Here is a 72089-nt window from a genome sequence, read left to right as displayed (position 1 = left end):
CTGATAGATGATTTACGTGCGTTTTTAAACAAACAGACATTGCACTCAGAATGTGTGCCTTGATGAATCGGGCTCATTCTCCTAAAATCTGCATGAGCAGGGACCTTCTGATCACTTATGCCCACATCCACAAGCTATCGATGGCAGAGAAGAGCCCTAGAGGGTGCATAAACGATTGATGTCTTTATCTCAAACCATCACATATCATAAATGTGCACACAAATTAGGAACCTGGTAATAAATAATGACAACCATTATTTTTGGATAAACAGAAGTCACAGCTTTATTAACTGATTGCTGAAAATTGGTGGCAAGACAAACAGAGAGTCAATCAGTTAAAAACCAACACTACTGGGGGGAAAGGAATGGATGCAGATTCTCCAATCTGGTATAACGACGCTCTACCTGAATTACGTAAACTGAGTGGGGACTGTTTCTGGCGGCATTTGGGGGTGTCTACGGTGGGTCAGCTCTATGATACAAATTTTTTCAAATCATTTGAGCAATTTAAAAGATATTTCCAGATCCCTCAGAGGGTTTTCTTTCAATATTTTCAAATCAGACATGCTACTCAGTCTCAGTTTGGGAACACCCCCCTTATATTGGCTACTGCCCCTACTAGATCTCTGCTTGAGAGTATGAAGCGTCGCAGAGTTATCTCTTCTGATTATGCTTAACCATCATCAGACATGTAATAGTTTATTACCTCTCAAGGCAAAATGGGAATCCAATATTGGTACAATTGATGAGGAGGCATGGTGCGATATCCTAAAAAGCATTAAACTTGCTACATCTTCGGTTCGTTTTCAACAAATTCACTTTTATATTCTACATAGGGTATATCACACTCCAATGTCTATGGCAACCATTGATAGGGCTCGGAATGCTGATTGCCCTAAATGCTCTCAGACAAGATGTGATTTCTGGCATCTGCTTTGGGAATGTCAGGTAGTCCATGCCTTCTGGGAAAAAATATGGAAATATATTGTAGGGGTGGAACCCGGTATCCCTCCTTTGGAACCTAAAGTATGTATATTCGGGATATCACTAGAGAATAAACTAAGTGTGCCTCTATATAAATTTGTCCTCATTGCACTTACTTTGGCAAAAGTTGTCATAGCGCGTAACTGGCTGGCAAATGCAAAACCAGATTTCCATAGTTGGAGGGCTTTGGTAAATGAGACCATGGACCATGATAGATACACTTACACTTTGCGAAGGGCCAAACACAAATATCATGAAGTCTGGTCCTCCTGGTACGAGTCCATGCATAGAAAAAGAAGGGTGGTCCAGGATGTTGGATAGTTAAATGTGAGAGCCCCGCTTGGTCTGGTCTGGACTAAATTAAATAATTTAATTTGATTTCATTAATGTGGCGCTGATAAACTGCTACTTTATGCAATGTTTCTGACAAGGTTATATGCAGAATATTTATGCATTCAAATATGTGTGTATGTATCGGTTCTGTCAAATCTGAACCTGCTCCATTTTCTCTATATATTATTTGGTATTATTTATATACTTAACATCTAGACCCGCATTGATCTCATTTGTGTGACCTTGGAGTTCTGCTAAATGGCTGACATAAGTTAAGTAATGTTTGTTTTGTCATTTTTCTGTTATATGTACCATAACTCAATAAAATAGTACCTGATTAAAAAAAAATAACAACACTACCAATAAAGTAGGGTCCATTTGGATTCTCCAATGCCTCATGGAATATCTCCACCCCTCATTTGGCTCAGTCAATGCCCCTTGTAATGTCAACCCTGTATCTCTCTGAAAATGCAACATAAGCACATACAGCAGCTTTAATTAAGGGAGCAGCATTCCGTTGCTCAACTCCTCTAAAACCCTAGGATACCAACGTATTGGTCGCTGATTGCGGATTTGTACAGCCAAAGCAAAATTACATCACGAACTGGAGCCCTCATTAAAAGGATGCTTATTCTGAAGTCTGTTATTGCTCTCTGTTAGCACTGAGGGTCTAATTGTGAGGTATATATGCTAATGACCACTAAATTAACTACTCATTGATTATCAATCACAAAGGGAAGTTTCCAGTTTAATCCCAGCTCTATTTCAATTCCCGCTCAATTTACTCAGATACAAAGAGTATAACACAGGGAATAATAGTAATCATATCAAGAAATATTTTCCGCAAAGTGAGATGTGTTTCTGTCAAAATCGCTATTTCCAAAATCGATAGAGATCAAAGTCCCTACTGTTGGCCAATCTGGCTATACAAGTCTCAAATGTATGAAGCTGCGATTAAGCAAATTCTGCTGAGTTTTAAAAATTGCTACATACAACACACTCCATCCTAGCTTCTTGATTAGCAAACACATCACTGTTACACTATTTTCCTATAGAGCCACAGGACCCCGCGGCTGTCAAAAGTCTAAAAATAGATAAATGTTCACAAAAAAAAAGCGCGGGACCCCCCTGCCCAAACACTATTAACCCTAGTGCTGCCAGCCCACTGCTGATTGCGTGAAAATTGTGGAAATATTTGCATGGGGTCCCCCCCATTTTCATGCCACCAGCAGTAGGCAAACCAGCCTAGGGTGGGTGGCACTATAGCAGAGGACACATGACAGGGGTGCCCCCAGGGTGCCCTAAACAATCTTGACATGCTGATGCTTGTATAACTACAAGGCATACCCATGGCAGCCAGGGTATGCTGACACTTGAAGAATCACAAGTGCCAATATGCCCTGACACCAATGGCTGGCTGAGACCTGTAGTACCACAAAACAAAATGTTAAATAAGCCACAACTCCCTGTTTATAACCACAACATTTTAATAAATATAATAAAACCCCAATAAATACACTAAACACCCTCATTCATACCACATATATTTATTAAAAATGAGAAACCCCCAATATACTTACCAATCAGATTTCTTCTTCATTTGTCAGCAGTTTTTAATAAAAAAAAATGCTTGAAAACCATGTCCCAAAACAATTTGTAATTCCAATAGACCCTGCTTGAAATGTACAAAGACAAGAATTTTGCTCGAGTGTCTGGTAGCTCATTCGCCCAAAATCTTATGAAAGCATTGTACGATGTCGGCCATCTTAAACAAAGCACATGGCCAGTTTGTGGCCATTTTGTCTATTGTCTGCATACAAACTTGTTTATCAAAACAAGCCAACAGATTATGCAATATTTAGCACAGTATTTATATTGTTCAATCCTAATTTCCTGTGTTATCTCAATATGATTCCTATTACACCACTCAAGGTCTGTGGATACAGTACACAGTATTTCTGGAACAGGTTTTTCTAGGAATCAGGGGCGGCAATTTACAGCAGGAACTCCTGAAAAAAGAATCCAAACAGATATTCTTAATGAACAGCTTGTTACCACACGGTTTGAATGATAAAACCAATGACATGGTTTTTATCTAATATGGACATCTTAATGTATAAATATATTTGTATTTCTTTTCATTGTTTACCCTCTTTTTTATTGGCACGTTTTATTACATTTTTTTATTTTCACTTTTCTCACTTTAAATCATACATTTATTTACCTATGTATGCCTTATATTATGTAATGGGTGTTGGTAGTGTGCGGCTGCAATACCTTACAATATTCCCTTATTGATTGAACTCAACTTTTTCACGTTTTCATTTTTACTGTCACTATAAATCTGATCTAATTAGATCAGTCATAGATTTAATGTTTTTCACATATGAATAATAAAATCAATGACATAAGTTATGTTACAGACACACTGTGAGGGGGGTATTCAATTGTTAGCGTTAACGGGGAAAAACGAGCGCTCAAAAAATCTTAGCGTTAATACGGTAATTACTCGCGAAATTTCAGCTCGCCGGCGAGCTGAAATTTCACGAGTAAACTACCGTATTAACGCTTTTCACGCGCAATATTACCGTATAAACGGTAATATTTTTTGAGCACTCGTTTTTTCCCGTTAACGCTAACAATTGAATACCCCCTTAGTATTTAATCACTAATTTAATATTATGATTAGTCCTTTAGTGGTATTTTGATTTATATTAGCACATTTTTTATTTATGATATTTTGGGGAGTGAATTGTGAATATGATATCACCAAAATTATATTTACTTAGCTACTATGTACAAATGAAAGATCATCTTTTAATGATTCTCTCCTTTTAAATTAAGTATCTTAATTTAATAGGGGAAACTATTCCTGATCTTACACTAACCAGAATATTTGTTATATATGGATCTATTCTTTGATATATAATTTGCTGAAAGATCACCGATATTCCAATATAATTATGTTTACTGAGTCTTATCTACGATTACTACCAACTTTTGCATTCACTATTTACATTGATTCATTGGAGTCTACCTATCAAAGGATTTCAATTAGCCTCTTATAAAAAGATACATATTTATAGCAACACACTAAGGATATCAATTAATAACACAGCGTGGCCTGGCGGTTTTCCTGCCATTTTATAATTATTATTATTGTAATTTTATTTTATTTCACACTTTATTTTTATTTTTATATTTCGCTACTGGTGATATTCAGGTTTATTCTTGGGAATATTATGTCATTATTTTAAACTGATTTAATAAAATTTATGTTTTAATAATAACTAATTAATCACGGAGTGCCCCTATCAAACATGTCTTCCTCTTTTTACACTTTTGTTCATTATTCAGATTAGTCTTGCATGTATTGAGTGCACCATCCCAGATATGAGATAGCTATATGGCTGAGCAATAATATAGACTGGGTATGTGATTACCTTATGCGTTGGTATTAACAATTTTTCTTAGTAACAGCATACAGCATTGCATGCTTTAAGCAACAAGCTGAGTTCTTACCAAACTTCAACCATACAGGTTTACTAAAATCCCAATAAACTATATATTTCTATAACAGATATAAGTAACAGTACAAAACTCACACAGCAAACAGTGTGTCTTTAATATCCCTTCTGGGGTTACGGAGAGGGGAGTCTCTATACACCTTTGCAAGACTACATTTTGTTCATAATCCAGACATATATGTACAGTCAAACTCCTAATTCCAAAATACAATGTAATAATTTTACTTCTAGTCACTTCTACTTTAATATAATGTATACATCACAAATCTTTCCAAAGTCACTATATCCACAGAAACTAGTTACAACTCCTATTACAAACACAGCACAATTATCTATAATCAAACACAATTTTACATATTTAACCATTAAAAATCCCCTCATGACCAAATATTAGTATAGCCCAGAATTGCTTATAAAAGAGTCATGTTGTCTTGCCCATGGAGGTCAGAGAGTAAATGAATGTATGTCTGTGTCCAGTGTATCTGAGAAGGGACCAACAAAAGGATAACAAAAGAATACTCAAATTATAATTGTAGGCATAACCCCTGTGTAGGATGTGAGCCAGGAATATTCAGATGTACACAAAAGTTATTTAGTCTAAAACTCATTTAACAACTTACAGTTTGGACAAAGACTAGTATCATGCCATGAACATACCCCATTAATTAAAGTCAGAGAAAACAATTGCAGGGCCAACCAGGAGAATCTGCGAACGGGCCAGCCCAGTGTGGCCGGTTCCCGGTATAATACACCAATGTAGAAAGGAACCAAATTTGTCAAACAATGCGCAGGAGAGGTAGCAGCCTTTTGGTTGACACTTATCGAAATAGTACCCATCCACTAACTTAAATCCCATAAAGCAGAAAGAGTCCAGGTATAGTGGAAGAAGGCGAACGCCCCCGACCACAACTGCGGAATGCTCAAAGTGTGGACTCAAATGATTGGTAGGTCACCGAACAATGTTGCACATCGATGATGTCGCTGACTGAAGGCCAACTGGATATGACAGGTGAAGAATCAATGCACCCGGCTTCTTCTTGGGCACGACTCTCACCAGGGAGAGAAATAGAACGGAAAATGGGCCACCTTCTCAGCCAGAATTATGGGAAACTCAATGGCTGACTTTAAATTACCCAGGTTCTCACATATTAACTCCCTGCTAATTGGGACACAAAAACCATGTCTAAACCTGTCAAGCCAAAAATCAGTAACATCCCTGACTGGGTACCAGATGCATTCAATCAGGGAAGGGCCCTTGCCCATCAGCACTGCCGGAAGTCCAGGGCATTGTGGTCTCTGAGGAGGGGTGGGTCCTGGCACAATCCCTTGCAGATTGATGAAAATTGATGCTAACTAACACGTGATGGTTTTCCCAAAGTCATGATCATAGTGCCTCCAAATAGTACCTTTAGATTTATGATTCATATCATGAATCAAGTGCAGGTATTGCAAAAATGTAACATATTTGGAAGGCCTAGCCTCCAAGTAGCTGGTGCCAAAAATGTAAGCAGCCCTCAACCAATTATTATAGGACCTGTAAGCCTCCTCTCCAATATCGACTGTCCTAGATGGGAGTCGCCGAACCAAGCAGGGAGGTCAATTGGGTAGCTGGTTGAATCAATTGGGGGACCTGGATGTGAAAACTGGGATGGTAAAAAAATTGGGAGGGATAGAATAACTGGCATTGGGCTTTTCTTGGGGCGGGTAAACTAGGGGTCCCGCTGGGCTGGGAGGATGTATTGGAAGGGAAACCAGGTTAAAGAAGAAGTAGGTAAAGAATGATGAAGTGCAGCTGGGAGAGCTGCAGGCTGCTCAGTGGACTGGTCAGAGTGTGATTAAATGAAGTAGAGGAAGGGGAAAAAAAAACGTGAATGTCAATTGAATGGAGGGGGAGGGAGTCCCTGCTGCAGACATCTGAAGGGGACAGGAACAATTAAATTGTGTCTGAGAATGAAAGGGAGGCCCCCTTCTGCTGGACAGGAAGTGCAGGTTGGAGCTGAGCAAGGCACCTGCAGCATAGGATGGGGCCTGGACACAAGAACAGCACTGCCTGCCAGCATAAGGGAACAAAGGGACTAAGAACTCAGGACGATGCACAGGAAGTGCAGGCCACAGACAAAAAGAAATGTGTGGGGGGACAGAGCTCAATGGAGCCGTCGGCCCGCTTGGCGTGTCGGTCACGACATGGCTGACGGGACAGCAATGGAAGAAAAAGAAAGGAGAAGGAAGAATAGTAGATGGGGGAGAGACATGCAAAGAAAATGGAAAAAAACTGGAGCACTGGATTGGAAATGAAAGAAGGAAGCGAGGAGACAGAGTATGAAGGACAGAATGGCAGGATATGAAGTAGAAAGAGATAGAAAAAGGACACCAGGGGGAGAACAATGAAGGCAAAGGGAAAAAAACACAGGTCGACAAAACGTGAAAGGGATAATTGAAAGCAAACCAGACAGTTACAAAGCTGGAATCCAAAAAGAAGAGGAGAAACAGGAAGCAGGAGACCATAAATAAGTACAGGGAGGAGCTCCAGAAAGGAGGAGCTGAGCTGTTCTGTCATTGTTAACCCTTGCATGAGATGGGATGCTGGTATAAAATAACCCAATCTCTGGGTTTATATCATTTAGCACTATATGGGCTATATTTGTTTTTACTTGCTCATGCAGCCCATGACCAAATACACAGGGCCTGATTCAGAAAGAAAAGTTAAGCAAAAGTAAGTAAATAAAGCAAAACCATGTTGCATTGGAGGGGGAGGTACATTATTTAAAATGTGATGGCAGATTTATATTTGGGGTAGGGCATGTCCTAGATCAACTTTAAATTTCAGTGTACAGATAAGCTATCAAGTATTTGTGTTTCATACCTGTCTTTGAAAAAGTTCAGCTGAGCTGAACGAAACGTGTCAGTTGCTCCTGAGAACGAAGAATTATACATGCATGTACCTGTCAGCTATCTGCAGTAGCTGCGCTGTGTTTGGAATTCTTTTCTGATATTACAAGTGTGGTATCTACATGTCAGCTTTTCAATATACAGAACATCAACGAGACAGCAAGTAATAGATCTAGCTTCCGGAGATCTCCACCCCGCTGCTTAATATTCGGAAGCTGGACTCACCGACATCAGTAGAACAACTAGCTGTGAGTGCTCAGAATTTCTGTCAATCCAGTTATTTCTGCAGCTGTGTTGTGGAGACAAGGATTTTTAGTCAGACTCACTTACCAGTTATTCCACACATATCGGCATTGAGTATATCAATCTACTATTGATTCCAAAATACTACAGCGCTCTAATGCCAGAGTGTGTTTAAGCACACATTAAACCACAACAAATACACTTATGTATATATCAATAAACAATTGTATAGTATTAGTTAATCAGCATAAATTGTCGTGGACATATGATCCTTGATTTGCTTCTCACAATCATTTATAGCTCCCAAGATGACAGGCTAAATGATGTTAACCATATTAGGGTACCGTGACAATTGGTCCTGTGGGTGACACTGTTGTCCAAATGTATATATTCTCCTCCAGGTTCCAAGTTTGGTGTGTTGAAATGTCCGTTGTTCAAATCCTCTCTCCCGGGACTCCGATGTTCCGCCCGGTATGTAGCGACCAACGGGACTCCAGACCAACACCCCTCAGCGTTTGAAGACCCGGGAATTGCTCCTCCCACAGCGCCACAGACAACCAACTCCCAACCAGATGTCAGCGGTTGTACAAAAGTACATCTGTACTTACATTGCAGTACAGGTGAAAATGAGGAGGCAATTGAGATCATTTTCACCTGTACTGCAATGTAAGTACAGATGTACTTTTGTACGGAACAATAAAGTTATTGATATTTATCCACTGTTTTGGTCTTCTCTTGGTATCGACACGTGGGCTGGAGCGTGCTGCCGACAAGTGAGACCGCTGACATCTGGTTGGGAGTTGGTTGTCTGTGGCGCTGCGGGAGGAGCAATTCCCGGGTCTTCAAACGCTGAGGGGTGTTGGTCTGGAGTCCCGTTGGTCGCTACATACCGGGCGGAACATCGGAGTCCCGGGAGAGAGCATTTGAACAACGGACATTTCAACACACCAAACTTGGAACCTGGAGGAGAATATATACATTTGGACAACAGTGTCACCCACAGGACCAATTGTCACGGTACCCTAATATGGTTAACATCGTTTAGCCTGTCATCTTGGGAGCTATAAATGATTGTGAGAAGCAAATCAAGGATTATATGTCCACGACAATTTATGCTGATTAACTAATACTATACAATTGTTTATTGATATATACATAAGTGTATTTGTTGTGGTTTAATGTGTGCTTAAACACACTCTGGCATTAGAGCGCTGTAGTATTTTGGAATCATATGTATGTTTGAGGTCTTGGGGGAATCTCTCTACATGCTGCCCATGCCAGAGTGATTACACTACTGAATTGAGTGCTTATCCAAATTTATATCAATCTACTATTGCCCACTACGGCTGCATACATTTTAACTTTCCGGAGACAAGGATCAAATATGATTAAGGAAGTCAGCTAAATTAACTTTGATAAAATTTCTACATATTATAAGACCTACTTCTCTATGATCAATTGGAGCCATAAGTGAGAAACCATCCACCCATACATGATATGGTGTAAAGATCTAAATCATGACAAGCTTGTATTTGCACTAAATGTTACTGCCAGATGCAATATTTTACGATCAATTATTAGCCTTACTCTGATATATTGTTTCAATGACAAGTGGATCTAATAACAGAAGATTGGAGGAATTCCACCTAGTCTAATTCATTTTTTATTATCCTCTTTATTTTTTATTTATTTTTTGTTTTTTTCATTTCACTTCTATTTTTATTTTTTATATATATTTTTTATATATATATTTTTTATCTTAATTTTTCATTTTTATTTTTTCTTTTATTTCATTTTTCTGGTATCCAATTATTTATGTACCTATTCTCTATAACTATCTGATATTTGGCACTGAGACCGGTCTCTTGGTAGTCATTTCCTCTAAATGTGCACACCAATTTATTGTTATATGTGGACATACTGTTGTTATATTTAAATAAACATTTACAGTTATTAAGTATCTGTGCGCACACAATTGATCTAGCGCTGTAAGGACTTTTTTCTATAAAGTATTTGTGTGCTACATGAAAAAACAGACAGTATTTTCCTTATGTGCAAAATAATAAACCAATTTGCACCCCTTGCATTGCAGCATGGTTTTGTCCAGAAAATTTGAGTAAGAAAACTTACTCAATATTTTGCTTAACTTTCCTTAATGAATCAGGCCCACAGTGGCTGGGGATTACAACTTGTAATGTCAGAGAGGGACAAAGATACATCTGCTTGTAAAAATATTCACACTACTCCACCATGTTTTATAAGAAGAATTAACTAGTTTCATACTGGTGTAATACTCTCACAACATTATAACCATGAACTATATTTTGTCTAGTTCTGCCAGTGAAAGTCCTAGATGCTTTAAATTCCAAATGCTGCTCTGCACTGTGTAGGGGATCAGCTGTCTAATGATATCTAGTTAGTTATGCAATGTATTGTTCCTGTTGAACAATGATCTGTGTTTTCTCAGTTCTGCAATACAACACATCTCATTTCAAAACTGAACTTTAATGTTTTAGTTTAGTGCTGTATATCTTGTTTGCATGGATCATGCTGTAATTTAAGTATTTGCTGTTCCAACCCACAGCTGCCCTGAAATTGATTTCATAACTTCTATTTCATGACATAGGTTGTAATAGGATGTAGCCTATAAATATGCATTTAGAAGTGCATATAACCTTAACAAAACTACTGTATATAATGTGAATGGTCTACACCAGGGGTGTCCAACCTTTTAGCTTCCCTGGGCCACATTGGAAGACGACGAGTTGGTTTGGGCCGCACATAAAATACACTAACACTAACGATAGCCGATCATCGAAAAAAACATAGAAAACATAGTTAACATATTAAACTTACTTGGAAATGAAGTTAGTAAGAGTTAGGAAACCTGTTGCAGAATCATGATTAAAGCAGTAGTCCCATTTCCAGCTACAATTTAACTTACCTGCATCTGCCCCTTAGTGGGGTTCGGGGAATTAAATGCCAAAAACTTTTTTTACCTCTTTTTCTGCACCCATGAATCATTTTTTTTATTGACCAGTTTGAAATGGTCACCGATATAGGTAGCATCAGGAGGACTAATAGAAATTTACAGAGATTTAAAGATAGGGTGGTGGGGAAAAATGGCTCATGGAGCAGCCTCCGATGAGGGTAACAGTGGGTGAAATTTTCACCCTACTCAGCACTGCACATTTAAAATGGTTTAAAATATTAAAAATACAATTATCTCTTAATATTTATATTAGATACATACAGAGAACACAGCTAGTTCATAATTGCATAGTGCAGAAAGTCCAAATTCAGAGTAACAACAATAAGATACTGGATAATCTTTCACTGCTGCTGATAGTTCGCGCGGGTGACTCCTCTGTCCTGCGCTACGCAATGGATGTCGGGTGTGATGACGTCACCCCTGATATTCACTGTTAGCGCCACACGGAGTAGGAGACCAGGGAGGGAGCCGGAGCGCCAGCTGACGTGACCGCAAGGTAAGTATTTTTTTAAATTTTTTTGCAGGATTTATTTTTTTCAGCACTGCCCCCTTGCCACAGCCAAAACTCCTGCTGGGCCACATTTACAGGCATGCTGGGCCGCAGGTTGGACAACCATGGTCTACACAGTCAAATTTAGCAATATTGTATGTTACAACAGTTTGTACAAACTACATGATATGATTTTATTTGCATATAAATCATGTTACACTATTACCATCCTTTTTATCTTATCTTATCTTATCTATCTCCTTAAACCACTTCAGGCATCTGAGAACTTTCTCTTTGTAATATATTCCATTTGAGAGGGTGGAATCCCTTCCTGTTCACTTGTTCCCCCTGTTTGGCAGCCACCTTATATTCTTAGAGGGAGTGCAGATACTGGCTATTCTGCAAATATTTCAGTGAATTATAGTTAATATTGGGTACATCACTTCAATTTATGTTCCACTTTTATGTCCATATGTTTTTGGATTATGCTACATTTCATCCATCTTTGAATAATTTATGCATAGTTCCCACCAAAACGGATTTATTTTTAAAACCCTAATACAACCCGTTTAAAGGAAAAAAAACGTCACGCATTTGCACAAACATGCTGATGTTCTTTAGGTGGTGCGTGCAATTTTTTATCAGAGGGATCCCATTTTGCTGGTCTCCCTATTATAGTGTGACCAGCCCAGCCTGTCATAGCTTGGTGCTAGTTGAGGCTTATTCTTAGGGACCCCACGCTGTTCTACTCCATTCTCCTTGCATTAGTGGTAACCAAGCAAACATTTCAGTATTGATACCTAGTTCGCAATTTGGGAGGACACACTTTTAAAAAATATTTGTATTTATTTATTTGATTCTTTTTTATAACTGCAAAGACCTGTGCTCATGATGATCTATGAAATTGTATCTAATAGGAACAGTTCTATTTATTTAGACTAAATCCTCTCGAGCTAGCAACATTCCACCTCATCTGCAAGAGTTAACCTCCTTCACTGATTAGTGCCTGGACCTGTTCCACTGATTTATATACCTGCCTCGGTCATTGCTCCTTGCAGTTCATCGTTTATCCTTGCTGCTACTGTTGTTGTCTGTATACCCTGTGAATACTCTGCTCCAGTTTGATACTCGGTTCTGACCTCTGACTGTGACCTGACTGCTGCCTGGACAGACCCTTAGTCTGAGACACTGACTAGGTTTATCACTGCCTAAACTGAGCCTTTGCCTGCGATTTCACTTCTCAGCCTCAGGTTCATGGTCTCCGCTGTCTGCTTCATTGGACTTACCTGTGTTCTGCCTGTTGTCCGTGATACCATTTCCCCAACCTCAGGTTCGTGGTGTCCTCTGTCAGCTCCTTTGAAGTTACCTGTGCTCATGATCCGGATTTGCATCTGTATCTGGCCTCTGCTTTTACTGTGTTGCTTTCCAGTGCCATCTCCACAACTGGTATTACACCCAACCTTGATTCTGTGTTGCTATAAACTGAACCATTAATCACTCCCTGCATCCGTGGCTCAAATCTGGTTGACCTGCTACTTTGTACTGTGGTTAAACCTTCATATCCTGGAACTGTTGTTGCTAGAGAGTAACCTTGCTATTTCATATGTTTGAAACACACCATTGCTTATACTGAGTTGCTGTTCACAGGTTCTCTGCACCAATTGGTTTTCTATATATATATCTGCTTAAATAAACATATGTTCTTCAAACACTTCCGTTTTCTTTCAATCCAAACAGCAATAACCATAGGGGTCTATCATTACGTGCTTTACGCAGCACTCTGTTCCGTTAAACACAAGTGGAATAGAACACAGATAATGTAGAGGGGCAACACAGTCTTTACATCCGTGTCCATGAACTTTAAATCTACTTAAATTCATTTCTATTACAATTTCCTGGACAGCTAGTTTTTGATAATCAGGATAAGTCCACTACCCAAGCTGTTGGCAGTGAATTCTATCTTCTATAAGTAAAGGGTCCAAAAATTGAAATTAATGTGGGGGGTATGACCAGCCTGTCCATGCCTCCAATAATCGTTTAGCTCCAGGGCCAGAAAACATATCCTCCAGTACTTTTCCTGCTGCTAACTCACAGTTTATAAATGATATTCAAAGTGCAGATTATAAGGAAAACTTAAAACATAGTAGAAACTTTTTTTGATCATAGTTACATTCATGTAATTGTAGTATATGCCAATGTCACATTAGCCTACTTGTACATAATATAATAATGTCATTAAATGTCATATACACAAGAGAGAATAATTTCTGGACAGTTAATGATAATTGTCACATAAAATATAAATAAAAATATAATTATTTATAAGAGCCTATATTCAAGCTGCAAATTTGTGATGAATAAATAAAAAAAAAATAAAAAAAAAAAATTATTCAGCCTATAATATATATTTTTTTTATATATAATGACAGGACTACTATAAATCCACAAGCAACTGCTCAGACACGGCACAGTACAGTGAGTTTTAATGGGAAGGCTTGCTAATATCTGGAATTCTGTTACCCCATGGTATAAATTGAGGTTAAGCATCTCTATTTGCTTATTGTTTTAGTTTTATTGTGCCTGTTTTGGACAATTGAACAATTGAACCGCCAGAAAAAAGGTAGGTTTATTAGACCAGTTTCTGACAGCTATTTTGCCATTCAGAACATAACAGGAGGCATCATTGACTTATGAATTATGGGGACAATCATTATTTATTAAGGTGTCAAAATTAATTTATCGTTACATTAAAGGGCAAAATTATTTTTTATTGAATTATGGGTGTATTTGCACTTGTAGCTCCATAAGTCTGTCACCCATGTCCTGGACATGACTGTTAATGACATCTTTCAGATGCAATGATGGAAATGATACTTCACCTGTAGGCCCCCAGTTGGCTGCTCCCAGTCTTATCAGAACAGAGGTAGCCGACTTTTCTATCATGTGACTTCCGCTGCACAGTGCAGGGAGGTCACGCAGCATACCTAGATGAGTGCATTGTGCTGTCCCTCCTTCCTCTTAGTGGCTGCTTTGAAGGGCGCGGCCCTCTAGCTATTGCACGTTGCAATTCACTCTGTTAATGGGTTAACTGTTTTAAAGTTGTTTTTACTCATATTTACCCAGCATTTGCAGAATGGCTTGTATATTGTTGTTTCACTACTGCACCATCTCTGCTTCTTTACTTAACAATGTTGCCATCATACTAAAATTGCATGTTTTAAGCTCACTGCTCTTAAAACATAGAACATGTCATTTAGTGAACTGTTACTTGCTGAATTGCAATGTGTGATGTCAATTATTACTACTCTAAAAAAAACGCGAAATCTCGTAATACAGTACAGTTTGATTTTTGTTATATTAAATTTAGAAACAAAATTTAATTTAATCACATAACTGCTTTTGGTATAAAAAAGTAGAGTAGCCAAGTGCAAAGTCATATCTGTCATTGTCTGACCAGATTCACCATGTGACCACATCATATGATTTATGGGCAGTGAGGTCAAACCTATTAACCTCACAAAAATTGCTTAATGCATAACTAAGAAGAAATTTAGTACCTTAGATCACAGTAATAATTTTTTGGGTGTGCAAAAAATTTTGGAATTCGAAGTATCGTAAAAAAAGGCGATATACACCATTTTCATACTTTTACTTGTTTTTTTATTATATTCTTTTATAAGCTATAATATAAACATATACACATACCAGTTTCAAGTAATGGAGGTGACTGCTTTATTACGTATAAAAAGTTCTCATTTTCCCAGGACAGTCTCTTATATGTTATTTTAAAGTACAATGTAATACTATACACTTTATATCTTTTGCATTGTACTTTTTACTGGTAAAGTAGTATGATTAAGAGCAACAAAGAAATCAAATGTTGTACAACAAAATTGATCAACCCAACAATATTTCCGGCATTAACATGATCATTTAGTTATTACTAAAAGAGTGGTATCATTAAAGCACTATTTTTAAATTAAGTGAACTTTGCAATTAATTATTTACAAAATACATAATTATTTGAAAAATTAATAATTTTAAGCTGCTCGAGTATGATTTTATTGTGTTCTTATTTATCAGCAAATTCTTAAAAACTTAAAAACATTTAACTAATGGCTAGTTTATAGGTAGACTAAAAAATTAAAGAGACAGAGATTCCTTCTGTAACTGTTCCATGTCACTTGTTTTAGCACACCTTCTATTATTTACCTATTAGGCTACAAGTACTGATAATGTTTATTGGTGGATGTTAGATAACTTGGGATTGAAAACATAGCAAATGGCACTAATGTAAAATGACAAATGCAGTTATTTAAAATAAATTCAACCTGTAATGAAATTAGCAAATGAGTAAAGATTTATATTAAGCTCTTATATAATGTAGCGTTTATTTGCTGTAAGAATCCTATAAGAACAAGTAATTAATTATATCCAATCATTATGGCCATTGTCAGCTAAGTTTGACTTGCATGTTGACATTACATACTATTGCTATATGTATCGTGTATATAAATAGGCAGAATGTCCACCTTAGTCCGCATGTGGCTGTAGAAATTGGCACTTTCCACAGCCGAATGTGATGTTAAGTGTTATGCATATAACTCTCCTATCATTGTTATTCCACCTGGATTACTTTCCAATAATACCTCAACCACACCACAGAGCAGAACAAATGGAAACTATCATTGTTCCAGCTTTAATTTTACAATTCTACAACCATTCACATATACAGTGCAAAATGTCATTCCACGAAATATTGAAGCAAAAAGAAAATTTAGCACCTCTGTCAAATGGCCTTTTCCGAAGCAAAATACAATTCATGGGACAATGTCCAAAAACACATGATACACCCTGTTCAGTAGGAGAAAGAAGGGTCATGTATTTGCACAAGGATGCTTGTGTTGCTTCCTTGTATCAGCCACCCCTGGCTATTCCAAATGGAGAAATGCACTCTCCTAACGCTATGAATTGCTCCCATGGTGACATCCAATGATAACCCATTATGACATTGAACAGGAAAACACTCAGGCACAGTGTCAAAGGGAAACAGTGTTTCCTATTCACCGCAAAAGTGTCACTATGTGGCATTTTCAAATTTCAGAACTTTTTTGTGTTTTTCCTGACAAGAAATGCCTGGCAGTCAAAAACTTTAAATGGCAAGGCCCATATATGTGTGTACGGTGCTACCACCACTTTGATTGAAACACTATCAAATTCCATTTACTTATATTTGCCATACCACCACTTCCATATTTCCACTATATATATATATACATATTAATATTTTGTAAGTATGTGTGTGAGTGTGTGTGCATGTTTGTATATATATATATATATATATATATATATATATATATATATTATGATAGCTATATATTGCTTCTAAAATAAAAATAGATTGTGTATTTTACTATATCTAGATGTCTAGTGTAAACCCTTACACAAGGAAAAAACCATGCTTTTTCAGATTTGCTATTAGGACTGTTATTATGGATATGATATTAATGCTACTTTTTGGAGGTGCGTCTATTGTGGGACCCAAAGGCCTGTTGTATGTTAAGTGTATTTTAAGATTTGTGCAACTCTGACTAAACATGTAAGGCAGTAGTTTTGCAGCCATTAAGATTTACAGCTTTTGCGATTATATTGGGTTCTAAAACATTGTAACTACAACGTCTTAGAAATAGGGATGGGTTTGGAAAGCAAGTTGAGATTTGATTTGAGTTAGTGGAGGGATGACATAAACAAGTGGAGAGGTTTCAATATAGGGCTTGTCCACAAATATATATAAAATATTATTTCAGTTATGCTTTATAAGAACATCAACGTCATAAAGTATATTGACCTGTGCTTTCCACGAATAGTGCCAGCAAAATAAGATACTGGACAGAGAAGATGGAAATGTAAGCAGTACAAAAGAATAAATCCAGTCTTTCAATAGGTCAAAATAGCAAGACAGGAATACCACGTCAAGATGATTACTGCAGATCCACAGCACTTATCCTAAAAAGTGATTGCTGGATTACTGATCTGGTAAAATGTACACATCGTCCTCTTCTTTGTACTTGTTACTGATTTGACTAGAGTCAGTGTAGTTATAATAAACTCCTTGAGTATTGCTGTAAATTGGTTGGTCACCCTCATGGACATCACTTTCCAAATATATGTCTTCTTCCTTTCTGTGTTTGCTGCTGGCAAAACAAAAAAACTTGATGATATTGTCAATATCCACATAGGCAGATTCTTTTAATTATTTTATGGTTTGTACAAGCTGGTATCTAAGAATACACCACATACAGCTTTATGTGTTTATATAGAGTGGCCTTTATCATGTTCAAACATGGCTAAAGGTGCAGTGGATAATGTGCGCTATACTGTGACATATAAATTATTATATTTAGCCGTGATTAACTGATGAAATTCAAATTAGCTGAAAAACAAAATTTTCTGCGCTATAAAATGTTATTTGCTGCAATGAAGTGTTGGAAATGGTATAACTCAGCAATAAAACTGACCACTGTTATTTTAGACAATTTGATGGCATCACATCAACATGGTATTGAACATTGTAAAAGTGCTTCAAAAGCTGCAATAAACATTCTGGCAACTTCTAGATCCCTTTTCAATAGTAGATTAGTTGTTAAAGTCATGATATTCTATATGCATATCAAAACCCAAGACAGTAAAGCTTAGCTCAATATGGCAGCGATGCGCAGCAACCAATGTCCCCATATTTGGCACTCTACAAAAACCCAGAGTTACAGTGTGTTTTTTGCCCGAAACAGAAGATATTTTGTTCCTCTGCAGCGTATAAAGGAAAATCCTGAGTGAAGGACAGAACTTATCTCAGTTCTATCCTCACTGTTAGCACTGACAGAACCAGTGTTGTAGAGATTAACAAAATGTTCAACACCGTTACACAAAATATTTTCCTCATTTTTATTTTGTTATAAAAATTTTCAGTCATGTAACTTGGTCTTAAGTGTTCCCAGTCCTAACAGCACACACCAGAATGAATTGACCGTTGTCATCATCCCAAGCTCTATTCATAGATTGGTAAGTTCCATTATGTGTGAATTACAAATACTATGCAGAATGGTCCGTGGAATGATGAAACAAATGAGGTATGAGAAGATTTTATTGGCAAAACGTCACAAACTCTGTGATATTACTTAAAATTCAGTTTGCTCGGAATTTTGCTTCAACTTTGCTCTCCACAGTGTAACCTGAAATTAACAGCGGTTTTCATGTTAGCTGCTTTTTAGATTGTGCATCAGATGCACTTAATACATTGCCCCCAGTGAGGCAACCAGAGACAGTTGAGCAATTTTTGGGGACAGCAATATTATGAGAATTTCCTAATGTAGTTGCTTTCTCTATTGTTAATTGTACAGGGCTGCAGATACTGTGGCACCGGTTGATAGAACTAACAATGCTTAACAATACACTTTAATTTTAACATGTACATAACCTACATAACAATCTTTTTGTAGTTTGTGAAAAGCATTAGGCACCACTCAGTTGTCAGATGTGACATTGCAATACTAAGTAATTTAGTCTGCTCAGGAAGGTCTAAAATACCTACTGTCATTAAGAGATTTAAAAGCAAAGAGCTTTTCCACTTTAAATAAACCCTGTCCCTTCCAGTAAGTACTTTGTGGTCCCTTACCTAGGATCTTCCCATTCATTCTATTCACTCTGTTTGGCAGGGTCCTAGCACTCACATACAGTGAGGGACTTGCTGTTGCTGTAAAATCACTCATGCTACCTACAGATTATGCATGTGTACACAGCAGTTAGTTCAAAATGTTTATAGCAATTGCTCACTGGGCCACTAGACCGCCATTGACACTGAAGATCCATAGTGTGGATGGGAATGCTTTTATTTTTAATTGAAGTTTCTAAACATCACTTTTATTGGCAAAAAGGATTAATATAAGAAAATGCTACATAATAGTCTGTGCATTTGTTTAACCAAGCCCTCAGTTTTTGTCTTTGAAAAAGCGTCAAATGGAGCATGCCCAACAATGGGTTTAATTTATGAACTAATGGTGCAATGCAACTGGCCTTGAATGTAGCATTACATCATCACAAAACAATATTTGCAGACTGTGCATCTATTTTTACGGGACTGCCCATAAAATTGTACCAAAAATGTTTAATCTAAACTTAATTAAAATTGATCATTAATGTGTTTCCTTTAAATATCAATTCCTTAATACAGTCCATTTTAAGTTAATGGTGAACAATATATGATAAATGTAAACTCGTATTCTCGCTTGGGTACAATGAATCATGTTGGCACACTTATGATAGAAAAAAGTGTCACAATTCATACCTGTGAGCTCCTGGTCCACTCTGCTCTTCCAAATAATCGTAAGGTTTTATTTCAACAGTTGGCAAGTGACCAACAAAAACATTTTCGTAATCTTGCCGTTGTCCTTGATTTAAAGTTGTTGCCGTGCCATCCGTGTTCCTTGAGGTATATCGTGGCTGCCCATGAGCAGGTGATTGGTCTGTGGTAGCCTTGTTATCAAATGCAGCTAACCTTTTCTTCCTATTCCTCATGTACAGAGCCACCCCTCCAATTATGAAACCTAGGGCCACTATTGCCAACACAATATAAAGAACCAATAATCTATGCATACCACAATTTTTTGTATAGAATTCAACAAGAGTGGACCAACTTGAAGACATTTTACAGTTTATAGAAAGTCTTGAGTGATCTGTAGCATTTTTACTTAGGTACATTTTTAAACTATTGCCCACATCACACCTGCAGTCTACTGTCAAGTTAAAAAGCTCAGATTGTAAAATACTTGCAGGAATTTCAGAGAGTGGATTTCCCTCAAGACTCACCACTTGCAAAGAAAAAGACCTGTTAAGAAACATTGTTGGTAAATGTTCTAGATTATTGTTCCCTAGGTTTATTTCTTTTAAAGCACCTGCATTAGACAGAAAGCCTTCTGCAAGGTTTCTTAATTTATTGTAGGACAAATCTAGATTTGTTATAAGAGAATAATCTACATTTTCAGTATCTACAATATCTATGATGTTACTGTGGCTGAAGTTTAGAGCTTTACATTTTTGATAATTTGACCACTTCAGTTTGCAGGTCTGGTTGGCTGAATTTTCACATTCATGTTTTAAGCATTTTTCATTGGTGTCACCGAGTGTGTACAGAACACTCATCACCATTATTACTGTCCACATATTTGTCCTGTGAAAAAAAAAACAACCACAATAAGTATGGATAGCTGCTGTATACTAACAAGTCATAATTAACAACATAAAAGATAAATAGAGGATAGGAGCACAAATTTTTAGTGACACACAACCAGGACAAGGATGCACTGAGACAAAAAATGACTAATTAAAAACTCCAGTAAAGGTTCATTAATTAACATGATGCCAATTTATTGCTATGTTTATGCAGTATAATATGCCAAGAGATAGCAAAGCGTCAAAAAAAACCACATGACATTGTGTTGTCATGATCTTCAATACTGAACAAAACTGTGCTAGCTAATGAAAGCGAAGAAAATTAAATGAAATAAATGATTATTCAATTATTTGTTCTTTTATTTTAATGAGAACTGTTAACTGGTAATTGGGAAAGGAGACGTGTGTGGCAGTCAAATGTATGGTTCTCCCAGGGTCTGAGTCCCAGACTTCTGTACTTCAGAGGGAGCTCCTTAGCCTCTGGAATATTAGAACAGTGGCTGCAGTATTGTTCCTTCCATGTTCTATTGTTGTGTTGTTATTTCTGTGTTGCTATAACCATGAGCCATTGGTGTACTTATACTTAACTAGCAATTCTATGGCTCTATCAACCTACTGATTCTGTCCATTTATGTTAGTTTCTGGCCTGGGATTCTGTTTCCCAGTTATTGACCAACAACAAAAAGCGTTGCCAAGATATGCCATAGAATTTGCCTTTGAAGTGCACTCCAAGTGTCGTCCTCTCCAAACCCCTTCATTGCCATGGGCACGGCATCCATGTATCGCTGCTCATGCAGAGCCGCAGTGAACGGAATACCTCTCAACTTTCCCACCGAACGGAGCAAAGCTGATTCCGATCGGGATGGCGGGACAAAGATATCCTGATTGAGAAGGCAGGATAAAGCCCTCAAATCTGGACTGTCCTTGCTTACATCAGGACGGTTAGGATATATGTGATTATTTTACTATGGGTTTGCTGGGGTTTTATATTTACTCACATCAGATTTCAACAGTACACTGTCCAAAACATGTGGGAGTAATTGCCGTTTTCAGTAATATTTGTGAAGTAAAAAGAGGCTAAAAATTGTCACAGGCTAGAAGGTTAGAAATTCAAAGAAGTTTCACAGGTTCAGTGGTTATCAACATGTTTGCAATTGATCATATTTTGAATTTGTGGTTTGAAATTTGCAGCACCCTTTCAGCTACCATGTTCATGAATCACCATTTAATTCATCAAAGATTCTCGAAATTCCGTCAAATGGCAAATTTTTGTACCAATTCGACAAACATGTTTGAGACGTGATACATGACACGTTCGAGCTGTAGTGGAAAGTCAGATTAACACTGAACATTGCTAACACTGAACAATGTATTTTAATTTTATAGTTCTGATATGAACATTTCAGTTTTGGGTGTAAGTGGTCCTTTGAACAATTAATCATAATAAGTGCCTACACATTTGACCAATGCATGTACACCAACACCTACAGGGTCTGTAATGACATTATATTCTAATACATATACTTTATTATGGAGTTGGTCCCCCTTTTGCAGCAATAACAGCTTCCACTCTTATTGGATGTTGGAGTGTTTCTGTAGGAATTTGTGCCCATTCATTCTGTAGAGCATTTATGAGGTCAGGCAATAATGTTGGACAAGAAGGCCTGTCTCACAATCTCCGTTCCAGTTCATCCCAAAGGTGTTCGATGGGGTTGAGGTCAGGGCTCTATGCGGGCCAGTCAAGTTCTTCCACACCAAACTCATCAAACCATGTCTTTGTAGTTCTTGCTTTGTGCACTGGAGCACACTCATATTGGAATAGAAAAAGGCCTTCCCCCAACTGTTGCCACAAAGTTGGAAGCATTACATTGTCCAAAATGACTTGGTATGCTGAAGCATTAAGATTACTCTTCACTGGATATAATGGGCCTAGCCCAAACTTTGAAAAATAGCCCCATACCATTATCCCTCCTCCACCAAACTTCACAGTTGGCATAATGCAGTCAAGCAGGTAATGGTCTCCATGCATCTGCCAAACCCAGACTCGCCCATCTGACTGCCGAACAGAGAAGCGTGATTGGTCACTCCACAAAACACGTTTCCACTGCTCCACAGTCCAGTGTCGGTGTGCTTTACACCACTCCATCCGACGCTTAACATTGGTCTTTGTGATGTGAGGCTTGCAAGCAGCTGTTCGGCCATGAAAACCCATTCCAATAAACTCACACACAGTTTTTGTGCTTACATTAATGCCAGTGAAAGTTCGGAACTCTTTAGCTATGGAATTAGCAGAGCGTAGGCGACCTTTATGTACCATGCGCCTTAGCAGTCGTTGACCCTGCGGTCTTTTGCTTTCTGGCTGAGTTGCTGTTGCTCCTAAACTCTTCAACTTTGTAATAATATCACTTACAGTTGACCGTGGAATATCCTTTTAAGACATTTCAAGTAGAACAGGCCATTTTGCAAAGGTGTTAAGATCCGGTCTATAATCTATAAATTATGCTTTTGATTTGCCATTCCGCGCTGTATTTGTACATTTGCATTTTACAAAATGTAAAGTCTTTGAATAGAGCTGAGGTGATGACGGGTAGTTCATATGATGTGGTTGGGGTTGGATTGAGAACATTAGTACTTTTATGGCTAAATGTAGAATGAAGTCAATATTTCGCTGAACAGTTTTGATGTGCTCATCTCTGCACATAGCCATTTGTCTGTTACTTTGAATAAACCTACATTTAGTGAAACATATTTCCTTTGTCCCTGACAAGATGTGTAGTGAAGTCCTCTCTTACACTTTGTATTTGGTGTATTGTTTGCACAGGAAACATATATAAATAGAAAATCATGTTGAGAACAGGAAAGGCTAAAATCACCTTATTACCACATACAAACACATGCAATATGTGTGAATTGGTCAATGCTTTAATTTTACTTGAAACAACATATTCAATGAATATACAGTATATCTATCTATATTTATATTCATTAAGTGACAAAGAGGGTGGTTTGCCACAGACCTCTAAGAGAATAGTTAGGTGTTTAGCTGACAGTGTGCAAGGCAAAGCTGCAGACAGAAATATATATTCATACAACCGTGCACTTAGTTTAAAGATAAACAGGTGGAGGATATATGTTTAACAAAATAATAATATTGAGTGTGATTTAACTTACACATCAGTGGTTTAGAAGGAACTTTCCACAGCTAACAGCAAGCTTACAGTGTCTGCAATTATAGTAATTAAACCTGCAGAGAACTCACTTTTAAAATCCGACAAAAACTCATAGCTTGATACTTTTACCCCCTGGATTGTCGTGAAGGGGATGAGTTCTGAAGATCCTTCAACCGATCAAAGAATTCTGGCCCTTTGTAATCCTAATCTTTTTTTAAAACCTCAGGTGTGGGACTTTCTTCTTGATACATGGGTGTTCTGCCCATCTTCCAAAGAGGAAGGGTTCCTTAACATCCACAAACCAAATGTCTCCTTAGCTGCAAGGCTAGGGGATTCACCAGGTTTTTAATTGTCGGCTAAAATAGTCTCTTTTATTCCCTATATATTTGTTATTTGTTTGTTTATTTAAAGCATACAGTTCTTATGCAGTGGTGAAACAATATTTCCCTTTCACTACATCACCTCTTCTACATCATTATTTTTATAAAAGTGAGGGGAGACTAGAGGATTTTTTTATTACATGTGTAACTTTTGTGTGTGTGTCAGTTTTTACATTATTGGTAGTGTTCCTGGAACCGCATTTGCCTGGCTGGTGGAGTTTGGGTTTGCTCCTATACTTTCAATAGTACCTTTTAGGTGGAAAAGAACATGTGCAGGCAGGGCCACCTTAACAACTTTATGGGCCCCCGGGCAATGCAGTGTACCGGGCCCCTAAAAAAAAATAAAAAAGTATATATATATATATATATATATATATATATATATATATATAAATAGTGTGTGTGTGTGTAAAAAAAGAAAATATATATGTATGTAAAAAAAAACGTGATTATATATATAATCACTTTTTTTTACATATATATATATATATATATATATATATATATATATATAGGGGCCCCCTTAACTTACCTTAAGTCCGATCCTCTTCTTTTTTTCGCTCCGCTGAGTCTCTTCTGCCCTCTTCCGTGCTGTGGTTGCATTGAATGCTGGGCGTGACATCACGCCCAGCATTCACTGCGAGCGCAGCACGGAAGATGGGACCAGGGAGGGAGCCGGATCACCGCTGATGTGACCGCAAGGTAAGTATTTTTTTAAAAAAAAAATAATTATATATTTTTTTTTTTTAGGATTCGGGTGGGCCCCCCTTGCCTGCAGGGCCCCCGGGCACCTGCCCATCGTACCCAATGGAAGAGACGGCCCTGTGTGCAGGCACATTCTCATTAATGTAGTACACTTAACATACAAAATTGACAACTGTATCATGTACAGTGCACTGTTAAAAAAATAACAAAAGTAGAAATTTAAAAAAGGTAGTGTCCATCCTCTCCCCAAATCCTAAAATAGCTCCAGCACCAGACAGCCAAGGCTGTTTCCACAAAGGAAACAATGAGTGAGGGGTCCCATCTGTCATAGTGAAAACCAGACCCAAACTGGTAAGTGTGGGGTCGGTGCCTCAAAAGAAAACAGAATATTCCTCCTCTCACAGAGGCTACTAATCCTGCTCTAAAAAATTGCTGCAGCTCTTTATGGACTTCCTGAGCTGTGCAGTTTGAGGTGATTAACCCTGGAGTGGCAAGTTTACCACCCTAGTGGGCTGTGTACCTAACACTAAAGCCAATTATACCAAAAGAGTAAAAAAATTAAAACAAAAGAAACACAATCCAGGGGTGTTGGGAAGAGAGTCTGTGTTATTCAGTGTTCAGCATGGGGCTGATAGCCTATGGATGGGGTGGCACACAGTGTTTTGTGTTCCTCCATAGAGGCAGCAGTCCTGCACTATCCGGGACTGGTTTTTACTTAGGCTTGAGGACACCAAACTCATTTGTGCTCATTGAGAGCTGGATGTAGATGTGCCTTTGTCATACGCACAGAGGAAGAACTGCACTTGTGGCCGTATGTAGGGTCAAATGCATCTTAAAATGTGAACAACTCAAAAAGAGTAGTACTTATGCCTGGAATGTGCCAGGGTACTATTGTGTGTATGTACGCCTGATGGAAAAATACAAGCATTAGGCAAATGTGTTAGTACTCATTCCAGAAGTGGCATTACCCTTTTTGTACACAGCTTAATAATGTAATAAAAATACATGTTTTAACCTGTAAGTTTTACATAATAATCATATACAGATAAAGCCAACATCATCATCAGTTATTTATATAGCGCCACTAATTCCACAGCGCTGTATAGAGAACTCATTCACATCAGTCCCTATCCCATTGGAGCTTACAGTCTAAATTTCCCAACATACACACACAGACAGACACAGAGAGAGACTAGGGTCAATTTTGTTAGCAGCCAATTAACCTACTAGTATGTTTTTGGCGTGTGGGAGGAAACCAGAGCACCCGGAGGAAACCCATACAACTTCACACAGATAAGGCCATGGTTGGGAATCGAACTAATGAATCCAGTGCTGTAAGGCAGAAGTGCTAACCACTTATCCACTGTGCTGCCAACATAGTAGATTAAAAAACAGTTAAAATAGTAATATAGCTTAAAACATAAAAAGAGAATAAAATAACATTGAATTTTAAAGCAACATGTGATTAGTTGTTGCTATTAGCCCCAATAACTGTAATTTAACTTAAGGAGATGATAAAGTGAAGGAATATGAAGGAATATAAGTGAAGTAATTAAAAAGGAAAGGAAGCTGATTCAGAGTTAGGAAAACACATTTTGTTACACTATATGTTATGTACAAATAAGGAAATGTGGTCAGATGCACAAGATGAATAATGTCTTATTAATAAATGCAAAGTTGTATTTACAATATAAAAAAGAGAAGTACAACATCTCAACATCCATTGTTTATCACTTTCAAAAATGATATGAGAATTGCCTTTTTTGCAGTAATTTGAATGGGAATGACAATTTGGTAATGCGAATACTTGTAGGCCAATCAATTGAATTAATTAATCCCAATGTTATTGATTTAAGTACTGGAGTACTTAAGTCAGCTGGAGGTTAGTCCATAAACAACTAATCACAAGCAGCTAGATTGTGACACTGTTTGTCATCATTAACATTGTGTATATTTGCACCAGCCCTCCAGCACCTTTCAGAGATATGTCTTTTAAAAAGGCGTATCTGCTTATGTGTCTACTTCTATTTGACTTGCAATTACATGGACACACCCTTACTGTACATGGTCCGTGCTTGCCTGCCCCTTCCCTTCCCTCCCTTATATTGCCTCTCCAGGCAGCATAAGTTGAATACATACTAAAAATCTTGATACCAAAAAAAAGAAACAAGCATATGACCAATTTTCAATCGGGTATGGTAGAAATCAGACCAGACTGTCTAGCACTGGCTAAAGATTTGGGGAGGGGGCATGAAACATGTCTTAAAATTATTAATTTTGTTATTTTTTTAAATCAGTGCACTGTGTATGTTTAGTCTTATTAAAAGTATAGCACAGATCCAATTTTACAGCTTAGTTATTTATTTTATTATATATACACCCTCCCCCCCCCCACACACACACACCCTGGAAATGGAATACACAAAGGAAGATTAATGATACACAAAGTTAATTTAGCAATAGAATAAGGTAACACATTATTAAATTTGAACTGGAAACTGTCATTGGAAGTGGCTTAGTAAAATAGATCATCATAAGATAACATCATGGGTAATATTTACTAAACTGCATGTTTGAAAAAGTGGAGATGTTGCCTATAGCAACCAATCAGATTCTAGTTATCATTTATATAATACATTCTACAAAATAATAGTTAGAATCTGATTGGTTGCTATAAGTAACATTTCCACTTTTTCAAACCGCAGTTTAGTAAATATACCCCCATGTCTGTTAAAATTTGAATGTATTATCTGTATTGTATGTATTTTTATGTGCAGTGTATATAATCTCAAAGTTATCTTTGTAAAGTAAAATATTTTGTACCTTGCGTCTGATTGTATGTTTAGATAGCTGTGAGAAAGATGAATGAATTCTTTTTTTATATTGATAATACAGTATAGTGAAGTGGACGATAGATTAGTATTTATTTAGCAATTAACACATAATTGTGGGCTATTTGACGTGGAAGTCAATAGATGTGTAGTACTTGGGTGGTATAGAACCTGATAAACCAAAGTAAGTCACTCTCATGCTATCAAGGCCATGAGCCATGATTAATTAATTAATTAATCTACAACACAAAATCGACAAATTTGTTTATCGAAATGCTAAACATGCTACTAAAGTCTGGTCCCTTAAGGGATACTGTCGATGATGGAGAAGGTTTATGGCATTCATCATGTAGATCCAATTCTTAATGCTTTAAGGTCACAAGCTCAACTGTCAAACCAACTCAAAAGAGCTCAAATGTTGTTGAAGCAATTCAAGTGCCAAAATATAATATTTATTGGACAACCTCAAGTTAATTCCACAAAATTGTCAACAATAATTAACTCCAGAGACTTTAGTAGCTATACCAACTAGCTAACAATTATGTGGGTCTTGAATTCTAAAGTCCCAGAGTATGCAAAGGAAATTCAAATGACAATGGCCTGTGCCCCAGAGTTTAACAACCATTTATCCTGAAATTTAAGTTTTCATATAGTGCATATACCTGTGTTAAGTTATTTCATTGCATGCACATCATAGTGCATTTGTTGCCTAAGAAAGAAGGAGTGTAGCATATGTTCACTACTTTATAATTCCGTGTAGGTAGATGCTAAAAAATGTATCCAGCCCTGTGTTGTCTTGATGTATTTATACCATATGCCAACTGCCATTTATATAATGTGCATGAGTTGAGAGGTAAACAGCTCTGCAGTTGCTGTTGCTAATACATTTAAGTGATCTGTTTATTCACAACTACATACACTACAACATCTGCAACCATTGATTCTCCTGTTCACCTGAAGTTGATTAAGGTACCAAACATGTCTATGTGTATATACATAAGTGACTGGCAAAATAGACAAAATTGGATGGCGCATAAAGATGTTCCTCTGTAAAATTGAACCTTTGTATTGGTTCAGTTATCAATGGTGCTAAGGAGATAGTGGTTAATTTAAGTGACTACTGTATTTGACAGGATATCATGGGCCACTTCAGAGGGTTTCAAAAGTGGGAGAATCATATTGGTCACTTGGGGTTAGTGTCATGCAGGGTCGGACTGGCCATCTGGCACTTCTGGCAAATGCCAGAAGGGCCGATGGCAGTGTGGGCCGGTCCGGCTCCCTGCGATCCCCCACTTAATTATATTAAATTATGTTTTTTTGCCCCGGTGGAGCCGACATGACATCACACGTCATGACGGCTCAGTGGGCTGGCCCGGCTCCCGTGCTGTCATAAAAAAATACACTTACCATAAAAAGCCTCCGGGAATCCACTGTGCACCCTCTACAGCCAGTCCTACGCGGCCGTGCGATGTGATGACGTCATCACATCGCGCGGCCGCGTAGGACTGGCTGTAGAGGGCGCACAGTGGATTCCCGGAGGCTGCTTATGGTAAGTGTATTTTTTATTTTCTCAGGGAAAATGGTGCTGGGGGGGGAGAGAAAGAGTACCCGACAAGGTGTGCAGGATGGGGGGGTGAGAAGAGGACCCTACTATGTGTGCAAGGAAGGGGGGAAGGAAAAGGACCCAAAAATGTGTGCAGGGGGGGGGGGGGGGGAAGGAAAAGGGCCCAAAAATGTGTGCAGGGCGGGGGGAAAGAAAAGGACCCAAAAATGTGTGCGGGGGTGGGGGGGGGGGGGGAGAAGGAAAAGGACCCAAAAATGTGTGCAGGGCGGGGGTAAGGAAAAGGACCCAAAAATGTGTGCGGGGGGGGGAAGGAAAAGGACCCAAAAATGTGTGCAGCGGGGGGGGGGAAGGAAAAGGACTGAAAATGTCTGCAGGGGGGGTAGAGGGGCTGAAAATGTCTGCAGGGGGGGGAAAGAGGGGCTGAAAATATTTGCAGGGGGGGAAAGAGGGGCTGAAAATGCCTACAGGGTTAATGAAATGTCTTACTTGGTATTTAAAAAATAGAGTAGCTTTGGGGGGCATGATATCTTTTTTGGCGTGGCAGTTACATGGCTGCTCTCTGGTCTCAGCTATCACTAGATTAATAAATACCAGTGAGATGGGGCTGGTAGAGGTAAATATTTTATTGACCACAAATGTTCAGATATTACTTATATATACCTGTACAATGGGGTAGTGTTATCTGTCCATGATGGAGTGTTGTTTTTTTTTAATTAAAGAGCCTAATCATTCAGGGTTTGTTAACATTTGGCAACATAGTAAAATTTTTGCATTTTCAATACAGGGCTCCAAATTTCCAGAAGCCAGCGGGAAGACAACAAAGCAGCAAGAGAGAAGAGCAAAAACAGGTAAGAGAGAATGGCGCAATCAATCTAAATTTGAATGCTGGAGAATGTTTCGGAATATTTATATTTAGGAGTATTACTATACATTGGGCTGGGGGGGAAGGGGCAGTGGTAGGGAGGCGCTGTTGGTGTATTTGTCTACGGTGACCGAAACCCTTAATCAATCCCTGGGTTTTCTGTAGTCGTTTTATGTTTTCGCACACAGTCGGAACAGTATGCTTTTGTAATTCAAGCAAACTGATTTGCACAACAAGGGAATTGATCAGGGTGGGCAGAAGACAAAGTGTGATACACAAGTTTGTGCTGCTGCTTAACATGTTGGACTGCACCAGCAACACCATTTCACGGTGCAACAATATCGCGCATGGAGCCCACAGCAGGTGGGCCTGAGTGTTTTAAATGCCAGGGCTGATTTTTAGTCCCAGTCCGGCCCTGGTGTCATGTGAAGGAAAAAAGGAATCATCACATACTAAGACTATTCCCCACAGTGATCACCAAACTGCATAAAACAATAAATGAAAGTTGTTCAATTAAAAAGAAAAAGTCCCCTGTATTTGGGAAGAGGTGGTTGATGCGGTACATAGGCCGGAGCAACTTGGGGTTTCCTCAACAGCTCAGCACCATAGGCTACATTTTATCTTAGCTTTATTTTTACTCATCTTTAACACTTTTTTTTCCTTAGAAACTTTAAACTCAGACCCTCTCCCTTTATTATAGATTATACATTGCTGCCACCTGTTTAATGTTCTCCAAGTTTACCAAATATTCAGAATCCACTGCCTTACCTTCTTTCCTCATCCCACGCTAATTAAGCACATTGTGCAGCCTGGGAGGATCCGAATGGTGATCTCAAGATCACTGATCCCCCACAGACACCAAGATGCACTCCATTACCATTGATAGATGAAACAAGGGAAAAGATGTGCTGCTTGGTCACAGTGGGCCTCAAAAATCAAAACAACTGAGGTGCACTACAGAAGCCTATTTGGTGGAACTGTCTATCTCAGTTTGTGCAGGCAACTAAATTTCAGCAAAATAGCACAGGTTTGTAGAGCAGAATGGAGGTGTTTGAGAAGGACCAGGAGTTTGCTCTTCCCAAAAGGAGGAGCTGGGTGGGATGAGGATGTTCCTCGCTGAGTAAGGAGTAGGTGCACCGATGAATATAGTTTTAACCAAGATTATTAAAATGAAATAAAGGGGTGGTGAGAGTGGCTTTTTAATGGTCTTCCTTAACACTCAGAAGAGCACACGCCCATTTCCAAAGGTACTTGATGTTTGCACAAAATCTGAGCTAGTGGAGATCAGTTCTATTCCTACACATTTTACACACTTCAGTTGCACTTTGTACTTTTATAGCAGACCTCAGCCATCTGTTTTTAACCCCCTTGCACATCACTCCTCTGTATATAAACCATCACACAGAAACACACACACACTTACCACAAGGAAGTCAGCAGATCACTTCCTTCATTTCAGATTTTATTGTGTATACTTTGAGGATATCTTCCTCACTTAATCAGCACAGAAAAACCACTATCAAGTTTTGTCAGTAATTTGAATTGCCTTTACACCTCAATTAGAATCACATGTCAATCCAATAATTTTTAAGAAGGAGTTTGGGGTTGGCACTTCACTGATCCGTAAAATCACAAATAGAAATAACATTTTACTTTCTAGTAGCTTCCACCCAAATCAAATGTAAGAAGACTTTCCATATTAGTTTTTTTAAGAGTAGTACGCAATAAATTAGAATATTCTTTATTTCTTGAATGACTGTTGAGTAAGTATGAAACATTTATTGCAAGAGTATATAGTGTAAGACCAACGATAAAGGTATTTTTACATCTTTTACTTCTTTCAAATTTTCTACTATATCCTCTAAAATTGGCCCGACTGACCTGTGGTTCTCCATTGTTGTGAATCTAGAAGCAAGAGCAGACTTTTCCAGCCGATGGCCAACTGAGAGATGGCAGGGCATACTGGGACTTGTAGTTTCAAAATACCTGGAGAGCCACACATTGTCCTGGCCTGCTCTAAAGTATCTTGTTACTCCATTAAGGAGCATTGGCCTATTATTATTATTATTATTATTATTATTATTATTATTATTTCAGAGGCAGTTAACAGATAAGATGGCTTGTATAACTCCCATGTATAAAAATCAAGATAACAATTTTAAACCTTGCGGTTTAAAATCATGTGCTTGATGTGCAGTTTAGCAAATCGCTCGGTTTACAAACTTCATATCAAAAAGTGCCAGAAAACCGCATTTAAGTAAATCTACCCTTAGATATTTTTGGCTGTTTAACAATTGATTCACAGCTATTGCAATGATATTGCATTTTTTTTATATGATAACATAGTTTCATTGGTTTATATTTTTGTTGATTAACAATCTATATTGTGATACTTAGGGGATGTGTGCAATCTCTCACTAGCATGATTTGTATTGTATGCACATGTGAGATTAATCACATTTGTTCACTGATTGACTTTCTCATTTCTTAATTCATGCAAGATTACATGAGTGAACAATATAACGTTAATGTTACAGTTGAAACATTTTTATTTACACTTAGTCCTGTGAATAATATTTATTTAGTCTATTTACATGAAGGATATGTTTTTTATGTCCCTAAACATAACTCTGAAGCTGCATATTATGGTATATGTGTGCACCCACCCATAATGAATTTTGAAATATATATATATTCTAGTTAGTGGTTGTCGAAGTGTAAAAAAAGTTCAGGTCCATGTGGTCTGTGGATTTGGCCGTTGCAGAAGGACATGAAACAGTTACATTCATGGCAACCTGGAAACTGTGCTGCAATGTCTTGCATCATTTGCATATAGCATCAACTGAGTGTGCTTATGTTTTTGTGAGTGAAATGTATTTTCATTGTTCTGAATATAAGACTAGGTATTGATTTTTTGTGTTTTTATTTATAGAATTCTATTTATTTCATACCCACAAAACTGTTTTATCCTTTACAGTTATATGTGCTGGGTTGTGATGCTTAAACTTACTATTTAAGATGTAGTAGCATTGCTGAACTTGGTTCAATATTCCTCTGGTTTAATTTGTTTAAAAGGGAAACAGATTCCCCAAACATCTCCAAAACTTAGGTTTTTACAGATTATGCTAAGGTTTGCTCAGTATATTAAGAGAGAGTTTGCAGTTTGGAAGATATTCACAGCCTTCCTCCCCCCACCTAGGTTGTTGCAGGAGAATTTTTAAAACTCAGTGGTCCAGACACATTGCTGCTTGTTATGTGTCCAGAGCACAAAACACTTTATAAAGCAACTTCTTGTGCCCCTTCCATAGCTGCTGAAAGGGGTGTGACTACACTAGGTTGATGACTCCTCCGACTGCAGACGCAGACATGCTCCGAAAGTCCCCCCTCCCCGATTATAGGCTAAACATGGGTCAGACACAAAGTATTTCAAATCCATATTGCCTTAAACAGTGTGCCTGAAAAGCACTGGGGCTTTTCCTGAAACTTTTGGGCTGTGTAGGTTGAATTTATTAAGAAGATTGGGATCCCTGAAATGGTAAATACCATCCCAGTAGTCCTATTATAATTGACTGGGGTTCCTAAGAGGTGAGGTAACCTTTTTATTGTGTCAAGCTCCCCATAGATGTTAGAGGCCTTCACTGCCCGGACTATTCTGGTGTTCCCAATTGTAAAGTGCTACAGAATCTGGAACTATATAAATAAATGATGATGATAATGATGATGTTCTGTTTTTCACAACTGCAAGAGACCTCACACGTGGTCTAACTGTTGTTGAAGAAGGCAACCTATTGACATGGTATTTATAGCCTATTGTTAATATTATGCCTATAAAGCCGTACTTTACTATATAAATGTATGAAAGAATAAAGTGCATTGAAGACAATGTGCTCTGTGTTCAAGTTCTGGGAAAAGTGCCAAAAGAGTTACAATGTGAAATGTGCAGTTTACAAAAAGAACATATCTGATGCTGTGTGCATATGTTATTTTTCTATCATTCTGTAACCAATAAACATTAAATAACAGGAATGAATGATGCTTTGTATAACTAATAATGCTTTGTAAGGTATACTTGTACAGTAGTAAGATGAGAAAATAGAGCAAAAGTCACAACACCTATTTAGAAAATGTTAGCAAAATAGGTGTCTGTGTGTTAAAGGGCACATTGCTGCATTAGATTTTATGCTGCATCAAACAATAATACGAGCCTGATTCATCAAGGAAAGCAAAATCATCGTAATGTGCTTTTTTTTGTTTAAAAACGCATGTAGATTGTAAGCTTGCGAGCAGGGCCCTCTTACCTCTCTGTCTGTATGTATTACCCAGTATTGTTTTATTAATGTTTGTTCCCAATTGTAAAGTGCTACAGAATTTGCTGGCACTATAAAAATAAATGTTGATGATGATGATGTAAATTTCTACATTACAACAATAATGACTACCCACTCGTTTTGACCCCTTCATTATTATTAAGTTTTGTTTGTGTTTTCCAGGGTTAGACAAATGCTCGTCACCATAGAGGAGGCCATGGAGACTTAAAAACTGAACCCTGGCCACCAGAAAAGCCCCCATGTTGTGTCCCCCCACCCCTCTTTCCAGATGTCTCTGGATGGCACACCTTCAGTACACCTGCTGGGAACCTTTGAGAATAAAACATTTAGCTTTGCCTCTTGCACTCACAGACCTTACATGGCACTAATAGTGTTCAGGCTGATGCAAGGACACAATTCTATTGGTTTCTGTGAAGTGCATTGCATTGAAGAGGTTACTGGAAAATATTCAGTAAGGGCACAGGGTGGTGAAATGGTGAATAATAGTTTGTGAGTGGAGTGTATTTTTATTAGTGGAGAGTGTAATTGTGGCACCATGCTGGGATGTAAATATTTTTGCTAGCACAGACTGGTGTGTAATACTTGTTTGGGACCACAGTATGTAGTATAATGTATTTACAGTACAAGGCTATCATGCAGTATTTTGTGGCATAAGGCTAGTGTATAATATTTTTTTGGATGGGCACAGGTTAAAGTGTAATATTTTTGCTGATGGGACAGACTGGTGTGTAATTATTTTTTATGGCATGGGATGGGGTGTACTGATTGCTAATGAGTCTATCTCCTGTGAGTTACTTTACATTGAAAAGCCATATTATCCAGTTTAATTGTTTTAGCTGTCAGTCACTTTATAAAAATGATGACTTACATAAAGAAAGGAAAAGTAGGTATAAAATGTTGATTTGCCATAAGCTTTATAGATATTAATAAAACACATCAAGTTATACACTGGCTACTACAGTTTGAAAGTTCAGAAGAAAATGAGACTTCAGAAACTTTACCAACCCCTTTATTAAATCAAGACTCACCATTTCTTTATTTAGTCATACTTTTCACAGCAATGTCTGGTCCTAGCAGTGTACCTGTACATCTCAAATTATAATTAAGTGGCAATCACTATCCACAGCAGTTGGAAGAGTAGGCTCAGGAGACATTAGTAATGTGATAGTCATCTTCAGAGGGATGATGAAAATGAACATTCCATACTCTACTGTGGGCAGAATTTGATACATATTTACAGAAACGAAAAATCACAAATCTATTGGGGAGAAATCATTCTCCCCAGAAAGGTCAACAATGTAGGAAGATTCTTGTTTGACGCATAACAGAAATGGTCTTCACTACAATTCTAAATGTAATTCAGCTTCATTAAGAAATAGATTCTCAACCTACTTTAAGAATAGGGTTTACCATACCACACACATGCATCCTCAATGCTCTTCTACTCCTGAAGACAGACAATTTAAAGAGAGACAAGGCCAGTAATTTTCCCAATTTCAAGAAAGATATTCTCATTGTGAGGAATTTAGATGAGAAGTTTTCCAAAGGTCTCATCATTTAAAAGGAAACATATATTCAAGACGAGTAACAGTTTCTCTAACCTAAAAGATAACATTTCTGTAGCATCCTTTCTACAGTGAAAAAGGGAAATGGGAGGAGGGGTAAATGGGGAAGAGGGAACTCAAGAGAAGACAAAGATAAGCAATCAAGGTATTTTCAATTTAAATTTTCTTACACTGAATGAAACTCATTTCCCTTCCTAAATAAAGGCTTATCAATTGCCCAACCAATAAAAGTAACCCTATATAGATTGAAATAAATTTCTGAGGAATCTGATATTAAAAATGGTTCTTCTAAGGGAATGCCACAATTTCAATGCCACATTTAATGAAGCAAAGTTTTAAAGATGTATTTTACAAATCAGTACAAGATGATCTTGATGTTTTATGCAGGAAACCTCAAATTAAAAAAAAAACAGAAAAAGGAGGCATCTCTAAGAGGAAAAACATATTTTTATTTTCTCAGAAATTACATAAAGACCTGATTAATCCAACCAGGAGAACCACTATTTTGGACATTAAATCTTTGACGTTAGGATACCTAACTACGTAGATTATTTTCTTTTTGTTATAAATATATTGTATTGAGATACTGACAAGAAAAATATTTGTAAGGAAACAAGGAGTACAGAAAAAAAATTGTTCAAAGCTTAATTGTATTAATTAGATGTTTAAATATAACATCTCAACACTCCACCAAGGAGAAGTGGGCCCAGGATCAAAAATTATCTGGGGGTTCAGGATTTTTATTGGTGGCCCTGATCACCAAACAATAATCCAAAATCTGGTATGAGCAAAAAATGGCAAACGTGCTCAGGCAATCCCACATCACTAAGTACATAGTACAAAAAAAGAAGCAATGCTAGTAGTATCAGCAGTAATAAAGCAAAGACGCTCACAAAACGAGCGTAAGCAATTGCATGGAATTCAAACCTGAATGCATCTGACTTGTACAATCCCTTCAACTTGAAATGTGCAATGGCGGCGGGAAGGAAGGAACTAACGTAGCCCATATATAATATGGGTGTGACTCATGTGACTCTTTCATGTTTGCATACGTTTGCATGTTTTCAGCCATATCATTTGCACCTATTACAAGGCAAGTGTAAATCCTGGATGATAGTGATGACCATAACAGCATTCTATCAACAAGATTTATGTTGTGTAGACAGAATGGCGTAGTTGCATACATTTTTTTTTAAGGGGAACTTACGTTCATTTTGCGTCCAAACTCTGAATCAGATATTTTTTGAATAGAAGAAATATGTAATGGACATATGACGTACTCAAGTCAAGCGCATATATTGCTACATCTCACATAGCCTCTACAGAAGGAAGATCTTTATAAAGGTCATTATGGACCAGCTTACTGAAATATATTAATGAGTCTAACAGTGCTGTTACTCTGTGTAATTTGTGTATTTGGGATTTTGAGCATATCCTATAAACATATTTGTTATATGATTAATAGCTCTCTGTAGAGTTTTTGCATTTGATTTTTAAAATGCAAAACTGGCTTCAAGCTAACATTTTAAATATTCCAACCTCAGCTGGCAATCTTGAGAAACACAATGGAGCAGATGTAGAGTTGGATTCCAAATGGGAGTAAATTATCTTGAAAAAAAAGTATTGGAAAATAGTGTATTTCCGCCCACATGCAGAAATGTACACTCGCAAACAGCAGCATTTGCAACTGGTTTGCAACAAGTCATCATCATTAGCGAGTATGTGTACTTGCCCTATAACAGGTGCAAAACATACGGCTCCTAACTGGCATATATACGTGTGTCTGCATGTGCAAAAACACGCCTTTACTCAATGTTAGAATGACCCTTTCCTCCCCAGATGCAGGTAGACGTAAGTGAGAGAATTACACAAAGCTCTGTCCATTCACAAACCAATTTCACACAAAATACGCTGTGCAAACTGTAGTATGTCCCCTTCTGCATCAGCACCCAAATCTTTTTCACATAGCATATGCTATGTCTCAAACTACACTCTTCCTCTTGCACAAAAGAGAAACACTTGCTGCATGAAATTGTGTAACAAAAGGAAACCACATTGCTGTTCTTTTCCTTTTGTTGCAATATGCTTAACGCACAACCAAAAACTTTTTGCAAACTATCAAATATCTGTCCATTTGTAGCATAAGGGGGGATTTCCCATTAATAGTAATAGGGTAATCACATTCTTGGAACTTGAACATAATAGTTACTGTTGATCCAAATTAGGAAATAGCAGAGAGTGAAGTAAATATATAAGGTAGGCTGTGGGCACAATCAAATATGTTGTGTAAAAAAGGAGGAGCTAGACAAAGGAGTTGTTCAAGGTAAAAAAGTACCCAGAACCATGAAGATGATAAGGGGATATCAATTGTGAATGGAAGAAAGATTGCTTCACAATAAGCATAGAAAGGAGTTATGCACATGAGAGGTAGCTAATCTGTAGATATTTTATTGCAGGAGTGTGTGATGACAAACTGATCAACATAATTTAAATAATGCTTTGCATGCCTCTCTTACAAAAATCTGCAGCTAAAATTAGTAAAGCACATTATTAGTTGATCCAAAGATTATGGCGATCAGAAAATATTCTCTTGTGAGTGTAGATTGGCAAATGCCACACTGTGGTTCTTTGTTTTGCTATCCCCTTAATCAGCACAATTAGAATTTGTAAAAAGTTGGAATTTTTTAAAAATGTTGTTTTTTTTTAAATTTGGCTTGATACCATTCTCTTGATCCACCGGGATCAATGATGGGGGTCTCCTGGTCCAATGCCACACTCCATTCTCCTGTTCCTGAAAGTACTGTTTGAAACAAACTGAACGATTATTGATGATCCAACCCTGTGGAATGCCATTTGCATTATGCAGAAGTCAATGGGTTGTAGAAGGTAGGATAATGAGGGTAAAAAGGTGAAGTCAATCAACTTGCAAACAAAACAAGACTCTTTGAAGCAACAACAGAGCATGCAAACCCATACTTTGCTTATGCAAAGCTTGGTAGGAGGGAGGACCTTATAAAGGCTCCATACAGGTGAGGTCTCAGTGCTGATTCACTTGACCTACAGCAGAAGTGCTGATTGGAGTAAGTGATAAAAGTGGGTGGATCCTCACAACAAGTCAGCTCAATGCTGCAGTAAAGACAACTTCTTTTGTCCAGTATAAACTAACTTTGCTGGACATGAGTATGATTTTTGGGTAATTTGTAGGACTAAATCATTCCAGCAAACATAAAGGGTTATTTGTGAACATGTAAAAGTGTATTGCAAATACCATTTTGTGATCTCCCATATTTTATTTGCAGAAAAGATCCAGCTTTTATTGGTAGTTGCATGAATTTGCAGGGCAAAATGACTGCATCTGCAAGGGTGCAAATATTTGTACCATCAAATAGGAGGACGTGGGTGGATCAGAAGACTTTCATGTTTAGTGTTGATTAGCCGCATGGGTGTGCACCTGCATGCAAAGATGAGAAATACAATTTTGTTTTTCATTATGGGCTTCTGTAAATGAGATGAGGCAGTGAAGAAGGTGCATTTAGAGGGCGTTTATTGCTTTGCAGTAAGGTGCACAGTCTTTTTTCCCCCAGATAAAGGGCTTGACTTTTCCACCATCTCTGAGGTCCTTCAGATTGGACCTGTTCCTATACTGTCAGCAGGCCGCATTTTGCTTGTTTTATTGCACTTTTGTGGAAAAACTCATCTCTATGCGCACTTCAAGCAATGTAATACAAATATTCAAACACACAAAGTGACATATGTAATCAAGGCAGCCCAATCATATGAATAATTCAAGATATAAGTGAGAGCAGTTTTTTAGGAGAAACATTAAAGGTTTAAATTAATTAAGGGTGGGTTCTTAAAGTAGATTTTAACTAAAGGGCTATTCTCATGCTTTCCAGCATGCATATTTGCAGGATCTGCAAACCCATAAAACTTGGAGTATATTCATTTTTGAGGGATTGTACATTGTGAAAAGCATGTGTTCAAACAGGTGGGACCTCAGCGATTTAGCTTAAGGTGTAGAGAATAATTTTAAAATATTAGTAGCTGGCAATCCACTTTACTACCCAATGCCTTATTTAATTACCCAATGCTGGATTTACATAAGATATGCTCAAGGACCAAGGTTTGAGTCCACTGTTGTTAAACTGTACTTTAAAACTTGCACATAAATTCATAATAAAAAAGATAATGTGCTATTAATTGAGCAACTTTTAAAAAACAAACACTTTGTTGGCTAGTATACAAAGCAGAGCTCATGACGTCCAATATATAATACAAATCCTGATTCTGGTAGTATGTATAAAAAGCAGAATTCAATTCTGAAAGCATATCAGGCTTGTATTCACCACAATCCAATGTCCACCGTACAGAGCCAAGTGTCCAGCTTATCATGCTCATGATCGCTATAGTGCATTATTCACCTCATACATCCATATACCCAGCATATTAATCACATGCCAACCAAATTATAGTGCACACCACATCCATAAACACAACACATAAAAAAATGTTCCCAGCACATAGTTCATGACCACAACTTATAGCTATGTTCCTCTCTTATTTTTATTCAGTCAATGAAACCAGCTTTGGTTAAATATAATGAAGCTTCTGTGGTTTCATTTTATAACCATGCCGCTTTTTTTGTGACACAGCAGCAATGATTTCATGTATTGATATCACTTGTTGCTTCACAGTGCGTACAGCTATATCCACCATGCGGAAAACAAAGGAGATCTGGCTGATAGCTGTCATGACTGCTCCCGGCACCTTTTTATTTTACTACCTACACTGACATACTTGTTTCCAGGGCTAGAAACTGGGACTTTCATATCACAGTGTTAACTTTAGAAATGAGCAGGCTGGTGAGGGAAGTAAATTAAAATTGCCATTAAGAGTTATTAACAAATACAGCTCCAGGTGCTACCATCAGCAGCAGCAGCTGTTTATATAGTGCCACAGTGGCGCACGCAGGGGGGTTTCTGAGTCTCTAGAAACCCCCCCTGCGCTAACTAAGTGGCCACTGTCCTATACAGCAGCCGCGGCGCTGTCAAAGAAGCGTCCGCGGCGGTGCTGTATTGTACACAGCACCACCGCAGACGCTTCTTAGACAGAGCCGCGGCTGCTGTATAGGACAGCGCTGGTGAAATGGAGCTCATGAGCAGCAGCTCTCTCTCTGGTTTTTTTTTTTTTTTGGGCTGGCGGGGAGAAACCCCCCCCCCCCGACAATCCTCCGTGCGCCCCTGTGCCACTAATTCTACAGTGCTGTACAGAGAACTCACTTACATCAGTCCCTGGCCCATTGGAGCTTACAGTCTAAATTCCCTAACACACACACACAGACAGAGAGAGACTAAGGCCAATTTATTACATACTTACCAACTTTACAATGTTGGTATCCGGGAGGCTGCGGAGGAGGTGGACGTCATGGGGGGCAGGCCTCCAAAATCGGCGTCATTTTGGACCGCCCCCGCTGTCAAATGACGCGTTTTGCGTCATGCCAGCGGGGGCTGGGGGGGCCACCAGGAATCGCGGCGTTTGTGACCTAATTCTGCCCACTTCACTAGGAAGATCCGGGATTTTGCCACACTCGCCTGGGAGTCCGGGAGACTCTTGCAGAATACGGACGTCTCCCGGACATTCCGGAAGAGTTGGCAAGTATGATTTATTAGCAATCAATTAACCTACCAGTATGTTTTTGGAGTGTGGAAGAAACCCAGAACACCCGGAGGAAATCGATGCAAACACTAGGAGAACATATAAATTCCACACGGAAAAGGTCATGATCGGGAATTGAACTCATGCCATGAGGCAGCAGTGCTAACCACTTAGCCACCGTGCTGCCCTTTGTCCATTGCTACCACTAGCAATGTGTTGCTAGAAGTAAAATAGAGGAGGAGATAACTTGCTTTTAGGGCCCACAGGTATTATGTACACCCATTTACTTGTGTACCACATACCTCTTTTATACAGTAGTTCCCATGCTCCCAGGATACTGTTCAGCCGCCATATATGTCTTCTGTATACAGTACAGTACAGATGACACACCTGCCTTCTGTATACAGTACAGCTGACATACCTGCCTTCTGTATACAGTACTGCTCCTATGCATGCTTGCAATATACAGTACATCTACTAATCAATATGGCACAGCCAGTCCTTCATCACTCTGAAATATTTCAGAGAATACATGAAAATTTTTACACCAGGGTTTCAATTGCAACATAAACCAAATGCTATTTGTCTGCCCTACAAACTACATTAGCAAGAATACCAAATTATTTTCTTCAACAACAAATTCTCTGTACTCATTAATCTGCATCAACTCCATTTTATTTTAAATATAAAAAATCTTTTAAACATAGATTTTGCTTTTAAAAAAATCCAACAAATAGGCGCTTTTTTCTACTTTTTTCTTTCAGTTTCTGTCCCCTGAACTTCTGCTGAAACTGGCAAATTATATGTACATTTTATCTACCATTCTCCATTAGCGTCTCCACAGAAAACATATTTTACAATGAGCAAAACACAGTACATTTTGATCATTGCTTTACTTTTGCCCTTCCTCTTATGGTCATTCCTCTTTTACATTGTTCCTTTCTTTCTTTCTATCCCTATAATTACATGAATGCTTTAATTAATGGATAAACAGCAGTCATTGTATATACAGCGTGTGTCCGTAACCTGTTAAGAAAGATTTCATGTCTTGAGTATAAAAAAAATGTATGCAGTTGTTTAGAAACTTTGTTAACACTGAAAGTGTAGTCCAATAACATAACTATCAAAATAAAAAAATCATAGATAGTATGTTAACTCAAGGAGAGCAAGTTAGTAAAGAGGATACAATTGCTGCTTACTATTTTGAGTTGATGAAATCTACTGATTACTCACTACAATACAGTATGAAGTATTACTACATACATGAGTGAGAACTGATCACATGCTTTAGGGATAAGTTAAGCGTGGCTCCGATAGAAATAAAAATACACCACATGATTAAGCAAAAATGTTCTTATTTGTCTTCTAAACTAAGTGCATTATTGAGAGCATAGTACTTTGTGAAGCATCATCATTTATTTATATGAGCCCACAGATTCTGTAGCGCTTTACAAATTCTACAGATATGACATACATGAAAGCAGTACAAATACTAAGAGGAAAAAGGGTACAATTGTGCAGAATAAAAAGAGTATGGCTGCTTTTAACTGAACAAATCACATGGCATACAGAAAAAAATCAATATGACATGATATGGCCCTGACCGTGAGAGTTTACATTCTAAAGGAGAAAGACAATAGGAGCAAAGCAGACATTAAGCTTAGTGGAGAGTGCTCAGAAGCATGACAAGTGATAGAGTAGTTTGTAGGGGTAAGGATATTAGGTATGTAGGAAGGGGACAGGGGAGGTAAGGTAGGAAAGGAGAGAGCAGATGTGTATACATGGCCTGATCAACCACTAGGCTGACCAGGCTGCAGCCTGGGGCGCTGGGTCCCGGGGGGCGCGGCGCTGCAGGTATTTATTTATTTATTTTTTTCTTCATTCATTTTTTTTTTTCGGGGTGGGGGAGGGGGGGTCGCCGCGGGGGGGTGGAGGGCTCGACGATCAAAAGCATTGGTGGTCAGTGGTTAGCAACACACAGCCAATCGCCAGGCTGCCTGTTGCTGAGCAGCAGACAGGAAGCAGAACGTCTTCACTTCCTATCTGCTGATCTGAGGAGAGGAGCGACGCTGGCACAACTACAGGTAAGTGAAGGGGGGAACTGCCCTGCATATCTATAGGGATGGGGGGGGAACTGCCCTGCATATCTATAGGGAGGGAGAGAGGTTGATATGTATGAAGGAGGGCAGAGGAGGGGGGCTGATATATGTGACTGGGGGAGTTTTGATGTGACGGGGGGGATAGCTACAGAGTGGAGGTAAGGAAAATAGCTGCAAGGGGGATGGATGCAGGGTGGGAGGTAAAGAAAATGGCTGCAGCAGGGGTTAAGGAAAATGGCTGTGGGGGGGGGGGGGGGGGTTGTGGTTAAGGAAAATGGCTGCAGGGGGTATTTAAAAAATAGAGCAGCTTTGGGGGGGCAGAATCTCATGTGTGTGGTCACATGGGTGGTCTCAGCAATCACTAGAATACTAAATATTAGTGAGATGGGATTGGTAGAGGTTTGTATTTGATTGACAACAAATATTCAGATATTGCTTATATATGCCTGTCCAATGGGGTACTTTTAGCTGGCCATAATGGAGTGTTTTGTTTTAACTAAAGGGCCTAATCATTCAGTGTTTGCATTATAATACATTTTTGCATTTTCAAAACAGGACGCCAACTTTCCAGAAGCCAGCGAGAGGATAACAAAGTTGCAAGAGAGAAGAGCAAGAACAGGTAAGAGACAATGGCACAATCTGTCTAAATTTGAATGCTGGAGAATACACCTGAACATTCATTTTCAGGAGTGTTCCTATACACCTATATATTTGGAGGAGGGGGGGGGGGGGGGCGCTGCGGCCATATTAGCCTAGGGCGGCCAGAACCCTTAATCAGGCCCTGTGTGTATACTAAGCATTATTTTGTGCATGACAAGATGTGGTAAAGTGTGGTGAGGAGTGTAGGGATGAGCTGTTAAAGATGTAAAGAGGGCAGGTTTCACTGCTGTTAGTAAGAACTAGGGAGGCCGAAAAGCAAAACTGCTGAACATTGTACCCTGTCTGCAAGTGTATTTTCTCTCTGTTAAATTCATTCTAAGAATCCAGTTAAGGGAACACATGACTGCTACAAAGACGTCAGCCTGGTTGGAAAAAAATAAGGAAGATTTTGCAGCATAAAGTGCACTGCTGCAAAATTTGGCATGGGCAAACAGACAAATACATTTTACCCAGCTACTGAAATGTATGAATAATTTATTTGAAAGAGCTAATCGTTGGCCAGTATTCAACGCTTTAATTGTAATGTGCAATAAAAAATACACAGCGTACCATCTTTATAATAGAGAGAGTATAATAATGACCAATAAATTGGGACCTGGGCTCTGTTACTAAAAGTTAAGCCTGCACAGTTACTCCTATCATCAGTAGCTGGAGACATAAGCTTTACGAGATTCGTTATTTCTCCTCCTATATGATGGTGCAAGACCTTTTCATTTCCAACTCCCTTTTAACCTTGTAGCCATAATGGAATCTTGGGTCTCCCAATCTGACAACACTTCTCCTGCTGCCCTCTTCTCTGGTGGCCTTTCTTTCTCTAACACCCCTATACCTGGGGGTCACCAAGGTGGGGATGTGGACATAATTCTTGCTCTCTACTGCACCTTTCTGATTATATCCCCTGGACCTGCCCTTTCATTTTCCCCTTTTGATGTCTATGCCATTCACCGTTTCCATCCTGTTCACTTACTTGAACAGTTATCTATTGCCCCTGGTCCCATATCCCAATTTCTAGATAGCTCTCTATCTGGCTCCCCCAAATTCTCTTTACTGAAATTCCCTCCCTCATCTTGGGTGACTTCAACATTGAGCTCCTTGCATCTCTTCAGATCTGAGTCATTTGGAAACAAAGAGAAGACATAGCTCTTAAACTGAGGATCAAGCACAATCGCCAAAATGTAGTGATCCGATTTCAAGATTTTGATAACTCTTGGATCCTGGTGAAGCAAATAAAGTACTTGATCGACGAATCCGACATACTTAGCGAAATTGCTTTGTTTTATCTCCTCCTTCAGTTTATCAAGCTGCTTTTCCACAAGTCTAATTAAGGGATTAACTTGACTCAAGCTAGCAGTATCTGAACTCACTTTACAGGTGGCTACATCGAATGGTTTCAGCACCTTGCACAACACGGAAAAAATTCTCCAGTACGCTTGACTAAAATACATCCCCCTCCTTTCCCAATGTCATGGTTTGTGGAGTAAGCGTGGATGGCTTTTCGCTGTTCCTCCATCCTCAGAAGCATATACAGGGTGGATTTCCACCTTGTCACCACCTCTTGCTTCAGTTGGTGGCAGGGCAAATTAAATTGCTCTTGTAGCTGTTGCAATCTCCTACATGCTGTTGCCGAATTTCGAAAATGTCCAGATATTTTACAGGCCACAGTGAGCATATCCTGCATTTCCCTGTCATTTTTTAAAAAGCTTTGCACCACCAAGTTTATTGTATAAGCAAAACCGGGAATGTGAGGGAATTCACCCAGCTGTAATGCTCTCACAATATTGGTTGCGTTATCAGAGATGACATATCCTGAGGAGATTCCAAGCGAGATAAGCCATGTTACAATGACATTTTTGTATCAGATTGTCAGCTGTATGCCTCTTACTGAAGACGGTGATACACAGAGTAGCCTGCCTCTGACAAATGTGACATACTTGGGTACATGCTGCTGCTGTTTCTGCTGGTGAAGGTGAATCACCAACCCAGTGGGCTGTCACAGTCATATAATCTTTAGTTTGCCCAGTTCCGCTTGTCCACATATCTGTGGTTAAGTGTACAGTGGGTAGAATGGCATTTTGTATCCCAATAATAAAATTTTTACTAACCTTCTGGTACTGGAAAGGAATTGCTTTTCTAGTGAAATGGTGTCGTGATGGAATTAGGTAATGGGGACACAAGACCTCAAGAAACTGTCTAAAACCAGCTGCATTAATAGTGGATATTGGGCGCAGATGTAATACTAGCATAGTCGCCATGAGGTCTGTGATCCGCTTTGCGACTGGGTGACAGCTTTCATACTTGCTTCCTCTTTCAAAAATTTGTTTAATAGTCAATTGTTGTCAACTACTAGTAGTCTTCTTCTTGGTCTGCTTCTGGGATGAAGATTCACCCCCAGCAGCAGCAGCAATAGAAGCAGTGGGACTAACGCTCAAGAAATCTTCTGATGAATTCAGGTTAGTGGTGGATTCATCTAGCCTTATCAACTTAAATACAGGACAGGATATTGATGAGGACGGTGTTGTGGGTGTAGATTGCAGGCGTCGTGATGTAGGTGAGAGAAGGGTCCTAGCTGATAATGGACTGCTTGTTGTTATCTTTTTAGCATAAGTTTCTGATCTGCTGTGAATTTGCTTCAAATGGTGTAACATGGATGAGGTTCCTAGATGGTTAAGGTCCCTACCTCTACTGACTGTGGCTTTACAAACACTACAAACGGCTAGATAGGATTTGGGTAAAAATAATTCCACACATAAGAGGTGGATTTTTTGGTCTTATGTCCAGGCATGACAATGGCCTTCTTCTTATCACGTGCCAGAACTGTTTCCACCGCTGCAGGACTTACACAAACAACATCATCCTCATCAACATCCTCATTATCACCCTCGTCGGCTACACAAATATCCTCCTCATTCTATTGCAATTCCAGAGTGGCATTCTCAATTTTGGTATCACCAGCTACACTTTGGCTGTTCTGCAGAAATACTCATAGGGGCTTTCTTTATGGGTACACTATCAGAATGGTCAGGATTGCACATAGCACTCGTGGATAGACTCTCCTCAGGGATTTGTGTCATTTCTGAATCTGAACATACATTTACCTCTAATGCCTTGCTGTTTTCTTCCAGCTCGGCTTTCACACGTAAAAGTATTTGGACACCACTTTTGAAGTCCAAATGACAAGGTCTTGCTTGGTCAAGACTGACCATTCAAGAAGATGCCTCAGTGACAGTTGCAGAACTAGCACTCATAGAAAAAGACGAAGGCCTCATTCATTCTTTCTTTCTTTGCCACTGCATGTGTAGAATGGCATGTTGGAAAAAAAAAAAATTCTGCAGTTAACTTTGCCTGGATTGCAGTTCTTTTTATCTTGACCAAGGTGAAAGGTGTATTTTTCATTTTGGTTTCCCTGACTTACAAGCACTATGCACTTTAATGTAGGCTTTACCAGATGATGTTTACTATCATCATGACTGGTGCCAGCAGCTGCTTGGTGATCCTGCTCTTCTGTGTACTGCTGTGAATCCATTTTAAGAATACCGTACACTTTGATTGCAAATTCAGAAGACCAATCCTGCCAGCACAAGTATTTGTATTTCAGCAATGACAATTAGTAGTGGAGCAATGGAGCTCTCCTCTTTGTGTGTAACGTATATAACACTGTACAATTTGACTGCAGATTAACACTAAGCCTGCCAGCACTATTATTTGTATTTCAGCTATGACAATTAGCAATGGAGCTCTCCTCTTTGTGTGTTACCTATATAACACTGTACATTATGGGACTGCAGATTTAGAAGACCAAGCCTGTCCTATTAATTCTATTTCAGCAGTGACAATTCATCATCATCATCACCATTTATTTATATAGCGCCACTAATTCCGCAGCGCTGTACAGAGAACTCATTCACATCAGTCTCTGCCCCATTGGAGCTTACAGTCTAAATTTCCTAATATAGACACACACTCACACAGACACAGACAGACAAAGAGAGAGATAGACAGACAGGGAGACAGACAGACAGAGATTAGGGTCAATTTTTGATAGCAGCCAATTAACCTAGCAGTATGTTTTTGGAGTATGGGAGGAAACCGGAGCACCCGGAGGAAACCCACGCAAACACAGGGAGAACATACAAACTCCACACAGATAAGGCCATGGTCGGGAATCGAACTCATGACCCCAGTGCTGTGGGGCAGAAGTGCTAACCACTAGGCCACTGTGCTGCCCTAGCAATGGAGCAATGGAACTCTCCTGAATGTCACTGTAGACTTTGAAGAACACTGCTACCCCCTCCGCTTTCTAGTCTACCTATGCTGCTGCCCAACTGCTCTACAGACTGTGCTACCCCTGATGTGTCCCTCTGTGAAATGGCGGGAGATCACTGTGGAGGGCGGTACTTATAGAGTCCAAATCTCGCAAGATCTTAAATCCCACTACGTAACAGGGACATTTAGCCTCGTTTTCAGTTCCGAAAAAGTGCAAAAGTACCGAGCCGGCTGAGCATCTCTAATATATATATATATATATATATATATATATATATATATATATATATATATTCAACCTATGACACCATACAACTTCATGTGTATAAATGTGTGCTTCACATCTTGCTAAAAACTTTTTATATGTACTGTACTGTACTGGCCGGAACAATTGCCTCCATTGCATAGCCTGCTATAGACACATCCATTACCCACATTGCCCACAGTACACCACTGACTGTACACACACCAGGTATGCAGTACAGAATTAATACCCTGAATTCCTATCACCCATAGCATTTACGTTTCTTAACGAATCAGTCCCTGTATTTCCTATGTTTCTTTTTTTCCAATGTTTATTCTCTTTTGCTCCTTCTATTAAGTCTGTTTATGTTCCAAACTTTGCACAGACAGAAAGAAGCTGACTAGCTTGTAAAATTGCTGCCAGTCTGGCCTTCAAAGTGCAAATGCTTCTATGTAAAGCTGAACTGTAGGAAGTACTCAACTAGCAAAACCAGAAAGCAATCCTGAAGATGCAAGCAAAGGATACATACCAGCTGGCTTTTTTTAAATTGCATATCCTCCGTATTTTTAGCATTTATAAACCGGTCGAAAGCTACAAATAAGTGAAATGCAAAATCATGTAAACACAATTTTAAAAATGTAAATGCTTCTAAGAGGAACTGGTTATGTTTCTACAGCTAGCCATATAACAGCTGTACTACTCTTGTAGCTTTCTTGAATGAAATGGAGCTAGACTAGAATCAGAAGTCACTTGACAGCTTATCAGAAGCAAATTAATTGATAAGTACAATAGCAGGAGGAACGGAGAGCAATAAAATAGAAACAGCTCATAAAGCTGGTGAAATTATGGGATCAAAGCAGAATAGAGAGCGTGTTTGCATTGTAAAAAACCAAGTGGTAAATGTATCAAACCTTCTAGAAAGGAAAGGTGGAGGTGAAGCCCACAGCACCTAATCAGACTAGCTATCAATCTCAAGAGTGTGCTAGATAAAAATAGCTAGAATGTTATTGGTTGCTATGGACAACACCTCCACTTTTCCTTTTTTGGAAGGTTTGATACATTTACCTCCAAGACTGCTCCATTTAGAAACATAAAATAGGAAAATAGCAGTCACAGAAAGTAAATCTACAAAGGCTGTTACAAATAAAAAACACCAATTTGACTGACCACCATAGGCAGTCAGTCAAATGGGTGTTTAAACTCACGTAAGAGTTAAGTTGCTCACCATATTGGTGCATTGTATCACATGATCAGTATAAAAAAAGAATTTGAGTAAGGAAGTGCTCCTGCTAAAGCTGGAAAGTGTCACTGTTAAATCATTTTGCCATGGCTACCTGAGTTGTGTCTCTAGTTTGGGATAAAATCAGAAAATGAAAACATTCACGGGCCATTCAGCCAGAATGCAGCAAGTAAACTACTGAAAAAAACTATGACTTCTGTGTCAGGTAGATCACTGTGGAAAACACTTATGAAATACATCTGCTGTATTAAAGTAATATTAACAAGGCTACCACTGCTTAAAGCAAGTCAGAGCAGAACAAGTCATCCATCACAGATGATCCATACGGATTTATGTGGGCCATTGAGAATACTGAACCCAAGCCATACATAGCCACTTTTAAGCTTTCCGGGGGAGAAGTCATGTGACATGGATAGCATTGAATGGAGGGGGGCGGAGCTTAATGACACGGTTAAGCCCCCCCCCCCCTCCATTCACTCCCGTGAATTTCGCCAAATTTTGGGAGTTTGGCCTACTCTTCCGGGAGGACTCCCCGAAATTCGGGAGCCTCCCGGGAATTCCGGGAGAGTAGGCAGGTATGACCCAAGCTAATTGACCCAAGTGAAAATACAAATGTAAGCACTATTTATTTTTTTCTCTGTAATTATATGTAAAGCGCTGCACTGAACTACCGAGGTCATTTTATCACGGGAATCATACTTTTACCAAAAAATCAAGTTGACAAATCTTTATGAATGATTAGCCAAATGAAAGAAACACATACACACACCCAATTAAGGCAATATATGCTATGTTATACTGTGGAAATTCAGGCTCTTGTTCCTTTATTTTAGAGTAATCCCCCCTCAGTCCACATTAGCCCACAACAAGTGAACTGCATAAAGTGAATATAGTAAATAATTGTATATTTACTTCAACACTTCCATTGCTGTTTTGGTTTCTATGACAAAAAGAGGAGTAGCACTGCTAAAAGTTGTGTAGCATGTTGTGTCCTAAAAGAATAATGGAATGAATCAGATATTTTATGAATCAGGGAAAAGTTGTGTTTTATTCACAGGTACTATACATGGTTTCAGGGGTAATGTGAAGGAGAAAAGATAAGGGGCTGTTCTGTTCAACAGCCTTTACCAACAAACCATGCCAGCTCACATCCATGTACATGCCATAAGCAAAAAAATATTTCCCAAGAGACTGAGGGCTGCATCATTCTTTTGCAGCTTGCCATCTTCTCCTGCACATTACCCCTGGACAATACAACAAATCTAGTACAATAGTGTGGGCAGGGGAGGGATGATTTTACCCGGAGGGCAAGACTGAACTCAGCAGCCTATTAGGAACATTTTGAAGGTAAAAAATGCAGGTGGTCCAGTGACCCAGCCCAAGGTAGCTCACTATGTGCCTGGGCCAGGGGGCAGAATCCTCCCTGCCCCACAGTCCAGCCTGCCCCTGAGTGTGGGTGAAGTACATTAAAAGAAGCAGACTCAGTCTAAAGCTAGTAAAAGCAGGACTAGTAGGTTGACTAATGACAAAGAAATACTTTTATAAACATGTGTTAGCTCACTTATTATCAGGCACATGAGTTATTTTGGCTCATCTGCTTTGCATGATTGATCTATTTCCCCGACCAATGTATTTTACAGTAATTATGTTTTTTGTGAAGATACGCAAATTTGGTGTACTTAACTGTTCCCATTGTACTGGCAGAAACACATACCAAAAAAGAGGAAACTGAATATAGGAACTAGGTATCGTTGATTTCTGCATTATTAGGGGTACGGTGTGTATAAGTTTGTATAAGTGTGTGTCTGTGTGTCGTGTGTCGTGTGTGTGTGTGTGTGTGTGTGTGTGTGTGGTGTGTGTGTGCATGTGTTAAATAAGTCAAGCAGTACAGTGCTTTCTTTTTCTTTTTAAATCTTACTCTTTTCCCATATTTATTCCCTATCTGATTGGAATGCCTAATTATTAATCATACTTGTAGAGCTAGCTGCTACCTAGAATTTGACAAAATATAGGCAACATTTGAACACCATTGTCATTTTAAACATAGATTTGATTATCAAATCAACAATATTCCTAATACTATACAAAATCCACCTTTCTGCAGCAATTAAAAGAAAATGATGATATATTCAACAAATATATTTACACACAAGGTCAAAACAGCAAAACAAAAATGTTGAACCTGTGGAAGCCTATGACATTTGCAGAATTCAAAAAACTTTTATAGAGATGAAAAAAACAGATTGTTACAATCTTATACTTAATTTACATTATAGTATAGTTAATAACCCACCCACAACTTTTTCACCAGACTCACCGTCTCTGCTCTATCTTTGCTATAAAATATATCCACGGCTCTGAGTGATCTCTTCAGCCAAAAGAGACAATGTAGAATGATCCTATTTTTACTTTTCACTCATAGAACACTAGACTACCCAAAAAAAAAAAAAAAAAGGAAGCAGAAACAGTGGCGTCTCAGCTCACAATTTACTTCTCCTTTCTGATGTGCACAGAGAGTGTGACAAATTCCAGCAACTTTACTTCGCTTTCACATTTAAGAAGTGTTTGTCTAACTTTGATGTCAGTAGGTTCAGCAACTTGGATCATGGTCAACAAACAAGCCACAATAATATACTTTTTCAATTTTTTTTTTAAATAGAATGATTTTTAAAATTACATTGAAAGCTAATTACAATTAATGTGTACAGTTACAATATTTGTGTATTTAGGGGCAAACTCATGATTTTCACAGGTGATATTCCAAGCTTGCCTTTAGACAAAATATTTTTATTTTATGTATATCTATACTCCATGGAGTTGAACATGTGCCAGTTTGAGTAGCGTAAATTTGGCTCTACATGTTCCTAAAAAACAAGCAGATTTGCCTGAATCTGACAATTGCACTTGTGTTTGACTGGAGAGGCAGGACGGGGAGGTAAAGGGTGGTCTAAAGTAGACTAAGTATAGTAAGGGCAAGTATGCGCAAGTTTTAGATTTATACCTGCTGCAGAAGAGAGGGTTTTTTTTATTATTTTCCAATAGCGAATGCATAATTCGCTGTCAAAACCAATGTTTCAGAAATTGGATGTAAGTGTATTTGATGCATGCACGATATAAACATGGTGCAGAGCTTCATGCTTCTTGGGAGTTGTCCAACTTTGTGATTTTTTTAGTGAACATATTTTATGTTTGCAAATTTAGACACAAATGTGTTTAAAATCAGCATGAACCTCTACAAGTTCTAAACTCAGTACATATAGCAAACCACTTTCACATCTCTTGTGCAAAATCAGACCAGCCTTCCCTAGTATGCAGTTACCATCTAGCTGTTGTCTAAAAATCAATGATAAATGATTTAATTTTTCTGAGAAAATCTTTATTTTACTAATAAGCTATTTTTGTGATACTGCATTATTTGGAGCATTTTATACTTTTAGCAGATCTTTATGCATTAACTTTGGCATATTTCCTAAACATTGAGAAACAGAGAACCTGATGCTGAATCTTTGACAATTAGTTTGAAGAGAAATTGCTTAAGAGGCCAGTTACTCACATTGCTGGTAACAATGTTATCTGCCCTGAACACTGCATCATGTAGAAAAACACAATAAAAATTCTGATCTTTTGAAATATATTGGTACATGTAAAGTATCTGTCTTGAAGTGGTAATAGAGATCAGTTGTGTTTTTGGAATCAAATTCACAACCAGTTTATTTCTTGATGGTCGTGTGTTTTTAAGTAATTATAAAAATATTTAATACTTAGTATATATCTAATTTTGTCACCAAACTTTATTGGAATGACAGGATGTTATAAAATAAGCAACAAAGTATTAAGATCTCTTTTTCTTAAAATTGTATATATGTATAATATATATTTATATAATTTATATTTATATAATTTAACTGATTTTTGCTTACTCTATATTATGCAAAAATCTTACAGTTTATGCCCTCACTTTCCCCACTCTTCAGTCCACCTTCCCAAGCCCCTCAGCATCTACCCCTGCTGTTCCCCACCCCCTTCATCTCCACCCCTCACCCTAAATAGGAGCTCCTTCAGCCAATATTCTCCCTTCCCCGATTTCTTGGGTTTCTTGGGTTACCAGCCCTGCCACTTGGTTTGGTTTGTACCTGCGTGTACTGCCCCTTTGTGCTCCGGATTGCCCAGCCTCTGTGATTGGGATTCCACAGATTCAGGAGCACATATTTCCGGTTTCTAACATGAGTCCTGTATCAGTACTGGAGATGCTACCGGGAGGGAATGATTTTCGGATGGCACACCGAATCTTCACAACAGATCTGGTAGAGCAGTGGCCAGTGGACAACGCCATTTGTGCAATGTTCAGGAGCAAAGTGACCCCATGGATGTAGGACTGCCGACACTTATTTGGTGAGTATGACACTCACACTGCATTTTAGAGGTAGAGGTTTATAAGTCTTGCCCCAATTTGGCTGACAGGCCTTTTATATTTTGCAGCGGCCTTCCATAGAAACTGGACCCATGGCAGGATTGAACATGTTTCGTTATCTCCATATGAGAAGCTACATTTGTTTCTATGGGGAGGAATTAGTATGGCATCTGTCTGACAACCGCTTTCGTTAAGCTCAGTGGCCGACCTAGCTTATTAATGGTTTTTACAGATGTAGAATTCAGGTTGGCATTGATGAGGCTGAGCAGAGTCACCGTGCACTGGGACGACATTTCATACACAAGGGCACTCCTAACCATGGGCAATATGGGGTTTTCACCTCTACTACATCAAACTAGTTATATACCTTTGTGCCATTATCACCCAAAATTTTGTAGTGGAAAATTTCATGTGCTGCTATTTACATATGTATCACTTTTCATCTCTTAACAATTAATCTATCCTTTCTTTTATGCATGTTTCACGGTTAACACTTTCATTATATGGATAAATCCAGAGAAGTTTATAGGTACATTTAACATCATTCTATTTCGGGATGCATGTCTGGGGAAGATTTGATATTGGAGGCAAGTACACCAAAGTTATGCAGCTCATTATGCGAGGCCAGTCCGGTTTCTCATACCTACCCACCGCTTAGTGACTCGCTAATTATGGGACATTCCTAGTCTACAAGACTGAGACTATTCTGGATGCCATTATATGTAGACTCAGATTTTGCATTAACTCCTAAAACCAAGGAGTGTAATCTATGGCTCCTTTGTTGGGCTCTACAATTCATGTTCCCTGTTGGTCTAGGCAAATTTGACCTAATTTGTCTGGTCTTAAACTTATGTCACCCATAGGGGACTCTAGGTCTCTTGGTACCAATAATTTTGTTCCCGAAGCATGTCTGTCAGCTCTTTATTAAGTACATACAGAGAGCTTTAGCTAGCCCATAAGTACCCTACACTGATTACTATTTTATGGGACTATTGTGCCATATTATTTAGGTGGAGCAATAACAAAGTGATCATGCCCATGCACAGTTCTGCACTCGCTTACATGTGGATATTTTTGGTGGAAACATTAGCTTCATGGGGTTACCAAGCATATGGGTTTTTCTGAGTGGCACATCTGATGCTTTCAATCAATTTGGTTGACATATCCAAGGCTCTTTAGGCTTGGGCACCACTATTCAGCGCATTTTGCCTTCAATAATTTCTGATCGGAGAACATAAATTCTTTGATTTCTCCTGCTAGAAGGCCTTTAAGCATTTTGCGATGGAAATTTAATGGAGAAAATGGCTGTTTTCTCTGTTATAATAGTTCATCACACTTTAATGCATAGACCCCTTTGAATGCTTATAGTCAAACACTGGAGTCAACTTGCGCTGATTTCCGATTTGGGGACATGCTTCTCTAGGTGTTGCTTACCATACACTGATTTTCATTCAAGGATCTTTTATAACATACATCTTAAGTGTAGATTGCTGGCTGGGGGAACGGTCCACTTTTGACGCACTGCACTTTACACATTTTCATTACTTTGCTGAACCGTTATATTCATTGAGATGCTATAGGTCCACGCTAAGGGCAAGGAGTACCTAAGGTTCACCTCATGTCAATTTAATGACCGCAGCTACAGCTGTGGCTTTAAAAGTGTCTTCCATCAAAGCGTTAAAGCCTTCTGGGCTCTGAAACATATGTGGCATGTTTATTGTGCACTGCATTTTCCTTGCGCCTTTTTGGTGCTTTTCTGGTCAGTTAGATGATGAGTCAGATTAAGCATGTTGCGGAGGCAGTATTTTCGCTAGAGCAATCCTTTAATGTCAACAGATTTCTTGCAGGGTTCTCCTGTTATGATGGATCAATGGTGGAAAAGTCATTGGATTAACATGCTTGCACATAGGGACACGACTATCTGCCCACTTGCTTTTGTACTAATTTTTCTGGGATTATACCCTATGGGAGGGAGATTGCTTTGGTTCCAGCCTGTGGGCCCCTCTCACCAAATTTTAGTTTTTCAGCATTCTTTGTTGTTCATGGGTTTTGACCTGTCTCTCTACGGCACTCACCTCTTTGGATTGGGATGGCTACAGTCACAGCAGAGGCAGTCTGCTCCATTGCTTTGTTTAAGTCCCTGGACAGATGAAAATGGGCGCAAATAAAAAGTACATTAGACCGAAGAGATGATGGCAGTAAGCTTGGTCTCTCTCCCTTCGGTAACCCAGGGGTTTGCTTCTTGACGTTTTATAATGAGGGCATGAAGGGATTTTTCCTGTTTTTTTCCTGGGTTAAGGCCTGATTAGCTATGTGCCTCTGGGGTTTTTATAGGTTTTTACCTTTATATGGGTTACTGCCCTCCTTCTCCTTAGCTTAGGTTGATTACTCCCACCCAAGTGATATGGTTGATATCAGAAGATGCGGCTATAACCGTGGCATTATTTACTTCTTTTTCTAGGCACGCCTGTCCAGGAGATCTAGAAATGGGTGATGAGACACCCATACGTGTTCTGGGCATCCAGACACCAATTGGCTCGTGACTGGTCCATCATTTCTCATCCAGTGGAAGTGAAATGGTTGGGTAGGAGGGGAATGGGATGAGCATATTTTATCCCCTTTTTGACTTCTGAGGTGAACAAAAAAGATTCCCCTGACATACTGGTCATAAACCTGGGGTGAAACAACTTAGGTGAGCGAAAGTTTTTGGACTTGCCGATCTCCATTCAGGAGGCTCTGCTTGTCCTACAATCAAAGTAGCCAGTGGTAACACTGTGCTGGTCGGATGTTATATCCCCAGAATCTCCTGGAAGGCCAATATCCTTGCACCTATACCGAAGACTCTGTTTAATTCGGTTAATCGTCTTTGGGGAATATCCTTAGATCTCTCTGGAGTATTCATCAACCACCTTTAATAATAGTGGTACAGGTTCAGCGGCTTCGAAGTAACCTGGCTCATGTTCCATTTTTGTGGGGGATCCCTTGACCTGCTTTGTGTGGGCATGTCAATGTCACTGTGAATCCAGAAGGGATGTGGTCACAATGATGTCAGATTTAGCAACGGCCAATCGCAAAAGATTATATCCTGGGACCAGTAATTAGTGCCTGTTGCGACCATACACCATTTGGTTTCTGCTATTAGTTGTAGCTGACTCGCTGACATGTCTTGTCTTCTCCGCTGTCATGCGGAGGCATCAGCAAGTTTCTACTATTCTGCAGACAATACTATAATGCACTTCCATTAATTGTGTGAAGGAGCTCCTATATTGCCGCTGATGATGCAGTCACGGTGGGCGGAGCTTGAGCCACGCATAATGGCCACTAGCATTCCACTGCTGTTTACATACGCCGAAACTATGCGCAGATTAAGATATGAACTGGCTGAAACCCAGAGCATTTCAACCAAAGAAATTGTCTCTCATATTTGGCTCCACAGTAAGTTAGGTTCAAACAAAGGAAAAACATGTGTTCACAAGACAGGAAGTTACAGTTAAGAAACACAGAGCAGTGACTCATCACTGCAGGCAGTGTCCAGTTGTGTGGGTGTACTAAAGGTCGCAACCCCTACCTGAAGTAATACATTCTGGGTAAAGGTTTATAAGCCACTGAAGCAGGCAAAACAGTCCTCTTTTGACCACACCACACACACACACCTGAAAGTTGGGACATCTCTTCCACCTGGAGCCTACAGGACACACACGCCACAGTAAGCTTATACCCTATCTGTCAGTATCTCTGCCTACATCTTACAACTATTTCTATTAACTTTTCTTGCTTGCATGTATTCTATTAACTTTCCTCTGAATCTTTATCTGTTTATTTACCTTATATGTACTCTTAAAAGAAGCAGAGGAAGAGAAAAAGAAGGGTTTTTAAACATATTGCACTGCTCACTTTCATAGTTCAAAGTAAGTAGGAAGGCTGTTGAAAGGTTAGCAGGGCATTAAAACTTAACTCTTATTCTAAATAGTAAAATATTATAAATTACAGCGAAATGTAAACAAAAAGGTGTATACGTGATGAGTGATAATATCTAACTCAGTGATTTAAAAGAACTGACAGCTCCCTAGATCGTCTCAAAATCACATATTATGCAGGCAGTGAAATTGTTTCTTGCTAATGTGTGTAGAGCAGCTTAAATCCTCAAATAAAGTCTGTATTGCCCACTAAGAGGTTAATACCCGGTTAAATCCCGATTCGAGATATCTGAGTCTCGTTTAGGGAAAAATTATAGAGATAATTGCATATTGTTTGAGTAGTAATATTCTACAACAATATGACAAATAGCATTTATAGGACTAGTGGGGAATTAATCAGTCAGTCTCTTCTCTTCTGCGAATTTAACATTTCAATTATCCGAAATGTGCCTCTTATTAAACCCTGTAATACACAATGTTGCCTGCCTTTGCACGAGCAGCCATTTTGTAGATGCTGCTACTGATGCAGCTGTTGCTGTTGCTGCGGAAGGCGATGCATCTACCCAGTGGGCTGTCACAGTCATATAGTCCTTCGTTTGCCCAGAACCACTTGTCCACATGTCCGTGGTTAAGTGGACAGTGGGTACAACCGCATTTTTTAGAGCACTGAGGACACTTGATCGTACTTCTCTGTACATTTTTGGTATCACCTGCCTAGTGAAGTGGAATCTCGACGAGATTTGGTACCGGGGACACAATACCTCCATCAACCCTCTAAATCCCACTCCACTGATGGCGGACACCGGGCGCACGTCTAACACCAACTTTGCAGTTACAGCCGCAGTTATACGCTTTGCAATAGGGTGACTACTATCGTATTTTGTGGTCATGGCAAACGACTGTTGGACGGTCAATTGTTTTGTGAAAGACTTAGCGGTCTTACGACTTCCCCTCTGGGAAGATGACCGACTAACAGCAGCAACAGCAGCAGTGGCAGTAGTAGGCGTACCGCTGCAGGATTCCTCGGATGAATCCCGTATTGAGTAGGACTCAGTCTGGCTGCTGACTTGGGCTGCAGGACTGAATCTGATGGAGATTGTGGAGGAAGTTGACGAGGAGGGTGTTGCTGGTGTGTATCCAACTGGACCACGGGATTTAGGTGTCCCTGTACCGATGAGGGTCCTAGCCCCAGTTCCTGAACTAACCACTGAACTATGAAGGTTATTCAGGTGACGTATAAGGGAGGATGTTCCTAGGTGGGCAAGATCCTTACCCCTGCTTATTTGAGCTTTACATAAGCTACAAATGGCCATACATTGGTTGTCTGGATTTGGATAAAAATAACTCCAGACCGAAGAGGTGCATTTTCTGGTCTTCTGACCAGGCATGACGATGGGTTTTTTCATCCCATGGACATCAGCTGTTTCCCCCCCTGGTGCCTCCTTTACAATAACCACATCACCATCCTCATCATCAAGTTCCTCCACAGTGCCAGCTACATCATCAATAGGCTCCTCCCGAGCCACCTCTTCCCGTACAGTGATGGGAAGGTCAGCCTTGACAACCACCAACACCCTTGGACTTGACTTGGGGATTTGTGATAATTTCTCTTTAGAAGGCAGAGTTGTTTGCTGTTTTGTTGCTGACAGCATAACTCTCTTTAATTTTTTGTAGGGGGGGAGGAGGAGAAGGGCTAAGATCCGTGGGTGAAGCTGAACCACTAGTCATGAACACGGGCCAGGGCCTAAGCTGTTCCTTGCCACTCCATGTCGTAAATGGCATATTGACAACTTTACGTTTCTTCTCAGATGATTTTAAGTTTCTCTTTTTGCTACTTTTTCTTAACTTGGGCTTTTTGGATATTACATGCCCGGTACTACGAGATTGGGCATCGGGCTTGGAAGACGACGTTGATGGCATTTCATCGTCTATGTCATGACTAGTGGCAGCAGCTTCAGCATTAGGAGGAAGTGGGTCTTGATCTTTCCCTACTTTATCCTCCAAATTTTTGGTCTCCATTATATGTAGCACAAGATACTGCAGAATGTGTGAACTTGGTAATATTGCAGTACCAATGGACTTTTACTGCTGAATGTGTGAACTTGGTAATATTGCAGTACCAATGGGCTTATACTGCTGGATTGGTTTTGCAAATTTGGTTATAATTATTATTTTTTTTAATTTTTAATTTTTATTTTTTTATAACTTTTTTTTTATTTTTTAAAAACTTGGGAATAATGGGGAAATAACTATGCCCTTAGAAGCACAGAGCACAGGACACAGCACCACTGGAATGAACAGGACACAGCACAGGACCCAGCAGCACCACTGACCTCAGAAGGACAGAGCACAGGACACAGCACCACTGGACTGAGCACAGCACAGCACAGCACAGCACAGAACTGAACTGAACAGCACTAGATATAGCAGGACAGAGGACCACCTAACACACCCTCCCTCTACCCTGATCAATGCCCGAGTGAAGATGGCGGCGACTAGCGGGGAATTTATAGGATCCGAGTATCGCGAGATCCGACAACGGGATTATGAGTCAGAGCCTCAGTTTCAGATTTGATTTTGGCGCCAATACCCGGATCTGTCTCGGATCCGACTCGGATCGGCAACGTTCGGGTGGGCTCGGATTTCATAAATCCGAGTGCGCTCATCTCTAATTACAAAGTTCACTCACTCTGCAGTATAAGTCCAGTGGTACTGCAATATTACAAAGTTCACTCATTCTGCAGTATAAGTCCAGTGGTACTGCAATATTACAAAGTTCACACATTCTGCAGTATAAGTCCAGTGGTACTCCTATATTACAAAGTTCACTGATTCAGCAGTATAAGTCCATTGTTGTTACTGCCATATTACAAATTTCATTGATTCTGCAGTATAAGTCCAGTGGTACTGCTGTATAACTCCAGTCCAGTGGTACTCTCCTGTGCCGCATATAATTTTTAAAGGCTTTGCCGAGTGTGTGTGGCTTCGGGGTACACTCTCTTGTGCTACATATAATGCAGAACAAAAATTTGGAGGATAAAGTAGGGAAAGATCAAGACCCACTTCCTCCTAATGCTGAAGCTGCTGCCACTAGTCATGACATAGACGATGAAATGCCATCAACGTCGTCTTCCAAGCCCGATGCCCAATCTCGTAGTACCGGGCATGTAATATCCAAAAAGCCCAAGTTAAGAAAAAGTAGCAAAAAGAGAAACTTAAAATCATCTGAGGAGAAACGTAAAGTTGTCAATATGCCATTTACGACACGGAGTGGCAAGGAACGGCTTAGGCCCTGGCCCGTGTTCATGACTAGTGGTTCAGCTTCACCCACGGATCTTAGCCCTCCTCCTCCTCCCCCCTACAAAAAATTGAAGAGAGTTATGCTGTCAGCAACAACACAGCAAACAACTCTGCCTTCTAAAGAGAAATTATCACAAATCCCCAAGTCGAGTCCAAGGGTGTTGGTGGTTGCGAAGCCTGACCTTCCCATCACTGTACGGGAAGAGGTGGTTCCTTTCACCATTTGCAGCACGCCCTCTGCATATGCTGGAAGGATCACCCACAGTCCAGTTACAGATTTGGCTAATGAAGGTGTGAATGTTGTACACTGGGAGGAGGATATTGATGTAGCTGGCGCTGAGGAGGATGTTGATGATTATGATGCAGACAGATACCAAATTGCCTTTCTCAATTTCTATTTATATTCTAGATTATATAACGGCTGAATAGTTTTCTATTTTACTCCTAGTGGAGAGGGGATCTGATGCAGACAGATACCAAACTGCCTTTGTCCATTTCTTTGTATATTTGAATTTCTAGTTCTACAGTCTATGCAGGCTGCTTTTTTTATATTCAACTACAAGTGTAGGGCGGGGGGGGGGGGGGGGGGGGGGGCATAGATAGCCACCAAAGTAACGTGGTCCATTTAATTTCACTTTCTAGCTCCACAGTCTGTGCAGCCTGCTTTTTTTTATCTTCAAAGTATTTACAAGCCTTGCAATCAAAATTAACAAGAGGTAGTGATGTGCTAGAACTCCACCCTCTATATGCTGCAGAGGATGGAGGAGCAGCAAAAGGCCATTCAAGCCTACACAGCCACCTACGACATAGGCAAAGGAGTGGGGATGCGCCTGAGTCAAGCGCAGTGGAGAATGATTTCCGTGTTGTGCAAGGTTCTGCAGCCATTTGAACTTGCCACACGAGAAGTCAGTTCCGACACTGCCAGCTTGAGTCAGGTGATTCCCCTGATCAGGCTTTTGCAGAAGCAGCTGGAGAAAGTGAGGGAGGAGCTGGAACACCATTGCGATTCCACCAAGCATGTAGCTCTTGTGGATGAAGCCCTTCGTACGCTTTGCCAGGATCCGAGGGTGGTCAGTCTTTTAAAGTCAGAGGAATACATTCTGCCCACCGTTCTCGATCCTCGGTTTAAAGCGTATGTTGTGTCTCTGTTTCCGGCGGACACAAGTCTACAGCGGTGCAAAGACCTGCTGGTTAGGAGATTGTCCTCTGAAGAGGACCGTGACATGCCACCAGCTCCACCTTCATTTTCATCACTGTTTGTGCAGTTCCAAAAAAGAGGAACTGCCATTTCTATTGCGACCTTCTTTCTTTCTGTATTTCCTGTGTCCTGTGGTCTGTTCTGCTAAGGGCATTGTTATTTCCAAGTTATCCAAAAGTTCTAAAAAAACTAATTTAAATTTATAAAAAAAATTCTAAAGAATTAATTTAAAAAAAAATAATAAAAAATTTTACAAAAATAAGTGGAAAAAAATATTACAAAATTTTAAAAAATCTAGCTTGTACTGCTATTTAAAAGTCTAACTACGATCATTCACTGTTGCTGTACACAAAAATAATAGCTACTGCTATTAAAGTACAGTCCAGTGGTACTCTCTTGTGCCGCAGATAATTTGTAAAAGCTTTGCCGAGTGTGTGTAGTTATGTATCACAGGTTTTAAGAAGAGGCACAACTCTGACAACCTGTTAGAGAAACTGAGGGAAATAATCTCTCTGTGGCTCACCCCACTTAGACTCTCCTGGGGATTCGAATAACTGCCATTTCTAGTACTACCTTCTTTCTTTCTATTTTAAAAAAAAAAAACAACCTGTCATTTCTATTACTACGTTAATTGTTTGTGCAGTCACAAAAAAGAGGAACTGCGCCCTTAACTGCTATGTTGGTTTTAGACGTCCATCCGGTGTCCACCATCTGTGCACTGGAATTCAGACCAGTTGAGGGTTTTATTATTATATTGTGGCCCCGGTATCAAATTGGGTACCAGGGCCACTCCACTACGCAGTCCAGATACTTGTTTGGTGGAATTCAGAACAATTGTTTTTTTTTCTTATATTGTGGGGACCACTCCACTACGCAGTCCAGATACTTGTTTGGTGGAATTCAGAACAATTGAGGTTTTTTTTATTATATTGTGGGGACCACTCCACTACGCAGTCCAGATACTTTTTTGGTGGAATTCAGACCAGTTGAGGGTTTTTTTATTATATTGTGGGGACCACTCCACTACGCAGTCCAGATACTTTTTTGGTGGAATTCAGACCAGTTGAGGGTTTTTTTATTATATTGTGGGGACCACTCCACTACGCAGTCCAGATACTTTTTGGGTGGAATTCAGACCAGTTGAGGTTTTTTTTTATTATATTGTGGGGACCACTCCATTACGCAGTCCAGATACTTTTTTGGTGGAATTCAGACCAGTTGAGGGATTTTTTATTATATTGTGGGGACCACTCCACTACGCAGTCCAGATACTTGTTTGGTGGAATTCAGAACAATTGAGGGTTTTTTTATTATATTGTGGCCCCGGTATCAAATTGGGTACCGGGGCCACTCCACTACATAGTCCAGATACTTGTTTGGTGGAATTCAGAACAATTTTTTTTTTTTTTTTATATTGTGGGGACCACTCCACTACGCAGTCCAGATACTTTTTTGGTGGAATTCAGACCAGTTGAGGGTTTTTTTATTATATTGTGGGGACCACTCCACTACGCAGTCCAGATACTTTTTTGGTGGAATTCAGACCAGTTAAGTGTTTTTTTATATTGTGGGGACCACTCCACTACGCAGTCCAGATACTTTTTTGGTGGAATTGAGACCAGTTGAGGGTGATATATTGTGGCCCCGATACCAAATTGTGTACGGGACCGCTCCACTATGCAGTCCAGAAAGCTACCTCGGTGAAACGTTCTGGACTAAAAACAATATTGTGAGGTGTGAGGGTGTTCAGAATAGACTGAAAAATTAGTGGAAATGATTGTTATTGAATGTTATTGAGGTTAATAATAGCGTAAGAGTGAAAATAAGCCCAAAAACTTGATTTTGGAATTTTTGATGCTTTTTTCAAAATAAATCCGAATCCAAAACCTTAAATCCGAACTAAAACCTTTCGACAGGTGTTTTGCAAAACAAATCCGAACCCAAAACATCAAGCAAATCCGAACCAAAAACACAAAACACGAGACACCAAAAGTGGCCGGTGCACATCCCTATTTAAAACCCTTCTTTTTATCTTCCTCTGCTTCTTTTACACTTATCATTCATGGGCTATGATGCACCCCTTGTCCTACATTAAACGAGAGATTCGATATTTTCATATATAAAAAATTGACTTCAAGGGTATTTTCACTCCATACAATTAGTGTGATCTTTCCCACCTTTCTTTACCCTAATTTTTATTACTTCTATGTATTCTGCCTACAACTTATAATATACTTTGCTTGCACATATATGTAAAGTTAATATCTATTTCTATTAACTTTATGAATCTATAAGTAACCTTTTCACACATGCTTTACAAAGGCGAGCTTATTCCCCCATCTCAGGAGTGCTTACTATTTACACTACAATGGACTCTAGCTTCCTCCCCCCCCCCCATCTCTTTCTATGCTTGGCCTGTATTATTCTTTAGGTCTGACCACATGTTAAACACACAGGTACTAAGCAACCTTCCTATATCACTCTCTCATTTATCTCATATCTTTCTCTCTCTCTCATTTAATCTTTCTTTATCTACCACTTACACACATACTCTTTACAAATTTAAACACACACGAACATGTGCTTGCTTATACACATACTCTTTACACATTTAAACACACACAAACATGCTCTCTCTTTCTCTTGTTACATCTAAACACACACTACACAAAAGAGCAATACTGACCATAAACTCATATACATTTCTGTGTTACAGCATATACACTAGTACATATATAAATATATATATATTTATATATATATATATATATATATATATATATATATATATATATATATATAACAGAATAGGGTATTATATACTTACTTCTGAAGTTTTAACATCATGTCTGTCGAATCTATAATGTGTTATCTGTATTGTATGCATGCATTTATGTATTGTATGTATGATTATCTTTGTAAAGTAAAAAAAACTTGTACCTTTCAGTCTGTTTTGTATGTTTAGATAACTGGAATGAATAGGATGAATGGATGTTTATGTAGATAATACAGTATAGTGAGGTAAATGATAGATTGGTGTTTATTTAGCGATTAACACATAATGGTGGGCTATCTGACGTGTTGCCGCAATATATGCAGGGTCCCAAAGAGCATCGTCGTGAACGTTCCTCTTGAGAGAAAAGGTAGGCACCCAACGGCATGGACTCTGGAGCATCTAGCGGAGTGGAATAAGGAACTGGCGGGGAGCCAGAAGGAGTAAACTCATCTTTTTTCACTCTGTCTGGATCATCATAAAGAATACCCAGGGCATTGAAGAAGACGTCAACTGATTGCAGAGAGGGACTTGAGGGTGGAAGGCTAATCTCCCAGTACTGAGGATCACCCTGGAGCAGGGAGATAATGCGAGCGCCCAGTGGGCCACTTTTGGCAAGCAGAACTGGTGCTGTGGGATGAACCGACTCTTTGCTGCTCAGAGCCAGACGAGCGTGGTCTCAAGCAGAAGTAGAGTTTACAGCTCTCCTTAAAATTGTGAAACGAAGTCCTGTCACCGGAGAAGCGATCAGGTAGATTCAATTTGGGCTTCATTGCAGAACCTGGAGGGCCTTGCTGGGCTTGCGAGGCTCTGGAGGCCTCTTCCTGAGCAGACAAACACTGGGCCAGGCTCTGGACCACTTGTGATAGGGTCTGGATCTGGCCTGCCAGGACTTGGAGTGGAGAGGGGTTTGTCCTGCTTTAATCCATGGAAGCGTAATCTTCCAAAACTTCACATGCCGGTTATAATGTTACGACTATCAGTAAGATCATAAACTTGTAGAACAAGGTGGAGAGGTCTTCCCCTATAGCAGCCGCCTTTCTCGTAGAGCTAGACGCGCTCACAGGTACTCGGATGCCGCCAAGGCTTATACTCAGAGTAGTACAAGTTTATGAAACGTAACGTAGCGCTGAGTAGCCGGAGATGGAAGGTGCGCAGTCAGGAAACAGGCAGTGGTCAAGGTCCAAGGCAGATACCGTGCTCAGGAACAGGCAAGATGTCAGGGCTGGCAGCAAACAAGGAGAGTCCGGAAATATAGCAGAGGTCAGAGGGCACAGGCAGAGAATTAAGGTCCAGGAAAAGAAGCCAAGGGTCAAACACAGGAGTCCAATAATAAAGATACAGAGCACAGGAGCTGGTCAGGCACAGAAACTGCAGACTATAACACCCCTTTCTTTCCCTCTGTACTCATTCATCAATGGTGGGGGAGAAAAAGAGGCATATAATATTTAATTTTCTCCTTCCTGCTGCCTTATGCCTCCTCCACAATTGCTTACTGCACTTCATTTTTATAATCTGCTTTTACATCAACAATGAGAAATGAGGGCTGTATTTAAGCTCGAATGAATTTAAAAGCTAAGGCTGGATCATTAAACTATAGTTTGTACTCTGGGGTTAATAGTTTAACTAAAGGGAGTACGGCTATCTGATGTCATATGGGAGGACCAGGCATAGCACATAAGCTAGATGGGCGGAGAGTTAAGCAGTCTCTTGGCTTCTGGACATGGTGGATAAGTATCACTGTGCTTTCTCTGCCTGTCCCCCTAGCGCATTTATTCACTGTTTTTTCTTTTCTCTTTCCTATTCCTTTCTATTTTTTCTCTTTTTTGTCTTTTCCCTGTATACTTTCTAACATTTGCCTCCCTTTACAGTTTATTTTATTTGGTTTATTACTGTTTTCCTTTCCCTGTTCCTCCATAACACCCCCCTCTCCTCGGCTTTTCCACACACTTTCTTTACCTACCCCCTTTCTCATCGCTCCCTGCTTTTCCCCTGTACCTCTTCTCCCTCCCTTTCTTCCCCGTTTCACCCCCCCATTCCCCCTCCCGTATCTTGTGTTCCTGTCCCCCCCGGCCGATTATTCCCCTCTTAGTTCAGGTGCCGCACTCTGCCCTTTGTAGGGAGCACCCCCTTCTCCCCGGCGCGACCAGCAGCGGACAGTTCCTTCCGAACGTATAGCCACGCCGGATAATGGATGTCATTTCCGGTCACTACCGGTTTCTGCGGTTGTCGTTCCAGTGCTTCCCCGAGTGATGAGCGGGCTTGGGGAGCGCCGGGTGGCTCTCAGGCCGCGCTTCTGGAGGGGGGGCTATAGGTCAGAAGGGGGGGTGGCATTAGGTCCTGTGGGCATTTTCTTGGGGGTAGTAGCTGCCCCCTCAGCACTTACCGCAGCTTTAAGACCCCACCCCTCCAAAAAATAAAAAATTAAATAATAATAAATAAATACAATTAAATAAATAAATAATAAAATAAAAAATAAAAGCCCCCTCTGCCGAGTTTCGGGACCAGGTCCCGTGGTTAAAATTATAAGGGGGGTGGCTATGGTGCCCCACCCACAGCGCTTGGGGGTGGCTCTATGCCATAGCAGGCCCTCTAGGATATCAGCTCCTGCATGGGTATTTCAACATTAAGCCCCCATGTGGTCGTAACATCCTGCTTAGAGGCCAGCCCTCATGGACTAGGGGGTTACATTCCGGCCGCACGGGGGCGGAGGCACACGCTTATCATAGGTCACAGACATACGCAGTCTTAGTATTATCGTTTCAGTTCAGTATTTCTATAGCACCCATTGTGGTGGGATAAAGGGTGACTATTCCACTGTGTGATGTCTACCAGTAAAGTGCGAATGGAAACCTTAATGCCTTAAATCATGGGGATATTTTGTTGACTTAAATAGTGCCCATGGTTCACGCACTTCTGTTATTGGTTTCTTTTATGAGTTATATTTAATGTGTGGGTGAATCTCCCCTCCCAATTCTATGAGGTATCGCATGCCATTGGGCTGAGTGGAATAACTGGTATGTTCTGCCTGTGGGGCATGAGGCCACCCTTCAGCGTAATCCTCTTGCCACCAGCGGTTTTGTAGCCGGGGTGTGGAGTACTGACACTTGGCTTAAGTCTGAGAGTGGGTCTAGGTATAGTTGTGTTGAAGGGGACAGGAAATATGGTGGTTTTCTCGGGGAGGCTGGTTCCTAAGCAGACAGCGGGACAGTTTGGGTTGATGTAGCACCCTTTTTTTTACCCGCATTGTGCAGCAGTGAATGATGTTCTCCCTGAGAAGTGCTGCAATGTGGTGTAACAATCCGTGATGTAAGGTGGGGATCAGCAATGGCTAGTAGGAGCTAGTGCTTAGCTAAGGTATACGCAGTCTCCTGAGGTGTCGGATCTCTCCTACACCGGTGCAGCTGTGCGGGCACAGGCCATCATGGCATCGCCCGTTACTTGGAAGATTTGCTGGGCATGGAGCCCGGTACGGGCTCGATATGCAAAGAAATTTTGTTTAGGTAGGGTTTGTTTCCCTTCAAAGGGTGTTTCAGTCACGGGCCGGAAGATGGAAGGTTTGACAATATGGCGGTCGGTCTTGGGCATTGAGATAGACACGGCTTGGGTCTTGGTAGGCTCGCCTTAGGCAGGTTTAGGAAGCTGTGCACTTGGATAGCTGAGGTGCTTGAGTTCTAGTGAGTAACTTTGAAGCAGACTCAAACCATCCTGGGGATTTCCAAGTGTCGGAAGTTTGAGAGGACGAAAGCAGGGTGCAAGCTTCCTCGATGTAGTATCCATCTTTATACTGAGAGACGGGAGTATTTCTCAGCTTGGGATCTGTTCCTGCCAGTCTTTATGGGAGTGCATTTAGGATCTGAGTTTGGGGGTCTATGTGGTCTGGATGGGTGCGCTGCATCTTGGCCCGGCGAATGGGTGCAGTCGCGGCTGGGCTGATAGCTTGGTCCTCCCGGAGATCTTTCCAATAGTTGGAGCTGGGTGTGTTGGAGGACAGTTTAGTTGGAAAGCAGATAGTTTTTCTGGTGTGACAGCGACAGAGTAGTGCAAGTCAATTGAGCTGTAATAGGATACTTTGCCTCCCGTGATTACCCGGTTGCACAGGTTGATATTGTACCCTTTATCCTAAGGCATCTGCTCCCAGGCACGCACGTTCCCGGAGTGGAGGATGCACTGGTGGACGCCTCGTCAAGGTTCTTCTGAGGCACCCCTAATGGGGTTCCCCTTGTCCCTCTTAGGTCTGGCACGATGTCCAGCGACATTAAGGGTTTGGCCGATTCAGCCCATATCCTGCAGCATGGACAAAGTGTTGTGTTGCTTGGAAGGAGTGGTGCGCTTTTCCAGATCCGGGGTCATGACACTGCTGAAGGTGGGCATGGGCACATGCTGGGATTGGTTGGGGCTCGGTGTCAATCCAGTAAGCTCTAAGCAACTAGGGCAGGGTCTCCGGAGGGGAAATCATTCTTTGCTAAGCTGCGAAAGGAAATTGATTACGCCAGAATTTCAGCTTTGAAGGTTTGAGCGAAAGAACGCCCGGTAACCCCGATTAGAGGAGTCCCATTAGTGATTTCCCTCTGGTTAGAATTAATGGAAGCTGTTTCAAGGTGGCTTGGGATGCATATGAGGTCGCATTATGTTGTGCTGTTGGTGTCATGTCATATTTGTGCCTTTCGGGTGAGGAACCTAATTACCTCTTCCAGGTTTGCTCCTTTGTCAGGTTGCTAGCACAGCATGTGGTGTATCCTCCTCTTCAGTATGACTGTCGAGTGAGGTGATCCAAATCTGACCAGCTTGGCAGAAGGTTCTGGTTTCCTATTTACACAAGGGAGGGATTCGCTGTTTGTACAAAGGCGCGGGACAAGCAGGAGGTCGAATCGTGTTGCGCTGATTGGGTCATGTTATATTTGTGCCTTCCCAGTAAGGAAAGTAATTGCCTCCTCTAGGTTTACTCCTTTGTCAGGTATGCTAGCACAACATGTGTTGATATCCTCCTCTTAGGTTTGTGGTAAAGTGAGGAGCTACAAATCAGACCAGCTTGGTAGAGGGATGCTGGGTTACAATGTCTCCAAAGAATGGTGCGCTGTTTGCCAACGGCAACAATAAGGGAATTTTGCTTGCTTACAGCTTGAATCCATGGTCCCGGGGCTGGGGCATGGAATGGTTCTCCCTTCACCAGGTATCAGTTTGGTGGTATGCAAGCACATTTTGGTCATATTGGCCTGGACAGTTTTGATTTCGGCAACCATGCCCTCTGAATCGGGGCTGCCACATCTGCAGCGGTTGCTGGTGCGTAGGCCTGCTATGTCAGGAGCTTGGAGGTGGAAATCAAATGTGTATAAGTGTTATGTACAGCTTTCTCCTCACTTACTCTCTCTGCTGCGGTTACACAGGATTTTGTCTGCTTGTGGCTTTTGCAGGGCGAGAAGGGATTTTGCCATTTTTTCCTCTAAAAAAATGTGGACCTGATTAGTTCTTGGCACCACAAGGTTTTATGGTTTTACCTTCGTTTGTGTTTCTGCTCCCCACTTTGTTTCCCTCATTAGCTCTTGTGAGCATGTACACCTCTGGTGGAAGGTGGGTGCGGAGTATCTGTGGTTTCAACGAGCCTTAATGCTTCCTTTTCTTACTCTTTTTCTTTTCCTTATTATTTTCATTTTCAATTACTAGGAAGGTGGACTACTGTTGCTTATGTGTGCTAATGTTTTGTTGTGCTTTCCTGCCTTTACAGACCACTGGACTCCGTGGCATATTTGGGTGCTAAGACACTCATACGTTCATTGGTCTGTGTTGCTTTCAGCAGCTAGGGACACATCTTCATTTCTGGGGTCAGTAGTGGTTAATTGGATAGGTCAAATGCAGGAAAAAGGTAGTACTGTGGTAGTCCGGTTTACTTGCTCTCTAAGTGGCTTGCGGTTGGAGCACCCGCTCATTTGGATTGTAGGACCCGACCCCCTTCTATAGGCAGGATGGTGTTCATAGGAGGGATGAGGGCATGGTTTGGTATAAGGAATTTTTCAGGAGTTTAGCATCGATAGGGTTGGTTGGTGGCGGGCCTCGGGTCCTAGGGATCCGGGCGTGGCTGGAGTCAACGGGCAGTGGTTAGGGCGCACATTAGGGTAGCGGGCACCCTTAAACCTCCCCTCTTCGATGGAGTCGGCTATAGTCTCTATCCAAGTACCACCCGTGCGGGTCGGTTTGTGGTTGCATTCCGTTAGCCAAGAAGTGTTGCGGGTTCTGTAGTGCC

The 72089-nt window shown here is 39.9% G+C and overlaps 1 protein-coding gene across 2 annotated transcripts; it reads right to left on the bottom strand.

Annotated features, from left to right (window-relative positions):
• Positions 1 to 16143: 16143 nt before the first annotated feature.
• Positions 16144 to 52670, bottom strand: LOC142150092 (uncharacterized). 2 transcript variants are annotated; one of them, XM_075205339.1, is made up of 3 exons: positions 52567 to 52670; positions 19800 to 20681; positions 16144 to 17652 (listed from the first exon to the last, which is right to left on the bottom strand). In XM_075205339.1, exons 2-3 carry the CDS (start codon positions 20672 to 20674, stop codon positions 17484 to 17486), a joined length of 1044 nt encoding a protein of 347 aa, XP_075061440.1. In that variant the 5' UTR covers positions 20675 to 20681; positions 52567 to 52670; the 3' UTR covers positions 16144 to 17483. The 2 variants fall into 2 exon arrangements, with proteins under 2 accessions (XP_075061440.1, XP_075061445.1); XM_075205344.1 differs by having other exon boundaries at positions 16144 to 17649.
• Between the last annotated feature and the right edge of the window lie 19419 nt (positions 52671 to 72089).

The sequence above is a fragment of the Mixophyes fleayi genome, chromosome 1 (genome assembly GCF_038048845.1).
Source record: "Mixophyes fleayi isolate aMixFle1 chromosome 1, aMixFle1.hap1, whole genome shotgun sequence".
NCBI classification, from domain to species: Eukaryota; Metazoa; Chordata; class Amphibia; order Anura; family Limnodynastidae; genus Mixophyes; species Mixophyes fleayi.
The sequence above is the reverse complement of the archived record's forward strand: the minus strand, read 5'-3'. Positions and strand labels throughout refer to the sequence as shown.

Coding starts and splice junctions, on each gene's coding strand:
- LOC142150092 (XM_075205339.1), bottom strand. CDS start 20,674: ATGTGGACAGTAATAATGGTGATGAGTGTTCTGTACACACTCGGTGAC. Junction 17,653..19,799: donor AGTGGACCAGGAGCTCACAG/GTATGAATTGTG, acceptor TTGTTTTGCCAG/CAGCAAACACAGAAAGGAAG.